General features: G+C 36.9%; 1 protein-coding gene across 4 annotated transcripts; it reads left to right on the top strand.

Moving 5' to 3' along the window:
* The first annotated feature begins 31,653 nt into the window (after positions 1-31,653).
* Positions 31,654-65,047, top strand: LOC18433351 (phosphatidylinositol 4-kinase beta 1). Of its 4 annotated transcripts, none has more exons than XR_016046765.1 (17): positions 31,654-32,005; positions 33,029-34,408; positions 39,041-39,229; positions 39,330-39,378; positions 40,544-40,676; positions 40,833-41,346; positions 51,160-51,240; positions 51,331-51,457; positions 53,065-53,134; positions 57,157-57,254; positions 57,337-57,441; positions 61,339-61,392; positions 62,426-62,569; positions 62,684-62,737; positions 62,854-62,928; positions 63,874-63,957; positions 64,077-65,047. XR_016046765.1 is itself a non-coding variant. In XM_006843444.4 (17 exons), exons 2-17 carry the CDS (start codon positions 33,188-33,190, stop codon positions 64,176-64,178), a joined length of 3,096 nt encoding a protein of 1,031 aa, XP_006843507.1. In that variant the 5' UTR covers positions 31,654-32,005; positions 33,029-33,187; the 3' UTR covers positions 64,179-65,047. The 4 variants fall into 4 exon arrangements, 1 of the variants encoding a protein (XP_006843507.1); XR_016046769.1 differs by having other exon boundaries at positions 40,833-41,354; positions 51,331-51,453; XR_016046772.1 differs by having other exon boundaries at positions 40,833-41,354.
* The last annotated feature ends 7,042 nt before the right edge of the window (positions 65,048-72,089 follow it).

Genomic DNA, 72,089 nt, shown 5'->3' with positions numbered 1-72,089 from the left:
CAGTTAAAAGATCACCAGAAACAACAATATCATATGCATTGGAGCTATCAGCGTTTAGCTTAATCTAGCATGGTCCATGTGCGGTCTAGATTTTTTTTATCTGAGGATTCATTTTCAGTTCTTCACTAGGCATAACCCCCAAAGCATGTAAGACATGCATTTCACTTATACCAGAAGGAATAGGTAACTTGATGCTAAAGATTGTCTCGTTTATGTGGCGGATTGCAACTTGGAGCACTCTCTTTTCTACTCATGATCATCCTTAAAAAATGCATTGCTATTGCTCCTTCCAAATTTCTCACATTATAGATGTGCCCACACCTTTATAAAAATTTAGTCTCTAGAGCATCAAAATTTCCAAAATTCATAAAATTTTACCAAAGCATTTTAAGACATTTCCACAACTTTATAAAAATTTAGGCTTTGGAGCATCAAAATCTTGGTCAAATAAAAGTAAATATTGTCATCTTTCCAATCTTAATTAATTTAGACGACCTATAGATGTCCAAAATATATGAAAGTTTTACTAAAATTCTCCAAGACAATCCTCTACCTAAATAGAAGATTTTGTCTTGATTGAATGCCATTAACTTTACCTATTGAAATGCATATTTCATGTAAGATTCTAATATATTATTCTATTCAATAAAAATCTTGATTTTGATTAGATATCATTAAGAGTTTGTTTGATAAAACAGAATTAGAATATTCAAATTTTTGAAAATCTAAGGCTGTGTTTGACAAAACAAGATTTTATTATTCATATACATTGAAATATGAATAAAGGCATACTTTTCATTTATTTGGATAATATATTATCTTGATCTATGTTTTTTTATGACTGACACATAACTCATGGCCCTAACTGTTAGGATATGGATATCTCGGGTTCATATTGATATACATCATTATGGATGTATGGATATATATCTCTTGATAAAATTAGGTATTTAGAAGATAATAAGAGACCAAGTCAAAGCTACTAGGTTATCAAGTTAGTTTGGTGATAAGGCCTCTTACTATTTACCTCTATCTCCAAGAATCATACCATATTTATCTCCTGTAATTATGTGATTATCCTCTATATATAGAGGTACTGATTGATGTAAACATTCATCCAAAATAGTGAAAATATAGCACGTTGGGCTTTGGATCCCTAGACATAAAGCTTCGGCCTGAACCACGTAAATGTTGTGTTCTCTTTTCTTCTCTCTCCATTCTCCATTCAATGTAAATGTCGTAAATGTTGTGTTCTTTCTCCATTCTCCATTCAATGTTTGTGCATGTATGCTCCCACGAATTATAACATGGTATCAGAACAAGGTTCACTATTTGATATTTCGTCTCTCAAGCATCGAGCCAATTTGATATTTCATCTCTCAAGCATCGAGCCTTTGTTTCCAGTTTCTCTGATCGGGGTTTACGATTTGGTATTTCGTCTTTTGTTTCTAATTTTTCTTATCGGTGAAGCCCTCAATCTGATTGCGACTCTCTGTCTAACTACTGCGGTGAGTTCAGAAAACTCTGCCTCTATTGTTGGCTCGAATTCAGTCCCAAAAAAAAAAAAAAAAAGGAAATGATGGCGAACGGAATAGCCAGGATGAAAACTAGAGAGAAGAAGTTCAAGCCCATTGCTTTTAAGGTTAACCTTATGCACCATACTCAAGACCCTCTTCGCTGGTGACATAAAGGTGATTTCAGGGAGCAAATAGAATGATAAAACTGCTTCTGCCTCAGGTCTACAAAGTCAGGAAAAGCTATGCACAATTCAAGAGTTATGCACAGTGAGCCAAACTCTTCGATCAGCGAAGAGGGTCATGAATAAGTTAATGGAGGTTTCATCATATGGGTCTTTGAATAGGTTCGAGAGGAAGAAGGACATGGAACACCTGGAAAATCTATTGAAACAAATCTCAATCAGGGTTTCTCAGGCAGGTAGCATCGATACACCATTAGTAACCGGGCGTCGATCTAGAATGTGCATTGGGATTAGGGCCACACATACGTCTTTGTTGCCTGGGGCCATAATTCTTGATACCAGTGGCTCTGGTACTACTTATCACAGTTTTTAGCAGAAATCTCCCCAAGTTTATCAGAGTTCATGGGAATGAAGGAATAGAAACCTTTAAAAAGCATAATTTGATTATGAATATAGAAGGTGTCAGGCACCCCTTGCTTCCCAAGTCTAAAGATAGTAATGAAGAATTCGAGATAGTGCCAATAGATATAAAGGTCGAGAAGAGAACAAGTGTGGTGGTGATATCGAGGCGAAATACTGGAGGGAAAACTGCAACCACGAAGACTTTGGGATTGGCTTCTTTGATGTCAAAGGCTGGTATGTTCTTGCCTAGCAAAAATAGGTCAAAGCTTCCATGGTTCAATTGTGTTTTGGCAGACATTGGTGATCATCACCGGACACATTTCACGTCTCCGTAAGATATTGGTAGTGGCCTCAAATGAATCCTTGGTTCTCATCGATGAGAATGGGAATGTGAATGGTTTGTTGGGTTTAGGATTGGGGTTTGAGTATGAGGGAGATGAGAGAGAGGAGAATTTTGTAAAGGATGATAGAGAAGGGTTTGATTATGAAGAAGTGGAGCCTATGGAATCAAGGCAGGGGAAAAAGAAGAGAAGTAATAGGTTGTGGGTTTATTTAGCAAACCAATTTGCACAATTAAAAGAGCGAGAGGTGAAGCACGAGGAGCGCGAAGTAGAGAGAGAGAGAGAGAGAGCAACAAAGACGGAAGCAGTTTAGGCTTGATGTTGAGGAGGAAAGAGAGAGGAATTTGGACGAGAGAGAGTTCCAAGTGCATCTTGTTCGATGATCGAATCTTTTGATCTTGGTTGATGATCAAGTTTTTCGTTGCTTGATCATGTTTGATGATTGAGTTTTTCATTACTCAATCCTATTAGATGATGGAGCTTTTCGTTACTCCATCTTGTGTGATGATCGAGTTTACTCGATCCTGCGTGATGATCGAGTTTACACGATCTTGTCTGCTCCGAATGCCTATGTTTAATAATTGAGTTTTTCGTTACTCAATCATCTTGGATGATGGAGTTTATTGTTGCTCCATCCTGTGAGATGATCAAATTTCTTTCCATTAGTCGATCATGTCTATTGATCGAGTTTTTCGTTACTCGATCTTGGAAATTCTGAAATCTTGTTTGTCTGTTATTGATCGAGTTTTTCGTTACTCGATCCCAGATGTTTCTGAGGTCTGTTCCTGAAGCATGCCACCACTTTTTTGTGCTTGTTGTTCAAGCAATCTAAAGGTCACTGCTCTTTTTTGGCAACTTAGTACTGTTCAAACTCTAACTGCTTTGTGACAAAGCATCTTGAGTTTGAGGGGGAGTGTTAAGTTATGGATATCTCGGGTTCATATTGATATACATCATTATGGATGTATAGGTATATATCTCTTGATAAGATTAGATATCTAGAAAATAAGAAGAGACCAAGTCAAAGTTACTTGGTCATCAAGTTAGTTTGGTGATAAGGCCTCCTACTATTTACCTCTATCTCTAAGAATCATATCGTATTTATCTCTTGTAATTGTGTGATTGTCCTCTATATATAGATGTACTGATTGATGTATACATTCATCCAAAATAGTGAAGATGTAGCTCGTTGGGCTTTGGATCCGTGGGCATAAGGCTTCGGCCTGAACCACGTAAATGTTGTATTCTCTCTTCTTTTCTCTCCACTCTCCATTCAATGTAAATATCGTAAATGTTGTGCTCTCTCTCTTAAACTCTCTCTCTCCTACGGCTGGCGGCTCTGTGCGAAAAGCGACACTCCAAAACCAACGGGGATAGCAGAGCCCATGCTCTTTGAGGCAAGCATTGATGCAATTGATATTGGGTTGGGTCCTTTTGAAAAGGGCAATGTTTGTCCTGTTGACAAACCCAAAAAGAAATCGATGACATCATTTTATCTCAAGTTCTTTGAGACAACACCCGATGGAAAGAGCCGAAGATGTAAATTCTACAAGGAAAACTATTCCATTCCTACTGCCACTGGAAATTTGGGAAGGCACCTCAGTCATCGTCATCTTGGATATCATCGGCAAGGTGATATTGTCACACAGGCTCCTCATCCATCTCTCTAGATCTCGTACTCTGTACACCCCTGACATCATAGATAATGCCCTAGAAAGCTCAATAACATACTTTACCACTGGTTCCACGAAAGGGGAGAAGGTCAAAGACTCAGATGACACTAGTGCAACAGTAAAGCCTGTTCGAGGAAGGCCTGTCTCATGGTTAAGCTTCATCTTGTCATTCTTGACTGGAGCAGGGCTGATATTCTATTACGACAAAGAAAACCCTTATCTTCACCTCACTTCTTCATGAAAACCTTTATTGCGCAACCTCGATGATGAACATATGCTTTCTTGGAACATGAACTCTAGAGAGAGAAAGACAACGTCAAAGAGAGTGCCCCTTTATCTTCTGTAATTGTGTGATTGTCCTTTATATATAGAGGTATTGATTGATGTAAACATTCATCCAAAATAGTAAAGATGTAGCCCGTTGGGCTTTGAATCTGTGGACATATGGCTTCTGCCTGAACCACATAAATATTGTGCTCTCTCTTCTTCTCTCTCCATTCTCCATTCAATGTAAATATCGTAAATGTCGTAAATGTTGTGTTCTCGCTCCATTCTCCATTCAATGTATGTGCATGTATGCTCCAACAAATTCTAACACTAACTGTCCATCCAAGGTTTTTTAATGATCCATATGATTTGCTCTTCATTGAGATTTGGTTGCTCCTTCCAAGGTTCTTCAAATGCATTATTGGCTTGGAAAGCTAGGGCTCTTGTTCATGCTTTGAGAAACTGAATTTCTAGCTAGGGTTTGCAAAGGTCTAGCGTTTCTTTGATCTAAAGAAAGAAGACTTGAATTTCTAGTTATGGGTGAGAAGGTGAGGATCTTTCTAATGTGTTTGGCGGAGAATTAGGGTTTATGAGGTCAAGGAAATGGGGATTTTAGAGAGAGATGGTGCCATTCCTTTAATGCATGGAGGGGACAGAAAGATAGAGAGAGAGAGAGAGAGAGAGAGAGAGTTCTCGTGAGGAGACAACTAAACCCATCAAAAGTTATTTTAACGTAATGGTATTCTGCAAAATTCAAGTCACACTAGAATTTTTGAAAATATAGATATTTTGGGATGCAATTTTAGGTTGTCAAATACACATTTTCTTTTTCAATATCGAAACTTATTTGAATTATACAAAATTATGAAATATCTAGATATTTGAGTGCAAGCAAACATACCCTAAATAAAGGCATTGCCTGCTTTTCATATATGTGAATTATATATTTTCCTAATATGTATCTTTTTGTGCATGTTTGACTGTCTACTAGCATTTTAGAATTTTCTAGGATTTAAGATATGGGCAACCTTTCTATGCCTCCCCTACAGCATAAAACTTATATACTTCCCCTTATCCAACCTTCCATTCTGGATGGAGGGCTAAGATTACCCCAATCACAATGTCACATCTCTATACTATTTTATTTTTAATTTTTTTTCTGTACACTATTTTGACACCAAATTTTGGATGTCCAATCCTCTATTAAACTTTTACTAGTGAAAAATATTAAAAAAATATTTTCAATAAAATAAAATGACCAAAATACCCCTGAAAATTTCAAAGGGTATTTTGGTCATTATATTTTATCGAAAAAATATTTGTAATATTTTTTATAGATGCGCCCCAATGATAAGATAGCATATACCAAATTTTATATTCATATAATTTGTATAAAAAAAACTAAAAATAAAATACTTTGAGAAGTCGGATTTAAGATCAAACGGTGAATGACTCTCTTGAACAAACTTGGATAGCTGGATGGAGAGGAAGCATATCCTCTATGCTGTAGGGGAAGCATAGAAACCTTTCCCTTAAGATATTTGATTGTTTGGAAGACAATCATAATAAATTGAAGTTTTTCATTAAGCATTTATTTGATTTGTAACAAACTTATATTTTCTGTCACCATTAAAGATAGGGACTCCTCATAAAAAGTATGCGTAAAAACCAATAATTTACATAAGCACAACGCATTAGAGAAGAAGAGTGGGAGATCACTAGTGACCTCCAACCTTTATTACGTAAGATATTAAGTTTAAACAAGAGGAATAAAGGAAGACTATTTGTTTTGAATTAAAAATTTATTGGCATTCCATATAAGAAACTTGCACCATTAGAAAATTAACATAGAGACATGATCCCCAACTAAGCTAATAGGTGAAGAAATTATTTTTAAAAAAAATGAAAAATGATACATAGTCCCATATGTAAAAAAATAGAACCTATTTGACCTAACATAATAGCATCAACTAACCAAGAAACTAGCTTCTTCTGTTACAATAATCAGCCCACATATTATGTGCAATGCTATCTCGCGATCGACTATCAGCGTCACATGGATTATTTTCTTCTTCAAAATCCTCTGATTGATGTACTCGATCTTGATTTTCCTTGTCATATTCCTCATAGATCCAATCATCACCCCCATAATGTATACGAATAAAATTATGTAAAAAACAAATTACAATAACTAACTCGATTTGTTTTTTAATTGGGTATGCAAGTGGCCTTGAAAGCATAGCAAACCACTTTTTAAGTACACTAAATATGCACTCTATAGAATTTTCTTAGACAAGAATGTCTCAAATTGAATACCTCCATGTAGTCTTATGGAGTATTTTGTCCAAGCACATATTCTTTGAGGTGGTAACGAACTCCACGATATGGGATACTAAAATGTGGGGTATTCGCATAACGTGCATCGACTAGGTAGTATTTACCTAGCTTATTTGAAAAGATCTAAATGATCAGTGGCATATTTACATTAGTATTATTAATTAGGTCAAGAGTTAGAAGTACCTTGGGGAATATGAAAGCCATTTTGTTAAGCTACTTGGAGAACGGTAGAATCAGCAGCAGAGCCCTCCCACCCTGCATAGACATATGTGAATAAAAGATTGAATGCAGATGCTACCATAACATTATGGGAAAGAAACCCTTTTTTATTGCGATATGCGGCTTGGTTCTCAGCATCGATTGTCACATGGGTGCGAGTTGCTTCAATTGCTCTAATACAATCTTTCATAAAATAAAATTTGGTGAGACACTAATGATAATAAATATAAATTTAAAAATAATGTTATATAAATTGTACATTGAAGAAGGGGAAGTAAATGTCACTATAACGGATCTTTGAAGGAGTATTTGTTGATGAGAGGCAAATGTAGTGAGGTGCCAATGTACACATAGCTTTAAGAACACATCCAGTACCAACTAACTGTTTAACTAGAGTGTTGGAATCATTCTTGTATTATGTGATTGTCAAAGTTATGAGCTATGGTGTATAGAAACATTCTCACTTGTTCCTCAATACTAATATAATTAGAATCTTGGATGAGATTTTCCCTTAGTAAGATATTACAAGATTCTTAATGACGTGTTGCTCCATGCGAAGATTCTCTTTACAACGGATAAGATGTTCATTTAGTAATTCTTGCATATATTTAGCACCATGGAGACTAGATGTTTGATAAAGAATCTTTTTAAAATATATTCTATGGTACAATGCAGCAGCAACAACAACCACTAGCATAGCCTCTTGTTGGCTTTCTTCTTTAGATTTGTAGTCCATAGAAACAATTTATCAATTCTGAGTTAAGTTCACCCTAATCAATAAATCATCTCATAGACATGGGACCTTCTTGCAATAATGTAATTATGTCATTGTATAATAACGAGGAGGACAAAACAAGAATAACTTTGAATATTTCTAACAGCTCTATTGCTTTCATCCTTTAACTCTATTGTATCCATCATTCAAAATTCCTACTAGTTCCATCATCTCGACTGCAAAAGAAAATTGGAACTCTTGCAATTCCTCTAAGCAAGCGCCATAAGAACGATCTTCTTTAGTAGCTTGCATCATCTTCTGTCGATCACAATTGGTTGTTTGCTCTAGCTCCATTATCTTATCCAAGGTATTTGCAAGATGGTCAGCACCCAAACGACTCTTCCTTTTATGGTGAGGCGTAGTTGATATGGTGGTAGCCCATTGCAAGTTACTTTGAGAAACTTCCTCCTCTGCTTCAATAATATTAGGTTCATCATGTAAATCAAGTGATTGTGGCAAGAATTCAGGTGGGGAGTCTGGAACCTCAGATTCATTTCTAGCTTGCCCTCTTTGTACTAGTTGGATAGTTGACAATGTCACTCTTCCTTGTGTAGTAGTACCTATTAAAAATTTGGGTCTTTTTGTAAGCATTGAAAATAAAATAAAATAATACCAAATCATATAGAAACATATATTATACTCTACCATCGAATATCTCAACCAATTGATCGTACAATGTAAAAGGCTTATTTCTATATTGTTTTGCTTCTGGGTTTGCCTGTATATCACAATAGATTTCGTTATTCATTATAAAAATTGTAAAACTTAAGTAATGGAAAAATAATAATCAAGAATAAATAAATTTATACAAGATAAACTTACTTTGATATAATCCTCCCTGTTTTGAAGTGAACATGAGTTGCAATGCATCATTCCACCCAAAGTCACTTTGTTTACAGAGTTTCTTGACCGTCGTATATTATTTTAATAATCGGTTCTTACGACTCTTTAACTGTTAGACATCGAATGATGTATTAAAGTTACCATTAAATTTGCTCATAATAGTTTTCCAAGCTTCTTTAGTTTATCTAGTATCACATCACTTAGCAAGATCATGTTGACGTGTATGAGCTTCAACCAAAAAAGAATCACGTCCTTGTGTCCAGTCGGCCCTATTATGGTCTTGGAATCCAAGAGCAGTAGATGATATATTTTGGCACCTAAATTTTTGCAATTGCCATTATGTCAAAAAAACATATGGAAGTATTATGTCATTAAATAATGTCAAGCGTTACCATGCCAAGGAACGATGAGGAGATCATCTAATATGTTTATCTATTGTGATCTAACTTGCGTTGGCCATGGCCCCAAGTTCAATTAAAAATAAAATTTACAGAAAAATGAAGTAGTCATATGACTGAAACGAACTAAAACAAATCATAACAAACAGGTCATGCCTTGGAATGAAATGAACAAAGCTATTGAGCACGTAAATGTAAGTATATGCTTGTACAATTTTATGTGTCCATCTATAAACATTATTGATTGTTATCCCAAAGTTTTTAAATTTATAATCTAGACACCCAAAAAAAGCATGTATGCCGCAATCCTTACGTATACATTCTAAATACAAAGTATGTTGAATTAACTATAAACTGAGCTTTCCAGAAGTTAAATACATTATTCAAAGCGACGTATCACGAAGGCTTCCAAATGCATATTGTATATGAATACGAATTAAAATATCATAAATTACAGATATGAATCCCACTAGTAGCAAAGATACTTACACCTGTGGATCTCAAAAAATTGACCACAAATCATCTCAAAGAAACCATGTCTAGACGTGCTAAGGATCCAAAATCATCTCCCTCAAGCTTATGAATTGAATCAGTTGAGAAAACAAAAACAGAACAAAATACTATCAACTCATATTAAACCAAAAAAAAAGGCAAGTAAAAATAAAAAGACCCAAAATGCATAGATGAGCAAAGATAACAAGTAATTCTTCGTAAATTGCAAGTAATAAAGGAAAAATAATATCGCTCCCAATCAATGTCAGATCATAGAAATTCAACAAAGATATCACAAATTAAATAAGAACTACAAGCAATAAAGGGAAAATAATACAACTCCCTAACCTTTTGCGTCTTAAGCCTGAGTATGGGAGAGAAAACCAGGGAAACCATCACTTTTGCTATTCTTCTTCTTCTTTCATTTATTTATTTAATACGTGAGGCATCCCAATTCTACCATGAGGCATCCCATATTCCACCGTGCAAGGCATCCCACCTTCCACTATAAATAAAGAGAGAACACCAATGGAGGGAGGCTCAAATTTTTATGTGAGAGAGATGGAACAATCCCGCACCAATATTTGACGAAGAAAAGCTAACTTGCAAGTTAGTATTTTCTATATTTTTTATAATTCAAGTAAGACCTGTTTTTTGGGGGGGATTATATTTTTGGGGTGATATTCAAATCCTATGTGATCTATTTTGGCGATATCAAACACCTCTTTGATCATATCAAATTAAGAAAGTTCAAGATCTTATAACATTCTAAAATAACTTAATATTGTGTGACTAGCAAAAATACTCTAAAATAATCAATTAGAAACCAGGGTGAATACCATCTCAATAATCATTTGCAAACTACAACAAATGAGGTCTTGACCATTTAAAAAAAAAGAATTTGACCTCCTTAGTGATGACTAAATTGACCATGATTTCAGGAATCTTCATAAAACACCATCCTTAGTCCCTCCACCAAATTTGGTCCCCCAAATTCTCATTTGGGAATCATTTTGCCCAATTGTCAATTGTATTGTAGAACACTATTCACTTGTAGCAGACATGGCAAAGTCCTATTCCCCCATTCAACTTAGTTGATTCTCTGTACACACCTTTATTGACATTTTAATGCCCTTATTAAAGTTTGGACCATTTGGAGAGAATTATCTTAGATTTCTTCAATGGCTATATTCGGTTTGTAGAGAATATTGTATTTATGAATATGGAAATTGTGTACATGACCCCCCAATTTATAGGGTTACAAATTGTAGTATAACCTACATACAATTGTGCATGTCTGCACAGGTCAAAAGTGTCAAGCGTACAAAAGTCATTGTATAGTGTACAAAAAAGTCATAGGTCAAAAGTGTCAGGCATACAGAAGTCGTATGTAGTATAAACAAACTTCATATATACAAGTTGCATTTGACATTCCCCCTCAAATTCAAGATGGTTTGGTAGAAATCATGGAGAGTTTGGAGAGAAACCGATGGAATTGAGGTGCAATATGGATTTTGGTGAGGAAGTCAACCAGTTGCTCAAAGGAGGCAATTTATGGAAGAGAAATTGTGCATGCTAAAAATTATTGCCGAACAAAGTGATAGTCAATTTCAATATACTTCGTGCGTTTGTGAAATTCTGGATTTTTAGAAATATAAATGACACTCTTATTGTCACAGTAAATTAGTGTAGGAGTGGTAATAGTAACACCCACATCAGCAAACAACTATCGAAGACAAACAATTTCAGTTGTAGTTTGTGCCATTTCCTTATATTCGACTTCACGTTTTTTCTTTTTACTTTTCCAAGATAAAAATGAGTCACCAAGAAAAAGATAAAAATCTTGTAGTTGATTTGCAGTCACTTGGATTCCTTACAAAATCTGAGTCTATATATGCCCAAAGTTCAAATGAGGAAGAAGAGGAGAAAAATAAATCCTCATGTCGAGTATCCATGATATAACTAATGATGCGTAGGACTGTAACTAAGTGGACAGATCGAGGAGCACTCAGGAGTTGACTAACCAAATGCACAACATAAGCAATATCTGATAAAGAAATTGGCAAATATATTATTCTCAACCAATTGACGGTCAAATATTGGATCTAAGAGTAGTTCATCATCTATTACATAAAGTTTGGTATTAAATGCAGTGGGAGTATCAACTCTCTTAGTATCATCCATGAGGTGAGCTTATGAGACAATTATGAGCCATACTTGTGTTTAGATAACAAATAGCCATGATGAAAATAAGCAACTTCTAGGCCTATAAAATAGCACAAGAAATCCAAGTCCTTCATTTTAAAGATTTGATTGAGTTTTTATTTAATCTCATGAATGGTGTCATCACCAAATATTATCATATCATGCACATAACATAATAGAAGTGCTCTACCAGTAGAAATATCAGACATAAATAGAGCTAGATCATGATGGCTTTGTTGAAATCCTGTTGACAGGACTACGCTATGAAATTTTTCAAACCAAGCACAAGAGTCCATATAGGGCACAACGAAGCTTATATACGCTATTATGAGAATCTGTAACTCTAAAAGGTAGCTTTGTATATATTCATCATCAAGATCACTATTAATAAATGAATTTTTGACATCTAGCTAGTATAACAGCCATTATTGAACACATGCAATAGAACTAACTGTTCGAACAGTTGTCATATGAGCAACTAGGGCAAAAGTTTTGACAAAGTCAAATCTATATTGTTGATTGTATCCTTTTGTGACCAAACGGGTTTTAAATCATTTAATGTTGTCGTATGCTTTTGTTTTTATTTTATAGACCCACCAAAAACCAATAGCATTATTTCCTTTTGAAAGAGGGACCAGGTCCCAAGCATGCATCCAATCAAGGGCATTCTATTCGTCTGCCATTGCATGCTGCCACTTCGTTTGGTTCGCAGCTTCTTTGTAGGTTTGTGGCTCGGAATAAGAATAAAAAGAAGCAAGAAATGCTTGATGTCAAGGTAAGTAGGTTTCATAATCAAGAAATCGGGAAGGCAGAACAGAAACACGTGCACTATTGAACACAGCAGGTATATGTACACGATTAACAAGTGCAGATGCTTGAATAGGATCTATAGCAGCAACTGAATGATCTTCCTCATGGCAATTGGTTACAGAGGTAGAATAAATGACTGAAGTGCAGAGGGTGATGAATCATTATCAAAGAATGGAATAAGAAAATAAAAATACCCTCTCCCTCCTCACTTCTTTCCCTCTTCATCTTCTCTCTCCCTACTTTATTTTCCTCCATATCCCTCCTGTCTCTCTATTAACCTTTCACATCTCATCCCTCTCTCCCCTCAGCCTACTATCATTACTATTGTTCATCTCCCTCCTCTATCTCGTAATGCATGGCTCATGAGTCTCTCTCCGTTCTTTCTTCCTCCTCTCTATCCTTACTTTCTTTTTCTCCCTCATCCCCCTCTCTCTTTCTAAACCTTTTCCATCTCATCCCTCTCTCTCCCTAGCCTCCTGTCATAATTATTGTCCATGTCCCTCCTCTCTCTCATGAGGTTATGTCTCATGTATCTCTCTTTTTTCTTTCTTCCTCCTCTCTCTCCTTATTTTCTGTTTTACCTCTCCCTCATCTCTCACATGATTTCATAGGCCATGTGTCCCTCGTCCCCTTCATCTTCTCTCTCCTCACTTTATTTTTCTCCCTCTCCCTCATCTCCTTCTCATTTTTTTCCCATCGCATCCTCATCTTTCCCTATATCTTTCTCCTCCTAGGGTATCTCTGCCCCTTTCTTTCCCCTCAATGTATCTAATATCTCTCCTCAATTATAGTATCTTATTATTTTTATGCCGACCTTCTGGTATTATTAGTCTCCTTCTCCCTCCTCTCTTTTATGATTGTCATGGCTCATGCATCCCTCTTTTTTCCCTCTTCCTCCTCTCCCCCTACTTTCTTTTTCTCCCTCTCCCTCCTCTCTCTCTCTCTCTCTCTATATCAACCTTTTGTCATCCCATTCCTCTCACTCATATCTTTCTCCTCTTAGGGTATATCTTCCCCATCTCTCCCCTCGGTGTATCTAACATCTCTCCCCAATTAGGGTCCCTTGATATTTTTATGCCATGCGTCTCATCCCTTAAAAACTCACACTTCCCTCGTCTCTCTCTCATGATGGTCATGTCTCAAGTGTCTCCCTGCGTCTATTTCTTTATCTCTTTTATTCTTCACCTCACCATTTGGGATCTTATTGCAAAGATGACCATTATGATGTTTGTTGAAAATAAACAAGAAAAATCAAAGAAAGAAATACTTGTTGTGGATATGCAAATCCAAAATCTCATTATTTCACCTTGACAAATGCAAGAAACTCAAAATCAAGCTCAAGATAGTGTTGATGTAGTTAATGTTAGTTATGAGGAAGATACTGATCGATTGAAGATGAAGAAGGCCTATCGGTTACACCTGTGCCAAAATTGATAAGATTCATATGTCCTCACAAGCCCCACACAAACGTATTATCTTTCTTTACATTATGCTTTATATACTGATAGTGGTGAACATGAGTCTTTTCAGGAGGGTATTTGTTGCCTTAATAAGGCAATGGAGGAGGAGATTGATGCTTTGCATAAGAATAATATATCAGAATTGGTGAAACTTCTACATGGGAAGAAAGCATTGAAGAATAGATTGGTATATGCAATTATGTAGGAGGCAAATGGTCTTATGCAATATAATTAAGTGGGAGGCAAATGATTTTTTTGAAAGGCTATAGGAAAAAATCAGGTGTTGATTTTAATAAAAAATTTTCTCCTATTGTTAAACATAACTCTATTAAAGTTGTTTTATCTTGGGTTACTAACTTGAATTTGGAGCTGGAACGACGTGGTATAAACACTGCCTTCTTGTATGGTGATCTTGAAGAAGAAATTTATATGTGACAGGCTGAAGATTTTGAGGATAAAACCAATCCTAACTTGGTTTGCAAGTTGAAAAGGAGGTTGTATAATTTGAATCAAGGATTTAAGCAATGGTATATGAAATTTGACAGTTTTATGCTGGCTGAATGCTATCTAGATGTGAATTTGATCATTATGTGCACTTTAGTTTAAAATATGATTCTTTTGTTGTTTGTTGCTTTATGTTGATGATATGTTTGTTGCTAGCAATGATCTGACTGAAATCAAGCATTTGAAGCTTAATATGTCCAAGAATTTTGTCACTAAGGAGCTTGGACCATCTAAGAAGATATTGGGCATGCACATCCATAGAGATATAAAGCAAAATAAGTTTTGGTTAAGTCAATCTGAATATATTTCTAAAGTTCTTGAGCGCTTCAATATGAGGGATAGTAAACTTGTTTCTATACTATTAGCTGCACACTTTAAGTTGTCTAAAAATGAATGAGGTAAATAAAAGTAAGATGAAGAATACTCAATATACTTCTGCAATGGGTAGTTTGAAGTTATGAGATAGTTTGTACTAGACCTAATATAGTGTTTTCAGTTTTATGTCTAATGTAGGTTGGGAACATTGGAAAATAGTTAAGTAAATCCTCGGTATTTCAAGGGGACACGAAATGCATGTTTGTATTTTGGAAACTCATCATTGGAAGTTATTAGTTTTGCAAATACAGATTATGCAGGGTGCTGTGACACTAGAAGATCTACCACTGGGTATATTTTCAAGGTTGGTGGTGGTGCAGTCGGTTGGATGTCAAAATTATAAGATATTGTTGCTTTGTCATCATTTGAGTATGTGGTATTGACAAATGCAACAAAGGAAATGATTTAGTTGAGGAGGATAGTTGACTAGTTTGGGGTGCAACAAGAAAGATATATTGTGCATTGTGATAACCATAGTGCTATTCATTTGGCTAAGAATGCAGCTTATCACTCCAAGACAAAACACATATAGGTCGTCAGATACCATTTCATTTGGTTGGCCCTCAAGCTTAGAGATCTACATGTGTATAAGATCCACACTGAGAAGAACATTGCTGGCATGTTAACAAAAGTTACTGAGAGAATAAGATATGTAGAAGACTTTCAGGGTTGTAGGAGATGTAATATCAAGAAGTTAGAGAATGACGCATTAGTGGTTATTACAGAGGCTTGGTGATTTGTCTTCAAGTGGAAAATTGTTGTTGTGTATGTGAAGCCAAATCACACATGTGAGTTTGGGCTATAGTGGTTGTTACAGAGGCTTGGTAATTTGTCTTCAAGTAGGAAATTTTTATGTATGTAATGTCAAATCACATATGTGGGTTTGGGCTTCATTTGTTTATCTTTTTTTGTTGGTTTTCTTCTTTTTTTCCATGCCATTGGATTAGTTTTGATCCAAGAGCTGGGGTGCATTGAGAATCTCATGTTTATTTTTCCTCTTTGTTTTATAGTGGCAAAAGAAAAAAATGAGAGAGCTTACATAGGGCTTCGTTGAGCCCGGTTTTGCCCTACTTAATAGAGAGAGAAAGTGGGGAATTTTGTATCATCCACTTGGGTTTTTGGAACCATGTTGCAGGCCCAGTTCTAGAGAGAAAAGTGTACATTTGTAATGTGTTTGGACGTTTGCTTTGGGCCTGTTTTTAGGGAGATAAAGCTGCTGTAAATTAGAGTTTGTGGACCTCATTTTCTTTTGTAATCTCCATCAAATCAATAAGTAAAGTCTCGCACCATTCTCTCATAGATTAGGTCACGATGTGTGACTGAATCATGTTAAATCCTTATATTATGTGATGTGTTTGTGGTTGTATTTTCATTCCATGTTGTTGGTTTGATGCCATATTGATTCCATTGCTGGTTTATATGATTTTAGATGCACAATAGCTGTAAATGCGACACACCCTTGTTGTATTTTCACCACATTGATCACAACAATCTCTACCCTCGGTGTAACATCTCTTCTCAATTAGAGTCCCTTGTTATTTTTACGCCACATCTCTCATCTTGTAACTTGCAGTTAATAATGTAGTATAGATAACTCTCCCAAGTCTTTACTCTTTTCAAAACATTAAGGAATAAAAGATATTGTTTTGAAATAATCATGAGGATTTTTTCAAAGCTAAAAATACAACAGTTTATAGGGAAGCTAATTTTGAGGTAGATCAATTTGCAAAGGATGGGGTGTCACAAATGGAGTTGGTGGTTAGACATGGTTCTTTGTAGTGGATTTTTTTTTTTTTTTTTGTGATTTTGCTCTTTGATTTAATAAAGTTAGCATTATTTGTTGAACAAAAAACAATTCAAGTGTCATGTGCTCACAGTAGCGAACATGCAAAATATGTTATACACAAGAGGGATTAAAAAAAAAAAAAACAAGGTTTTTATCCGATTTTTTAGTATCCGACTATACCTAATCACAAAGAGAGAGCACCTAACATTAAACCGCCCCCACATGGTTGAGAGGGTCTCACCAAGCTAGGTGCCAAGTGGGATGTATTCCTAGCAATAGGCATTGATAGTCGTTTTAAAAATGGGACTAGTGGGTTGATTCGGTCATGCATTGATTCCAAGCATGATTGAATTAACTGAGCCAACTTATTAGTTTCCAAGGTTTTTTCTATCGAAAATAACAAAAAAAAGAGGGAAAAGTTACACCCATACCATTAATAAAATTGACAATTATGCAGGCGTCCATACTTTTGCAAATTTTACCCGGATATCTATTTGGTTTTTTTTTTCCAAATTTTCCCTTTGCTCTGGTGTTCCAAGTATTAGACCCCTCTTTTATTTGTTTGTTTTAACTTTTTTGAAGTATAGGGACCGGTCTAAGGTCTAGATCCTCGGGCTACTTAGCTACTATGAACATTGGACAAGCCAAGCGATTCGAGGTTTAGAATCTTGTATGAGTCCTTGGACAGTGAATTTCAGTTTAGGAATTAGTCACAGGTTCCAAACCTTAAAATGTTTGGCTTGCATGACTATTGTGAAAGCCATGTTGTATGAGGTTCCATACCTCGACTTGATACCTGGACTATGAGTTTCACACTCTAGGGATCGGTTTGAGGTTCCAGATTTCGGATCACTTGGATTCCATAATGTTCAAGAAGGCCAAGGGTCCGATGCTTGGAACATCGGATCGGTCCCTATACTTCAAAAAAGTCCAAAAATAAAATTAAAAAGTAGTCCGATATTTGGAATATTGGACAGAGTGACAAATTTGAAAAAATAGAAAAGGGAAAAAATAAAGTAGCCTTCGATGTTTGGAATATCGGACTAGTTGACTTCCTTGTAAATTTTGACAAATATTAGACCTCTGAGTAATTAATAGATTTAAATATAGTACAGACATAAATTTTCCAAAAAAAGAAAAAAAAACAGCAATGGCTAACTTGGGGTCACAGGCCTAGACGGGTATCACACCAATTCCGAGCTGGCTTGGGTGGTGGCTTAAACAGAATCACACCAATTCTGAGCTGGCTTGGGTGGTGATTTTTGAAACGCAAGGTAATGATTAAAAAAAAATGTGATATGAAAATAATACAAATGATCCCATTTGGAAGATTTTACCAAATATGTTTAGGTTGAACTTTAGTTATTATTAAAGCGAGATTGTGATAAGAAAATAATGGTAAATACCACATTTGCAAGAACTAGCCGAACAAGATTTTGGGGTCGTTGGCATAAGCCAAATGTGTCTTAAGTTTGACTCTTGCTGCAAAACTACCCACATAAAAAATTATTTACCACAAGGAAAACAAAGAAAATTTATTATGGCACATTTGATTCGCGTGAAAATGTTTTCTAGAATTACTTTCACATAAAAAATTCTCTCATGCGATCAAGTGTGGGAATATTTTTACATCAATTAGTTGCCAATTGGTGTGAAAAAGATGCACTAAGACCCATTGATATGAAAATATTCATACACTTGACCACATGGGGAATTTTTTCATGAAACGAACCAAACGTGTAGATCGAAAGGAGGATATAGATGAGGCATCCAATAAACATGAACTTTTAAGAAAAAAAATGGAGGTGCCTCCTTCCCTTTATCACTTATGTTGTGGATGCCAACCAATAGATAAAAAAGAAAAAGGAAGAAAAGAATTTCAAAGGGGAATCTTAAAAGGCAGTGGAACATTTTAGTTGAGCTGTTCAGAGAACATTTATTCATTTCTCTCAGTCCACTTGCACATGCATCTCAAAAATCAGTTATTTTAGGCATATGAGGATAAGCACATCATATGTGTGTGTTTTTTTGTGCTGCTAAATTGCTTGGCTTGACTGCTCAAGCAAATGAAAAATTCATCTTCACTATCCATTGGTAATATCAAGGGGTGAAGGCAGCATGCAGAATGCAAATAATACACTACAAGTAGTTTGGCATGTATTCCCATATGCTTTCTTTTCTTTTCTCTTCTCACATTTCCGTTCTATAAGAGGTGGAATGGCACTAAAATCATGGTATCTATCATGCATGACAAGGCAACTTTGTTTTGGAAACGTAGTGCGTCAGGGGGACGCACTTCTACAATGGTGTCCCCTGACATATATAACATCAATCTTGATGATGGATGTTAGAAAATGGTGACCCCTAAAAATTTTATAATCAATGGTGTAGAAATTATGCCATTTTTTAAAATTTATTTTTTCATTGTTCCAACCCATCTCGGTCGAGCTTTTCATTCCTTAGAATTTTGAATCGAAAATCCATTTCGAAAATAGATTTAGGAAAAGAACTCACTTCTTCTTTTTTGAGAAAAGAAAGAGGATTCATTTAAACAGATGAGTTGGCCCCTCGTGGAAACGTTGTCATTTTCTTTTTTTTTACTACGTGGTACAGATGCTCTAGCGGTGTATGTTAATATGTAACAAACTTATGAGTTAACTACGAATGTAAGGCACTATTTGATTTTTGAGCCAAATTGCAATTTGGGCTTATTCGAAAATTTCTCAATATTAATTTGATGTGAGGGGATGTTTAATTCACAAATTTGTATTGTTTCACAAGTACAATTGCTCCTCCGCATTGAATTTCGGCAAAACCACTCCAAGTTGTTTGGTAACAAATTCAATTTAGCTCTCACTGTCTCTCCGCCCACACCACCAACATAAGCACTACCACTACCACTACCACTCATGACCATCAACTAGTCGTATCTATCCCATCACCCACTCCACCACCGCCACCGCCCCAGTCACGTCCCACTCCACCGCGCCAATGCTGCATCCCCATGACCACAACCACCATCACCCCCTAGCTGTTGTTGCCACCACCACTGCACTTTCCGCCACCATCACTAGTCACCATTATTCCACCACCCACTCCACAAGCACCACAGCCTAGCCACCACCCACTCCACCACCAGTACTGCCCACACGACCACCACTGCCTCCACCTCCACCACCACCACTACAGCCGCCACCACCACTATCGCACCACTATTAAGCCATCATCACTGCCACCTCCACCACCACCTAGCTGCCACAATCACTGAACCCACCACCATTGCCCAGCCAGCATAACCACCATCACCATGCCACCACTACCACCACCTACCCGCCGTCACCACCACCGCCGCTCCATCGCCACAACTACTGCTCCACTACCACCTCCACCACCAGTACTACATTATATGAACAGTTTGATTTTTATTTCTTTTTCTTAGTTTGGAGGCTCACAAATAATTTGATGGAATGTTTTTTAGAGCTGGACTGAACTCATCCTTTTTTACTCCTCCAAGGGTTGAAGAAAAGAAATTTCCATATTTTCAAAGTTTGGTCCATCCAAAAAGGGGCTTAAATAGTTAGCCGTAACTAACGCAACATCCAAGGTCTGAATGTAACGAACCTACGTAGTTGAATTGAATGGCTTATGCCCAATTTGGACGATCTCAATAAGTTTGGTCCATTGTTTTAAATTAGGAATGGAAAACGTTTATACAAGGTTGTAATCTTAAAATGTAGAATTAAGAATGCACTTCAAAAATCCATAGAAAAAGGTTGTTTTAATGTTGAAAAATCGCCTAATTGATAATCTCGACATCGAGATGTATGAATATGAAGAAAAAAAAAAAAAAGATTTTCAGTCCTAAAAATAGTGCATCTTACAACACATTATATAGACCATCAATTTTCAAGATTTTCATATGTTTATAGATCTACTTGATTTTAACCATTTTTGGAGTTTAAAATTTTATAGTTATACATGAAAATAGATTGTCAGATACTCTTAGGAATTTTTTACATCAAAATTACATGTTATGATAAAATTTGGAGGTGCGCCTTAATTGGATTGTTTAAAATTGCAACTTTATAGAAACCATACCTATTAAGAATTGAGGTAAAATAAATTTCTGATTAGTAACTTTAGTGACAAAATAGGGAGTGGTGTTTTAAAATAGAAAATATCACTTAAATAGTCGGTTAATCTTATAAAATCATCGAGGTGCTTGAATCATCCTATTAACATTAAAATAGTTATTTTTAGCTTTCATTTCACAAAGGTACTTAATCAAAAAATATGCTAAGAAATGACGAGGGAATTTAAAAAATTTAATCCCATTTAACTTATCAAGCTAGGATAATACAGAATTGCTAAATTGCGATGATACCTCTAGTTATTCACTTGATACTTGTTTTCATTTTAAACCCCTTATAGGTTTTCTTTACCCCAAAAAATATGAGGTGCTATTATCATTTGGCTCATGCCACTTAAGTTGGCCAAATTACAAATATGTCCTTAGTTCCCAATCCTAACAAGAGAAATTTAATATTTTTTAATAGGATAATCAAACTTAAAAAATAACCATCCTAATGTTAATGTTAAAGTGAATGATTTGATTTATAAATAAATTTGACTATTAGTTTAGATATAGAGCCGTCCATATGTGTTGCTAATATGATTTGCAACTAGTATATATATATATATATATATACAAAACACCTATTGGTGAAGTTCTACAGTATGGATTTATCATCGTTCAAAGTTAATCGCACGGTCACATATGTCTTATAATGTTTGAATTTTAATATTTTTTTACTAATCATGATGATCTGAAATTTGTGTGTGCCTTAGTGAGATGCACTTGAATAAAATATAAAACAAATAAGTTGAATGATAAAAATACCTAAAATACCCTTATAAAGTTTCAAGGGTATTTTCATCTTTTTATTTTATGACTATTAGGTCATGTGTATGTATGTCCCAAATTTTAGATAAATCTGATTGATAAAAAATTTATTAAATTTAAAAATAGTACCAGACAACAGTGACCGTGTGATAAACTTTGGATGGTGATGACGTATAGGTGAAGTACTATGGAACTTTACCTATAGGCATTTCGTAGTGTTTTCTATATGTGTGTGTGTGTGTGTGTGTGTGTGTATTTTTATACAACCTTACATAAATGTTTTCAATATATGAGATGAGAGACGACAAACTTAGGTAGGCTAGCAATATGCAACGTAGACCTAGTACAATAAGTGTTAGGAGGTGCGAGTTAGTTCAAGTGAAAGGATAAAAAAGGGCAAGGGATAGGGCCAAAAGGATACGGTAGAAGTAGTGACAAAATTTATGAGGACTTATGGCCTCACTAAGGGTATGGCAAATGATAGAGCAGAATGGCAGACTGAGCTTCGTGAAGCTGACCCCAATTAGTTGGAAAAAGGTTTTTATATATATGTGTGTGTGTGTGTATGTGTGTGTATGTGGGTGGGTGTGTGTGTAGTTTATATAGAACTAGGCTCTAAACAATCAAATTTGATCCTACTTAAAAAAAATTCACTAGAAGAGGTTGTTTTGATGCCCAAATATCCTCAATTGATCATCTTGACATCAAGATGCATAGACATGAGAAAAAAATGGATTTAAAGTTTTGGAAATAGTGTATTTTGTAAGGTATTTTTGGACCGTCAATTTTCAAGGTTTTCGAGCTTTCATAGATCTGTCGATCTACACTATTTTTTAAGCTTTAAGCTTTATAAATAAAGATGAAAATATATTTTAAGGCTATCACAAAGATTTCCAAGGTTGAAACCAAATTTCTCGACGCTATTTGAAAGTAGGCTCTAATTTAATCGTTTAGAGCCTAGGTTCTATACAAACCCATCTATATATATATATATATATATACATATATATATATATATATATATATACATATATATATATATATATACATATATATATATATATATATATATGAAAAAGCCTTCTCAACATCAATAGGTGATAGGAAATAGTGATTTCGCCTTTCTATTATCCAACGCCTGTTTCAATTTAATGAAATGTAGGGTTGTGATGGAACAAAACCCCCACCTGCGTGCGAAACGTGATTGGCTCAAAAGCTTCAAACCCAAATTTATTTCAACCTATACCCCTCTATTCCCACTCACTCTCTTTTCTACCATAGGCGTCCTTCTTCTCTCCTACTGCCAAAGACAGCCCCAAAACCCTCTCAATCTTCTTGGCTGCCAAAGACGACACGAAAGCCCTCTCGAACTTCTTGGCTGCCACAGAAGTTGGAGCTATGCCACGTAAAGTTCTTCGGCATCAATTCAGGTGAGTGCACCTCAAATCTTACCTTCATTTGTGTGTTTTTTTGCTTGAATCCGACCCACAATTTATGAATAAACTCCTACCCTAAATCAAGAAATAAAACCCAATTGTTTTTCCAAAAACCAACCCAAATTTCTTTTTAGATCCCAAAATGACATATTCCAATAATTTTTTTTTTAGAATAAATCACCAAAAATGGGAGAATAAATCACAGTCACAGAAAATGAAAATGGAAGACAAAACTATATATGGGATAAGAAATTTTGGGTTTGGTTAAAAAGAAATTAGGTGATTTCAGTTTATCATAGTTTAAATCGTATCATTATCACCAATAAACACCAATATTGTTCTTTGATGTTTAAAACAAAGCCGAAGTTTGTGATTATATCCAAAGATGAAATTTGTGAATAAAGCCCTTTCTTTGTTCTTCCTTCTTGTTGATAGAAATTGATTTTTTTTTTCTTATGTTATTATTTTGTTAATTTTGGTTTGATTTGTGGATTTTTTACTGATCGTTCATTTGGATCAAAGGGGGCTTTTAGTTCCTTTCTCTTTTGTTATTGCTTCTTTTTTTTTTCGATATAGTCCGGAAGTGATTGTAGAGCAAAATTTTGGAGTGGGTTTGCAGGTTAATTGCTTGTTTTTTGTTTTAGTAATGCTTGCTGATACTAAGAATTAATGAGCAGAAAAAAATTATTACGAAATGAATATTAAAAAAATCATTTTTTTAATTTGTTGTGGAGCATCGATGTGGAACGTTTGTGACTTTTAGTTGATGTTGTTAATACTATCATTAGTACTAACTTGTTCCTATTTTGTTCCTCTCTCTCTCTCTTGCAAATAGCACTCTCTTTGTTGGTTCCTCAAAAAAAAATACTCTTTGTTGGTATGCATATGATACTTTTCTCTCTCCCTAACTTTAGAAATTTTAGCTTCAATAAATAGTTTCTAGGTTTTCATGGCCTTGATGAGTTTCATTTGTAGCTTTTAGCTACTTTTGAATGGATGATCTTGGATTTGTTTCTAATGTATATTACAATTGTTAGGTAAATTACTTTCTCACAAAAAATTTCTTAGGCAAATTAACTTGGATTTAGAATAACATGATATTTTCTGGCCTCATTTTATATATAAAAATAAAGTGAACTTTTTTTTTGAAAGTCGTACTTTTTAAATTGTATCCTCCCAATATAGAGGAGCTCTATTATCTTCTGGTGAGATTAGCAGGGTTGGGCAGGACCAACCAAGGACTCCAAAATACAATCCTCGAGGTTATCAAGGAGAAGACAATGTGATAGGCCACCCACACCACATCGCATCATTAATGTTGAATTGCTTTAGTATTCATTGTTGTGTTATTTTTGCCAATTAACATTCGGTTTTATAATGTAGTGAGAGGACGTCCACCGTAGCACTGAGCTCTTGAGAGATGTTATCAGATCCAAGGACTGGGATTTGGCCACTGAGGCATTCGACTACCTATCAAAGTATTGTCCAATCCCATTAGAGGAGGCTCAAGATAACAATGCGAATGATGATGCACTTGGGGACATTGGAGAGAGCTGCTCCCAATCGGAGGGTCAAATTCTGACACAGCCTATTCCCACACCAACGATAACGGAGGAGGTTGGACGGGTATTGCTCCATCAAAGACACCTAGATCTTGGAGTTGAGAGCAGCGATCCAGATAGTGGCCAGAGCAATGTAGATGGTTCCCTCGGAAAATGTAAGGGGATACTATGAAGCAGGGTCCAAAAACTTCAGCCAATACGTAGGGGCCACAATTAGTGGAGCATTATACATGTCGAGCAGTGTTACTGAGTTTATGAAGTCGTCTTTATGTAAATTTGGAACTAGTAGTAAATTTGGCAGTTTTTATGAACTAGTAATCATTTTGTAGCAATTTGATGTGTATATGGTGTTTGCTGGTTCTTTTGATAATGAAGAGTAGTCATTTTTGTATTGCTTTTGACCTTTATTTGTTTGTGAAGGCAATGACTACTGGATCTTTAGGCTTGACATTTGCTTATTTTTATATGGTATCAGGTTGGGGTGGTTACATTGATACCACATTATGTTTTGGTGTTGCTCACGTTTCATGTCTTGATATGGATATGGCCCTAGTAAGGTAGAGATTTCTCAGTGAGGCATTTTCCTTTGCTTTATTGTGAGATACATTGTGCGCACAACCTATCTCGCTAGCAAAGTTGCATAAATATACTTGCCTGCTTTATTGATTTGTTGGTCTTATGGGGACCTTCAAAAGTTTGATCATTTATCAGCAACCCAAACTCTAGTTAAAATCTTGTGCATGCTCTGGTTAACTTGTGTTTCTTGTATGAATCTTGACTTCACTAAACTTTGAAGCTCTTTTATCTCAAAGAATATTATTTTATTCCAAAATATTTATCGTCAAAAAATAAATTTCCATTAGTTATGGTGATGTTCAAAAAATAACTGTGAGAGTCAAAAATTTAATTTCCAAGAGGGCATACCCTTTAGGAGGGGTCTGGTCAATGCCAAGAGTGCCAAGAGGGCTAAGGCTATCACGGATCTGTTATGTCCGTGACGGCTGGGAAACCTCCAAGAGGGTTCTGGTCAGTGCCGAAAGCATCGAAGAGAGGGGAAAGGCTGTCACGGGTCTAGCAGAGTCATGGCGCACCGTTACGGACATGCTATGTCAGTGACATATGAAAACCCTCCAGGAGGGTTCTAGTCAGTGTCGAGAGCGCCGAAGAGAGGGCAATGGTCGTCACGGATCTGCTATGTCCGTGACGATTGGAAACCCTCCAAGAGGGTTCTGGTCAGTGTCAAGAGTGCCGAAGAGACAGCAAAGTCTGTCATGGCTTGGCGCACTGTCACGGAGCTGCTATGTTTGTGACGGCAGGGAACCCACCACGAGGGCTCTGATCGAGGCCTAAAGGGCTTGGGAGAGGGCCAATGCCATCACAGCTCTAGCAGAGCAGTGACGACCCGTCATGGACATGCTATGTTCGTGATGAAAAGGAACCCACCAAGAGGCATCTGGTAAATGCCGAGAGGGCTTGGGAGAGGTCCGTGATAGTTGGGAATCCTTATTGATGGCGCATCCTCACAATATTTTAAAAAACAGATAAATTATGTCTACATTGTTTCCCTAAACCATCATTTGTAAGAGATAAAATACATTATAACTAGCTTAATCCCTAGCTAATTTCAAAGGGTGACTTCAAGATACTCAAACACCCTCATAATAATTTCCTGCTTCAAGCTATGGTATCTTTGAAGTCATCAGTGCAAAATTTTTTTTATGAATGTATCAAACACTCAACATGCCAATAAAGTAAAGTGGGAATTGTCTTGATATAAATGCATTCACTTTCCATGTAAACCCACATTGCATACATAAATGTCATACATGAAAAACTAAGTCCTTTACAAAAAAGTACTTTGCATGCCCCATAAATAGGTCACATCCAAGTAAACCCGCATTTCATTATAAATAGATTCATAAATAGGCCCTTTACATGACCCCAAAAATAGGTCCTTTACATGATCCCAAAATAGGTCTTTTACATGGCCCCATAATTAGATCCTTTACATGCCCCTATAAATAAGTCCTTTACATGCCCCATAAATAAGTCCTTTACGTAACCCCAAAATTATATGACTATTCAATATTCACGTACCCTGAAAGTCAATTACATAAAAGGGTATTTACATATCTCTAAAATTCCAAAAATTAGTCAATACAAAAATTCCTTTATGCATATGTGCAAATGAAGCCCTACAAGTTATCATATCCTCCATGTGAATGCAGTCTCGTAATTTGTCTTATCCTCCGTGCAACTGTAGCCCTTTCGTTTGTCATGGCCTCAACTCGATTCGAGGTCCTCATTGGCTCTTTAAGAGAATGATGTATTGGCAGTCCAATACATAAAACAGAAGACAAATGAAAACTAAAACTAAATAAAGACAATTATGCTTATTATGTCCAAAACATAAAGCAAACAAGCACTTATATCCCACTTGTTCTCACCGGACAATTACGCCTGTCATGCCCACTCTCATTGCAAACTTTACACTTCCTTTCAGTGGGTGGCCTTTCCTCCAACTTTGTTTTTTGCGTAGAAGCTTTTTGCTCTTTCTCCCATGAAGGTTTTATCCCTTTAGTCCTTGGTCGTCCAGCTGCTCGTGCACATGGTGTATCAAGTACAAGGGGGTAGGCATCAACTGATCTAATGCTGCCACATACTTCATCTTCAGCGCCACTGCAATGAGTGGAGGGTGATGGTGCAAGAATATTCGACAAATGCTTTCTTGTTAAATTGACATCCTTAGCTACCAACTTCACTTTTTTAAATAGATCATCACTTTTAATGCTGGTTTTACAATTGTTCTCACAATGTCATAGAGCTCATGATGTTGAGTGAACTTTGAAAATTTAGACGAAGTCGAATTACTTCCACCACATTTGTCTTTGACCCTATTTTTTACATCCATTGTCCACTAGCTCAAAATATAGTTAGATGGGATCTTCAATACATTTCTCATGTTGAACACTTTAAGCATATGTGAACAAGATATTCCAACACGCTCAAAGAATTGACATGTGCATATACATTTCATCCCTAATTCAATGAATGTAATCGTCTGAGAGACAGGCACCCTACGAATGTCTTCCATTTTATATTTGACAAATTCATCATTACCTTCAATTAATTTGCAAAGGTAATTGAGGACCTTGCCACCTCTTCTTTGAACTTTCCAAAAAATTTCTGAGTGTATATATTTGTTGCATGCTCCTCGATAAGAAAGGCAGTCTTTAGAACATGTGTGGATGTAAGATCTTTACTATCTTTCTCGTTTTCTTCGATGAACTTCTTGTTTTGAAACTTTTCATTAACATTCATGAATTTTGTCAAACTTGTTCCAAAAGTGACATACATCTTTATGACAATTGAACCATTCACTTCGCTGTGTGGTTTTCATGCCAGCCATGAAACTATTATCTATGTATGCTTCAACCCATTGAGTGCGACAACCATATAACTACTTGAGCCAACTTTCCTATTGAAGGTCATATTTCTGAATCATAGCTAACCAATCAGCGTCACCTGCTTAACTGTGTAGGCTGCAATACAATTCTTGAATACCTCTACGAATAATGGGTGTGCATGCTTAACATGGCTTAGATGTGTTTTCAACTTTCCCATGATGTGCCACTTACAATAGTGATGATTAATATTAATGAAAACTGTCTTAAGTACAACCATTATAGCTAAAGCCTGATAAGTGATAATTGAACCTGGTTGGTGGCCTCCCATTGCCTCTAGCCAATTTCAAATAACCAAATGAAGGTTTTTGTAATCTCATTAAAGATGAGACCACATCTGAGGAAAATTGTGTTAGCGTGATGATTAACTCCAAAGAATGGGCCAAAGGGCATACTGAATTCATTCGTTTGGTACGTGGTGTCAAAGGTTATCACATCACTAAAAAATTGATATAATACTATAGACTTTGCATCAATACATATAACACTAATCAGTCTCCCCCCTCTTCAAATCAAAATCTATAAAAGAAGGAAGGGTTCAATTCTTTTTTTGCATGCAACCAACTCATAACAACAATACCCTCTTTTCCCTTTTAGTTGTTGTTTTTTTTTAGTTATAAGATTCTCAAGGTCTTTCTTAAAGAAAGGGATATTTTCTTCCCCACCACACTCTTCGATAAGATAATCCATCAAAACCTAGACTTAGTCATAGAAGACTCCAATGTGTCAAATCACATTTTCATTGTGTTTGGTATCTTTTGATGAGAGCGAATGAATCTAGTCTTGCTGGGCGTTGTGAGAATATGATTATGTTCTTTTACAAACTTCGCAATAATCTATCTCTGCTTTTCATTCTTCTTCTTAATGCAGATCTTTTACAAAAAAAAACATATATGAATTGAAATTTCAGCAGGGATATTTTTTTGTTTTACTCAAAAAATAAAATTTTGAACTCAAAGTTAGGATTTTTATGGTAATTTATAGACTATAAACCAAACATTTCAACAACATAGAAATTCAAATATTAGGGGGAAAATAAGTAATAGAAAATAAGTGATATGAGAATCCTTTTTGTGGTTATTATCGTCTTTGTCCATTTTGGTGTGCGATTTGGTCATAGTTTTTTATTTACAAATTTATTTATTGATTTATATAAAAAGAACCCTATAAGCTTAGGGAAAATGAACTGAAATTTCTGCAAGGATTTTTTTTGTTTTACTCATAAAATAAAATTTCCAAATCAAAGTTAGGAATTTTTTGGCAATTTACATACTATAAATCAAACAATTTTTTTGTTACTCACCAATTTCGATGCCCTAATCCTAAATAATGAGATGAGTTTTCCTCACAATGATTCTCAGTTAGTGGTAAAGTAGCACGACCTTGAGATGCCCACAACAAGTAGACTAGAGCAGCCACACCGTGAATGAGGAGGCAGAGTTTCCGAAAATTTAGAGAGAGAGTGGAGGTAGAGCATAGCCATTGGGAGAGAAGAGAGTGAGCGAGACAGAGGGGAGCTTCACAGATAACTTTATTCGCGTTTAGCAGAGAGTGCGGGAAGAGAGGGGTATGGGTTGAAATAAATTTGGGTTTAAAGCTTTTGGGCCAATTATGTTTTGTACCTAGGTGAGGGTTTTGTTTGATCACAACCCTACATTTCATTAAATTAAAACAGATGATGGATAATAGAGAGGCAAAATCATTATTCCCTGTCGCCTATAGGCGTTGGGAAGACTTTTCCATATATATATTTGTATGACCCAAAATTTTGCTTGTTCATTAGAATGAAAATAATGTATATTTCAAAATTTAGATCAAACAAATAGCCCTAACATGATTTTTTACTATTATTGCATTATATTAGTATACAATCGTTGCATGAAATCACTGCCCTATATATGTGTGTGCGCAACTTGGATTTGATCCGAGCCCGACCCTACCCATTAATACCCTTTCTCTCTCTCTCCTCCAACACACTTCTCACGAAGGCAACCCGCCCACCTAACTCAATTCCAAATTCCATATACTCCATTTCTTAACTTCAAATTCACCCGAGAGTCAAAAACAATAAACGGACAGTGACACTAGAAAGCCCCCCTACCTTTGCCCATCTATTCTTCTACACCATCTCAATGCTCCCTCTTATTTCTCCTTCCATGCTTCTTCAGATGGACCCTCGCTTATCCAGCCTAATCTTTTTGAACTAAACCGTTTCATTTTTGTCCATTTGAGATGGCAGCTTATCAAAGCATTTCCTTTTTATATGTATCACGTTCATTTTTATTTTCTTTAGGGCGTGTTTGATAACTTAGAGTTTTTGAAAAGGGGGAGTTGAACATAAAAGCCGTATAATGGAAGTGCGGCATTCCAAATAACATTTTTTAACGTCAAAAATCTTGCGGTTTTGGAAGCTGCCCTTTCCATCAAAATAAATAGGAGAGGCATCTTCCATATTTTGTAGGAGAGGGCATCCCAGTCCCACAAAAACCGGACATCAAATGTGCTTTTAAGGTTCGTCCAACCTTATGATTTAAAAATTAAAATAGGGTTCTGAATTGCCAAAGAATTTCAGTTGCCCCTATCTATAACTTGGAAGATTCACGAGCCATGTTGGGCGAAAGCTAATAATAAAATAGAAACAGTAGAGTAATGGCCATTCAGAAGTTCCGCGAATCAAATTCAAAAGTATCTACATCTCGATCGGATTTGACTCCGGTCGCAGGCGATTAATTAGGGCCTTCTGTGGTCCAACTGGACCACCATGACCTAATTCTTGTTTTTCTCTTGAGAGGCATTTGAGTTTTGAACTCCACCCAGGTCCATTCCACCCCAACTGTTATTTGTGTTTGTTTGTCCATTTAGTCCGAATTCCCATCTAAAAAAATAATAGAGAAAATTACAAATAAACTCTCAATAATAGACTTTCTATGCAATTTATTCCTAACCCAAGTTTTTCTCTTATTTTTTTCTTCAAAATATACTTTTTTAGCAAATACCCCTAAGTACAAAAAGACATTTTTTGACGAAAATATCTCTTTTCGTAAAAAAAATTAATTTTGGCTGGACATTCACGTGAGCATACATACAGTACCAAAACCCACATGGGCTGCTGGACTGCCAAGAACCCATTGCCGAATCTCATTAAACTAAAAATAATATCGGATCACATTCATTCTCTAGCGGAACACATTGTGTCCAGGAAAATGTGCCCGACCTCTTGTTCAATTTGCCAGACCGCACTTTTGTCTAGAAAAAAAAAGTGTCGAAGCGCGTGGATGTTCTGTCGGACCGCTCTTTTGTCCAGAAACAATAGTGCCAAACCGCTTATTCAATTTGCCAGACTGCAATTTTGACCTGAACAAAAGTGCTGGACTATATGTCTGTTCTGCTAGATCGTAGTTTTGACGTAAACAAAAAGTGTTGGACCGCTTGTTTTGATTGCCGGACCGCAGTTTTGACCGAACGAGGGAAAGATGGCGCGGGTAAAAGTGTTAGGGTAGTTTAATCTTTTTGTATTTGAGTTAAGGGTTATTTGCTAGGAAAATATATTTTTAGGTAAAAAATGAGAGAACAAATTCCGTAGGAGATAAATTGCAGTGTACACTCGGGGTTTTTTTTTTGTAATTTTCCCATAATAATAATAATAACAGTAATTTAATAAGTATCTTCGGTTATTCTTTCATTATTATTTCTCTTCATCATTAATTTCAATTTGAAATGGGGATTTACTCCTTTCCTTTTATTACTTTGCCACTTCCCCCGTAGAGAGAGAAAATCCGCCCTCTCTCTCTCTCTCTCTCTCTCTCTCTCTCTGTCTCTCGCTCTATTGCACCACCCTCCTCCGCCCCCTCTCTCGTTCTTTCCTTCCTCTCAATGGCATAAAAACATTCTGCAGTTCTTCAGAGAAATAATTTTCAAAAGCCCTACTGGTCCCGATCTTCCATCCTTCCTCGGTTTCCTCCGCCCCAGCCCCATCACCCACCTCCACCGGCCCTAGGGCTTCTGATCTCTTTCTCTCTTCCAGGTTCTCCTGTTTTCCTTGGAGAGAAACCGGGTACGATGGATCCAATTCTCAGTAGTATTGTTTATTTGCTTATTTTGGTTTGTCAATCTTGCATGCCTGAAAATTTCAACACCCAAGATGTTAGTTTTATTTTTCTTTTCCTTTCCTATTTATTTTGAAAAATTGAAGTTTTTCATTGATTATTGTGTCTTACCATCTCATTTGTGACGGTGGGATTTCTGGATTGATTGTTAGTATTGTTTTTCGAGAAACTGATTTGAATTATCTGATCTGGAGAAGCCTCTCTTGTGTCTGAGTTTCTGTTTAGAATTTACGGCGTAGAATCCCCTAGTCTTAGAGATCTTGTGCCATTTGTTAATAGAATTTTTTGGGACTAATTTGGGGATTCTCATTTTCCCATTTTTAATTTTGAATTGTGATTGTGAAAAAGGAGTGGAAATTGCTTTCTTAATTGGAGGACTCCAATATGTATGTTTATTGAAATGTCCATAAATTTGGCCAGCACCTACCATTTTTGGTTAGCATGGCATTTCCTTAATTGTTGGTTTGTTTTTGAAATTGAATTATCACAAATGTTTGTCTAGTCATGCCAAAAAATTGAAAATTAATCCTTAGGATGATGTTTCAACTTCTAGATGTTGCCTATTCTAACGATTTGTTATCCAAATCTATGGACTTTGTAATAGTTCTGATACTTTTCTTAAATTTCAACTTTAAACTCCTTTTCAGTGCCAATGTTACGGAGATTCTTTGTTTTGTGTATTCAAACTTGCATTTCTTTATTGCTTTATTTCCTGATATTTATAGAAACTTCAAACAAGTATGACATTGTTTGCTCTGTGTAAATGCTATCTTCTATTTTATTTTCCTGTCTGTTTTCAGCTTTAACGTCAAACCAGGTGTCCTCTGTCTAAACAATGAAAAAAGAGGGAAAAAAAAACCTAATATCTTGTGTCATTGAGTGGGCTCTAGCATCCACGGTTTTTTTTTTTTTTTTGGTTGCTCTAATTTGTGGGTTCTAGTTTCATTGATTTTCCTTGTTTCTGTTTTCAGCACTCTGGGCATATTATGTGAGTATTAGCAATGGATATATGGGAATCTATGCCGGCTGTAGTTTTAGAGACAGGCACAACCTGTATCTTTGAATTACCATTTTTAGACTATCCTGGTAGGGATTCTTGAAGGTTGTAAGCTTCTACACATTGACTGATCATGGTGCGGCTTCTTGGGTTAACAAGGGGAGAATCAGATGAGTCGCCTAAAGAGATAACAAGGATTCCAAGTGAGACTGGGGAGAGTGGTTGGCTCATACGCTTCTTTGATTCTGCCTTTTTCTGTGAGTGGATTGCAGTCAGTTATTTGTACAAGCATGATCACCCTGGTGTTCGAGATTACCTTTGCAATAGGATGTATACTTTGCCACTCTCAGGAATTGAGAGTTACCTGTTTCAGATCTGCTACATGCTTGTGCATAGGCCCAGTCCTTCTTTGGACAAATTTGTCATTGATGTATGCTCGAAATCTCTTCAAATTGCTTTGAAAGTTCATTGGTTTTTGATGGCTGAGCTTGAGGACACAGATGATAATGAAGGGATTAGTAGGATCCAGGAGAAGTGTCAAATGGCTGCTACTCTAATGGGTGATTGGCCTCCTCTTGTTCGGCCACAAAATCCTCCTTCAAGTCCTGGCAGCAAAAACCGTGTGCTCAACAAAATACTTTCTTCAAAGCAACGTTTGCTTTCTCTAACTTCTTCTCCTCCCACTTTGAGGTCCATATCTTTGCCATCTCATAGCCCTACGACTAATAATCCTTCTCCACATGAAGAGAACAAGAACCCTACTGATGAATCGGATACGTCTTTGAAAGTTTTGAAGAAATTCATGCCAGGACCAAAAGTGCGTGATGCTTTATTTTTTAGAAAGTCTGTTGAGAAAGATGAAGATGATGTGGACAAATCCAAGGATGCTTCAAAGGAAAGTGATCAGGATAGCTTTTTTAAAAGACTTCTTAGTGTTAGTAAGGATGAGGATGAAAGGGCTGTACATAGCGAAGAGTTAACTGCAAGTTCTGAGGGATTCTTTAAGAGACTTTTTCGGGATCGAAGCGATGGTGATGATAAAGCAACATTGCGAGCAGGTGAAGAGGATGAAAAGGATGGCTTCTTTCGTAGGCTTTTCAAGGATAAATTTGATGACCATGAAAAGAAAGATGGGGATGATGAAGATAAGGGGACTGGAAGTTATGATGAAGAAGATTTTTTGCCATTTCGTAGATTGTTCCGTGTGCATCCAGAAGATGAGAAACCGGTCACCAATAATTCTGGTTCATTTGAAAGTAGTCCAGGATCTGAGAATTTTTTCCGTAGATTGTTTCGCGATCGGGACCGATCTGTGGAGGATTCTGAATTGTTTGGTTTGAAGAAACAGAAAGAGGTAGTCTAAAGTTTTTGAGTTTGCTTTAAGATTCATTTCATGCTATGCCAATTATTTAATGTTTGGTTAGGATGGGCCTTGGGGACTTTGTTCCTTGTGTACAGTCATGATTTGTTATTTTCTTATTGGCTCATTTTTTTTTTTGAAATTTTGGTACGTAATTATTATTATAAGATTGAAAGGTTTACAAAAACCATGAAGTGTTTGCACCCACTTGTGCATGCGCACGCACACACAAGTCTGTGTGGATGTTTTACAGCAATTATCTCTGCTTTCTTATGACCTGTTTTCTTTTGAGCTTATGGTGCATTATCAAGAATGACGTGTTATAGAGAATACCACTGCTTTATTCCAAACAGTGAGGTGACTCCTTTGTTAGCTTTCTTCCTTCTTTGTACATTCTCTGAAGATCAAATCAGAGATCTCAATGTAGTTTAGGCCCTTGAATCTTTGAATATGGATATATGTTTCTGACATTCCCAATCTTCAGATTTAAAGCTGAAGGATTTAGTGCATTTGGTCATTGTTTGTTATTAAGGTCGATTGAGGGCACATGTGCAAAAATCATACTCCCATAATTGAATGAGAATTTCTCTTCTCTGTGCTAAGATGACATTATCAGTCAGAATCGATCATTAGCCAATGGTTGACATCTGAGTATGGGATTTCGGGTTATACATTGTGGTTGTACCAAATGTTGTGGTGAGAGAGAACATTTTTGGATTCTACATCATACCAAATGTGGTGGTCAGAGCGAATTATCCATGGAATATATGTTGTCCTACATGGGTTGGTGATTTAACTTGGCATTAACCCATACCCGACAAAGCTCTTTGTCATTTAGGATGAATCCCGTACGAACAATTTTTGGCTCAATAGGGAGTGTGCATCCCATAGATGCCTGATGGGATCCTTATTAAAGACTTAACGTACTTTTATTGTGCCTATTGATGAAAATTGTGAATTTTCCTTGTGAGGCAAATTTAACATGGATTCTGAGGTTTTGGAAATATCTTTAACTATATACTACCTCAAGGATGATGATCTAGGTTAGAGGTGGAATACGCCGAGGAAAATCGGGACAATTGGATATTATTTCTTTTGGGTATTTTTTCATATGTAGCAATGGTGGCTCAAATATCTGGAAAATTGATGGGATTTTCTAGTCTTGGAAGCACATTAGTGCTCGCTCATCTGGGAATATTGATGAGGTGGGAGCTCCATTAAATAGGATGGAATTGAGTTACTAGATCAAGGAAGCAATTCTGAAAGAGGGGGAAGTAGATGAAGTCTATTATGGCAGAACCTTTGGTAAGTCCAAAAGGTATTTTTTCAAATTAATAATATTGACTGGGTTTATTCCCTCAAATTTTTCTAGTTCCATTAGATTGCAGCTGAAGCAAGAAGTGCAGAGTGCTGGGATTCCTTCCTGTCTACCATTTAGCTGTGGAGAGAGGAATAATTGGTTTTCTGAACTAATTCATATGTCAGGATATATGATGGATGTCATTAGACACGATACATTTTTTGCAGCCTCTATAGACTGATAGTATTCCCATGAACATTGTGGGACTCTTGGAATTCTGGGGCCATGGATCATGGTTGTTTGTCCGGAAGACAGATGGATCTATACTAAAATTCTTACAGTGGCCTTTGAGCAAGGATTTGGGATGAGCGGAAGTTTACACAGACCGAGAAGAGGCATGAATGCTGTCTTGTGAATTTGGTGGCTTGGCTATTATTGAGCGTGACATTCTTATGTTATTAGATGCATTAAAGAATTTCTGTGATTTGATTGCTGAAACTTCCTAACAATTTAAGGATCTCTCATGTAATTTTCAAATCTGTATTTTTTCTTATTCTGAGAGTAATTTGGTGGAGTATAAGCTGGCTACTTTGGGTGTGATTAGGGATAATGTGTTATTATTAAGGATATCATGCCTCTGTAGATGTTTTCTCATATTGATTGTAATTATTATATTTTTTGGTTAACTTCATAAAAAACAAAACATATTATATTTAACAATGCTTCTTACTTACTGAAAGAAAGAATGTTGTGAGCAAGAAACTTTTGTGTATACTCTTGCAGTTCAACCTACTTTCTAGCTATCCTTTAGATCTACTGGACAAGCATATTATATCCTAGGAGTGCATTGACTATCATCCACGTAGATTAACTGGGATGTTATTGGAATATGCGTCATAGTTGTTGGGAGAGGGAGTGGGAACTAGTGCAGGGGATCATTGCTTGCCAAGTCTTCCCTGGTTAGGGAGTGCCATGGGAGCTCTTAGACTATGATTGAAAAATAAATAAATATTTAAAAATATAAAAGTTCAAAAAGTAATTGAAGGACTTAATGCATGAGTTTTCATTCAAAATTGGTCTACAATGAAGTGGTTCCCCCCTTCTTTAAACCTTAGAATATACCTTAACAATGGAGCCCACCAAAGGAGAGAGGGGAGCTCGTCCTTAACAACGTTATAAAAGTGAGCTCCCAAGAAGACATGGAACATATTCCCAAAAGAATTGGAATGCCTTGCGAACATGTTCCCTCTTTTGAACTGTAGAACTGTATTTCGGGAGTGGGAGAAACACCTTAATTGAAAGATCCTGGTAACTTTGATATGAATTACATTATTGTGACCATAGTTTTAATTCACTAAAATAAAAATTGTGTCTTTTAGATTATCTTTAGTGACATTTTACTTTGATTTTGATATGTGATTGAGAGCTGCCCATTGATTCTTACTTGGACCCATCCTTGTGAGTAACACTAGCAGGGGAGTGTTAGGTACTTCTCTTATTACAGCCTGCCACACCCCACCTTACAAGTGTTGTCTCCTTTTTAACCACAAATTCAAAACAAGAAAAAAAGAAAAAGGAGCAAGAGAATGCCCTAAGAAAAGCTTGCTGCCATGTTCATTAAACAAGACTCGAAAGAACGCATACATCAGCAACTATACTAACTTGAAAATTTGTTTGAGATCATCTCCTATGACTTCCTACACCCCACACTTGATGGTGCCCCGATCTTTGATGGCAAAGTCCTCTTCCTTTCTTTTATTTTGGGATGAAAAAGCAGTCAAGGGCATGGAAAATTCAAACCTCTTCTCTTTTGGATTCTCACTCTTTCAGTCACCTAGTAGGATTTGTTTTTGTATCCAAAAAATGATCTCTGTTATATTTCCTAGATCAATTGGAATTTCAAGGACAACTTTCCAAATCTTTATTCGATTTCATGAGCAATTCTAACTAACCTTAAAATTTAGTCACTTGATCCAAATTTGACATGAAACATGTGGCACACTTAAGTTTGGAGGACTTCATGGGACCGCCTAGTCCTATTGGGACTAGTACACTTTGCCATGTGGGACTTCATGGCCAGTGGGCCCCCTTGACATCCAATTGGCCGCCATATGGCCACTTGTGTGCCATAAAACATAGCCCACGTGTGCTTCATATGATTTTCGCATATATGTTCTTCTTTGCTATTCAACAAATATTTTTGTTCCTAAAACATCCTTGCTAAGGACAAGAACTTATTTTTAAATGCCCTTTCTCCCTTTAACTACTCTTTTGAGAGAATAAAAACCAATTTACTCTCAAAAAGCTCTTGAAAACACTAGGAAAAGCCATTGAAACACTTTCAGTATCATGCACCATTTATAACTAGGCACTCTATGCTACCCAACTTGTAATTACTCTCTAGTCTCTACCCCTCAAACTATCCCAACAGACCCTTGACCCATCTATATCTTTGTAGGGGCTATTGATTGACCTATCAAAGTTAGCCAAAGTGTAGATCAACTACAAAGTTACTTGTGGATTATATGTGCTCCCCCAAGGACAACTTATGTCAATCAAGACACAGGCATGAGGCCTATCTCTTAGCACACTCTCACAAGGGGTATATACAAGGGCCAAGGCCTTTAAAGGCCACAAATCCAAACAATTCCAACTAGGAATAATTTCACATATCATGTACCGCAATGTTTGGAATGAGGTTGAAATTGTAAATTGCATTGTAGATATTTTTTATCATACTTATACACTTCCACCTGTTGGTTGGACAGAATGCGAGTTTTCCATAGAGTTTCTGTTAATGAGATAGCAACAGTTCTCTTAGCTTGGAGCAGATTCTATCTTTTGGATTATGGACTATTTCATTGGATTGTTTAGTACCTCAGGGACCAGCATTTTCCTTTTACTTTTACGTGAAGCTCCAACTCCCATGCTTGGGAAATCTTAGGTTATTCCCTATCTAATGCCTATGTCCAATGTCTCAGTTCCTAATTTCAATTAAGTGTATGCTAATTGTAGGGAAATTCTATTTTCTTTTGTTGGATTTCCTTGTGCTTATCTTCTGTCACTTGTTACAAGGACTCAAGGGATTGGCAATTCCTAGGTTTAAAATTAAATCGAAGTTCCACGTTAGTCTAATTTATCAGTGGCCTGTTTTCTAGCACAAGTATTCATATATGGGCTTTCATTTCATGTAGCTCTAGAAGTACTACAAAGCTTGTCTCAAGCAGCAAGAAGTATCCTTGTGATTGCTTTTGTGATTACCAATAGAAGTTGCTTATTCGAAAAAAAATAAAAATCAAAACTTTGATAAGTTTTGAAAATGGCAGAAACGTCCAGGCTCACCAAGGCAGCGTAGTGACAAAGCTGCAAAACCTCCATTGCCAAATAATATCATATCTCAATTACGGAAAGACACGTATCATGCTTCCTTGGACTTTGTTCTGTCACTCTGTGAGACCTCCTATGGTTTAGTAGATATTTTCCCAATGGAGGATCGCAAACGTGCTCTCCGTGAGGTACTACTCATCTCTACTATGGGTTCTGTTAGTTTTTTATGTTTATATGAACCTGTAGGTGTTTTATTCTTTGTGGCTCATCTAATTTTCTTACTTGTAGTCTCTTGTGGAGATCAACTCACATCTTGCTGCTGCTCGAAATAGTGGAGGTATTCTCTTTAATCCTCTTAAGGTGCTAAACCTCTATTTTTGTTTGGCTTTGCGACACAAGTTTATGTCAGGGATGTTTTATTTTTTGCCAATTTATTAGAGTATAGTAACTTCCTTGGAATTCAGAGATGTTAATGTTTCCTTTCTATTATCTTGATGTAGCATTATATTCTGGTGTTTGTATCAAAGCAGTCAATATTGATGATTCTCTTGTATGTGATGCACTTTATGGTTTATATTTATTATCTAACTGTCCTTATTTAGTTGGGCCTATATAGACACTGTAGAATTGAGAAAGCTTATTTCTATTTGCAAGTCTAGCAGTGAACTCTTTTGGGAGAAATAACGAGATCCAGCAGTGAACTTATGTGTTTTCAGAAGATCCTGAATAAACATGACTTGTATGCAATCTTAAAGCTGAGTGGTTGTCACGCTCACTGACCGACTTATTGAAAGCCAAGGTGTTGTGATGTGAATCAGCATTGTGTTGTATATCTCTTAAGCTGTTGTCAAATTGAAGTAACCATCATGTGTTTTTTATAGGAAGAAGCTATTGAATGAATTTGTATGTTTCATTCCTGTAAAAGTTGTTTACAACATGAAATATGTTTCATTCCTGTAAAAGTTCTTTACAACATGAAATATGTCCGACTATAACTTTGTTATGTCAATGAATTAGAAGTTACAACATTTGAATGATCTCCACAGTTTATTCTGATTGACAAACACATTGGGGATCATGGTCTCCTCATTTTTTTTTTTCTCATTTTGCATGTTATAACCCATGTGCTCGTCTTCTTTTTTTGTTCTGTACGTTTACAAAACATTTATAGTCTATGCGTGGATATGACAATTTTACTTTGGCATTTGGGGTCTTCAATATGCAAATTTCAGCTCATTCTTCTTCTGCATCTCTCTCTCTCTCTCTCTCACACACACACACTCACACACAAACATGACTATTCCATTCATACTTCTTTGCTAATCAGTCTGCATATCCTTACTTTATTCCTTTAGTTTGTTCAAATTTGATAACACCAAGCACAAATTATGTGCTTGTATCTACGGATGCTTAACCTAGCTCAAGCCTGTGAAATATTTTTTCTCCTATCCATGAAACTTTAGTCCTCCGGAATATTCAGCTGTTTTATTATCTTTTTTCAGGAGTTTGCTTTCCTATGGGAAAAGGAATGTATCGTGTGGTTCATATTCCTGAAGATGAAGCTGTTCTCTTGAATTCCAGGGAAAAGGCTCCTTACCTGATATGCGTTGAGGTTTTGAAAGGTGAAAGTCCAAGGTATGTATAAAGTTCCTCAGTTGATTATCATGATGATGTGTATACATTCTGGTCTGCATTCCCAATTTTACTAGAAGTTTCATAAATGGTTGTTAGATGACTGCTTAGTAAGTAGTTCTCATTAACTTGTGCGTTTAACTTGTCATCAATTCCTAGCTCCAAAAAAGATCAGTCTGATACTCAAAAACTTTCAAGAGGAGGGATTCCTTTAGCGAATGGAGATGCACAATTACAGAAACCTCCTCCTTGGGCATATCCATTACAGGATGTTCATCATAATGGTACTGATCAGATGTTGAGATCTGCTTCCCAGGCTATTGACCAGGCAATGGCACATTTATGGGAGGCCAAAGTGAAGTTCGTTCATGTGAGTCTTTCTCTCGAGAAGCATACTCAAGATCACACAAAGAAGGGTGAGGTTCAAGACACAGAATGTAATGGGCAAGAAGATAATGGGCAGCTCATTTCAGTTTCTGGGCATAGTCATGTGTTCAATGGCCAAATATCAAAGGAAAAGTCGAGGGCAGACCAAGAACCTGAGCTGGGCTGGGTGAATGTCACCCTGACTGCAGTTCCAGGTGTTAATATGGAAGATGTAGAGGATCAGGAGCCTGTACGCCGCAAGGATCATCGGCGTGTTCCAAGCACAATTGCGATGGCAGAAGTAAAGGTGCGCCTGTAAGTGGGAAATATTGAGTTTAGTTTGAGTGATGGCTTGTGGCTGTATATGCTCACTATCTCTTTATATCTTAATAATGTTTTTGTGTGTGTGGGTGTGTAAAAGAAATATGTTGTAAACTGTGGGCTGATGGAACCGTATCAGCCCAATTGTCCAGATTTCCCAGAAAGGCCAATCTGGAAGGACAACATTCACCGACAAGGGCGGTGGTATTTTGTTCCTTTTTCATTTTTTTTCTTGGTGCACCTAGGTCTGCACATGCTCCCAAATTTGGGGTGCATCAGATTTGTATACAAAACAAAAAAAGAAAATAAAATAAAAGAAAAAGTAAAAAGAAATCGCATAGCGAGCCCTTCATGCTGACCTCTAATCTTCCTAGGCATTGCGTACATTATTTCATCAGCTAGTAGGCTAACATTATATGTTTTTCCATTGATATATACACAAATTTATGTACACACACATGCACATACATACATACACACATGCATATATATATTTCCATATATTCATGTGTAGATTCATAGATTTAGTTATATGTAATTTTGTAAATATATTGTCATATGTGTATCAATATTTTAAGATTGGACCTGCAGATCGAACTGGTCATGCACTGGTCCAAGTTGAACCAGTCACTGAGTTGAATCTGTTAACTTGGCTAATTTTTCTTTAAAAAAGAGAAAATAACAAAAAAAAAAAAAAAACATAAAAAATAAAAACCAAATATTTTATTTCATATAATAGAAAGTATATATCATAATCTACGTTTAAGAAGGTGGATATGAACTCCTAGGCGGGTGTTCGGACACAAAGGCGGGGGGGAGGGGCAGATCCTTGTGGATCGTTGGACCCCCCCACATGCGCCCTCCCCCATCCCCCCTCCTCCCCCCCCCTTTTATTATATAAAGAATTGGCATTTTCTTATTTAATAAGTAAGTTTTGTATATAATATATTGTTAAGAAGTCAGACATACAGATCAAACATAGACATACATGAGTTTGAACTGTAAATGAAATAGTTAAAACTCAAAAGAAACATTAAAAGATTAAAGCAACTCGAGATGTCCATTAAATCTCACAAGTCGCAAGTGACAACAGATACTCATAAGTCAAAATAAAAAGCCACATCTGACAATCAAAGGTCATAAATTACAAACATTAGTCTTCTTCACCCCACAAATATGAACATGAAGTTGAGTTTCATCATCACTAGCAACACAAGGTCGACATCTGACATCAAGTACACTTGAATCTCAAATGTGCTGAAGTTGCACTTGCAGCCTGACGATGTACAAGTCAAGTTCGAATTCCGCTGTGCCATCTTTTGCAAGTTGGGAGTAATTTGTCCATGGTTGGTCCACCAAGAGGCTATAAGACATTTAAAAATAAAAATAAGTAGAATACATATATCTGAGTAAATTTAGAATTTTAAAAAGTAGAGGCAAGTTAAATTTAAATGACATGCATTTTCAACTTACATGGATATATCTTCATCCTTTGCCTTACTATGATGTCCATCCTAAGTGTCCTTATAGAGTAACGATACAAGTCAAGTTCCATAGATACACAGTTGTCTAGGACATTTGACATTTCTCTCTCTCTCAAGATCAGAATAGAAATAAGTAGGGGTGAGAAAGTATCTTGCTAGGTGAGGGGTTTCTCCAGCTGCATATCCCACTTATCATCTACGACTTTCACGATGGGCTCATATCTTTTTTCATCTTACTTGAAGTTCCACTTGATTTCTTCTCTTGCAACCTCCATTGTTTTGAAAATATGCCCCGTTGCGAATTCCTTTTCACTATCAACAAGGCGAAACACTTTCACAAGTGGCTCAAAAATATGGAGGCAAAACCGAACTCTACTCCAAAACCCGAGTGCCATAACAATGTCTTCCCCTTTGCCTCCATCCCCTTCCATTCCTGTCTTTGGATTCTTTGAATAAGTAAAGAGACAAGGATCTAACCATGTTGAAGTGGTAAACCTGGTAACCTTCGGCCTCACGAAGTCAATCTCATTGTAAACTTCCTCATAATTGGCAAAACATAGATGTGACTATAAATAAAAACTGTTATAGCTTTGGTTTTTTCTAATATCTCATGCACCACTTTCTTTGTGGTAATTTTTTCAAGCATAAGATCAATGATTTAAAAAGCGGACCGCTCAGTGTCTAGGCGGTCCAGAAAGCCTTGGCGCATCGCCCAGGCCTAGGTGGCCAAGTTGGGAGGTGGTCCTTGTGCGGCCGCCTAGGCGGCAGCCCAGCGCCTAGCCCTGGGCGGTCGCCCAGTGCCTGAGCCCCGCCCAGAGGTGGAAAAGTTTTTATTTTTTTATTTTTTTTATTTTTTTCAAAGATATAACAGTTAATAATGATGACTTTTAATTTCATTTGAAGCCTAAACCCACCAGAACCCCTTTTAGAGTAACAGAAACCTCCAAAAAAACTACATTTCATTGGATCGAATCATCGAAGTGTTTCTCAAAGTTTGGAGTTCAAGCAACCAAAGTAAGTGCATTTTTTAGATTGCTTGTTTTATTTTGAGATGTCTTCTTCAAGAGTTCGTCGGAGTGGAGATCCGGGTGGAAATACGGATATAACCCGAATCCAAATGACAAAAATTGTGTTAGATGCAATTTTTCTGAAAAAGATACAAAAGGAGGCATAAACCGGTTTAAGAAACATCTTGTTGGTATTAAAGGGGATGTTGCCTCTTGTAAAAATATTCCTGAAGTTATTAAGGAGGAGATTAAGCAATTTTTAAGTGATGAAAAACAAAAACAAGAACAAAATCCTTGCCATAGATCTATTTCTGCTACTCCTAGAAAAAGTTATCCGGGTTGGAAGTATGGGTACAACCCAAAACCAAATGACAAAAATTGTATAAGGTGTAATTTTTATGAAAAAGATATCAATGGGGGTATTAGTCGATTCAAAAAACACCTTGCTGGTGTTAGAGGTAATGTTGCTTCTTGTACAAAGGTTCTTGAAGCAGTTCGAGATGAGATTAGACATCTTATGAATTTTGAAGAACAAAAAACGGATGAAAATAAGCCTTGTTCTATGGAAGTATCTTCTCCAGTTTCTAGTTGGAGTGGTGATCCGGATTGAAAGTATGGTTATAACTCGAATCCAAGTGATAAAAATTATATTAAATGTAATTATTGTGGAAATGATACTAATGGGGGCATTTACCGGTTTAAAAAACACGTTGCCGGTATGACGGGGGATGTTGCCCCGTGTAAAAATGTTCTTGAGGCTACCAAGGAGGAAATTATACAATATTTGAGTTTAGAGAAGAATAAAAAAAAGGGTAGAGCTGCCAAGACTCCTAGGGCCTCATCTGCACAGACTGCACATATTAGTAAGAGGAAGGTAGAAAAAGAGGAGGTGGAAGAGGCAGATTCAGAAGAAACAGAGGAGGACGAGTGTTATATTAAAGAGAGAGATGACTCTGATGATGATGGCCTCGACTCTGATGCATATGATGAGGCTTGCTCTATTGATATTCCTTCTGATGATAATGATGATGATGACTGAAGACTCTTGCCTCTTGGTGCTGACTGCTGAGTGTTGAGTGTTGAGTTTGTTGACTGTTTTGTTGAGTCATGAGTGTTGACTTTTGTTAGACTGTATATTTTCTAAATTTCTGTATATTTCTGTTGTGTTGAGTGCTGACTTTTATATCCTACGCTTGTATGGTTTTACAATTTACTGTTTTAACAATATGGATTATCAAAATTCTCTTTTCGACTTCTATCTTTTTTGTTTTTTCTTTTTTTCAACTTGTAATATGGTATATTGGGATTTTTTCTTTTTTTTCAACTAGGCAACTGCCCAGGCTCTGGTCGCCCGCCTAGCGCTTTTTGATACACTGTATGAAATCAATACAATAGTTATTGGGATCTCTTAGGCGATCCCTTCTAGCATCTTGAGTCTGCCGCTCCCGAAATGGATCTCTCTGGGATCTCGATTTTTAAAGTTTGGAATCTCGAACTCTACTCATAGGGATCCCAATTCATGTTGTTAGGGATCTGGATCCTAACCTTAAAGACCAAAACAACAACCAAACTGATGATTTTCTTTGTTTATAGCCAACTAGCAACACAACTATTGCTTGCTTGCTATCAATAATGAGATCCCTACTTTAAAGAGTATACAATTGCTTGCTTGCTATCAATAATGAGATCCCTACTTTAAAGAGTATACAATTGCTTGCTTGCTATCAATAATGAGATCCCTACTTTAAAGAGTATACATAATATTAGATTATCATACACTTTAAGGTTGGTAATGAGATCCTCAAAAAGTTGGGATCAAGATCCCAACAGGTCGTGATCAAGATCCCCAAAAGGTTGGAATTTTGATCCCTAACATTTAGGAATCTCATCCCTAACATGTGAATTGTACGAATGGCGCTCCCAACCATAAAGATCTTCTAGAATTTCACGTTCCCTCTAGGTACCGTTCCCCCTCCCGATCCCAGCAACTGTGATCGATACAATTGAGCCGTGCAAGGCGTCCAGAAAATGTGCGGCCTTAAAATCTTCAACATTCTACCAGCTGCCATATTGGCCTTAGCCATATCTATGACAGCCTGCACAACATGTGCCTCCCCCACATCTGCAATGCATTGATCTACAACACTCTATATGAAAGCCGCATCATGACTCTTATCGGATATGTCCACGGACTTCAAAAATATTGTTCTCATGGGATTATTAACTAATAAGTTCATAACACTCGCCGACCACCTATCCTACCTCTTTCTTCAACAAAGGCCCCCTTGAGCTCATAAGGTGTAGGGCCCTATATATTGGACCAAACTGCCCCACTGCCTCTAACATTGCATGGAAACTACTCAAACTGGAAGTATTAAATGGTAGATCTGCTTGAAAATACGATCGAGCCACATATTGATTCACCCTTTCTCTATCCTGCTTCTTCAACTGACTCTCTAGACTACTCTGTGCCAACTGCTTTTCGGAAACTGCCACCTCGGGATCGGGATGGTGGAATAATGTACCAATAGGCCCTATTCTTTGAGGTCTCTTCCATGAATATTTACAAAGGTCATGATGTCTTGATATTGTTTCTTGGTTTGTTCTTTCTTCTTTTGGAGCCCTTCTAAATGATCCAACGTCGCTTTCCTGACCTCTGCAGGGACTTGAGTACATGGTGCTATGTCTCCTCTTATGCTTGCCAAATGCTTTTTCAATCTACTAATGGCAACATTATACTCATTTTTGCCAAACTTGCAAGCTACTTTATTCTTGTCATTAAGGTTGAGACAATATCCATATTTCCAACCTAGATCAGTTTGTTTACATGAACTTGAGGAAGACATTTCACCTACAACCCTTTAGCTATAAAGTATCAACTTATCAATTACACAAAAACAACAAAGTCAAGCTTGAAAATATTTATGAGAAGTGAAAATTGTAAATACAAACACAAAAGCAAGATAAATTTACAACTACTAGTCTAAATATTTGAACTTTCAAATTAGTGATCCAAAAATTATTAGAATATGGTCATCAAAAAAATTACAACTAGGAAATGAAGTAGAAAGAATTGTTTCATTGACCTCTTATTATCTTTAGTTCTTAACAATCCAAGGATGAAGTAAAGCAAGCATGATCATAGCGAAAAAAAATAAAAAATCTAGGTAAAACCTACACATCAAAATTGCAAGGATATAACACATAAAATCGAAAAAACGTATTACTCATGCAATTATTTAATAAGCAATTGTTAAATGAGGTAGTAAATTTTTTTTTTCTTTTTGATTACTAGGTAGTAAAAAAAAATTATGGGGATAAAAGTTATGGTTTATGAATCATACAAGTAAACTCATGCATAGAAAAAAATATTTATTCGGTTTGGTGGCAATGGATGTTTTCCTTTGAATTGCTTTTCCAAAGACCCAAACTAAGTATCAAAATGGGAAAATAATCCTCGTAGTTCTGTTTTTTTGGGTGAATAATAAACCAAATAGTTGATAACATATTAAATATGTCATAAAGTATCAAAAGAAAGTAGAAAAAGCAAATAATAACATCATAATACATTGTGAACAAAAAAAATACACAACCTAATAAAAAATATTTAAATATACCAACCTTATTGAAATGGAATTGATATCGGTCCAAACTGGAAAGTTTTAGTTTCCAAATCTCCTCTTTTAGAACCACTGCAAGCCTCAAAAAGATTGGGGATGAATATCCTTTAATTTCCTAGGCATTCAAGGAGGTTGAAAAAAATTTAGATCTATCTAAAAATATTCAACTCTTGGTTTTTTCAAGTTTTTTCACTCTAAACATCACTAAAAATGTTTTTTGGGGCAAGAATGGCCCCCAAAACCTTTTCCCCTCCTTTTTAGGGGGGGGGGATGACAAATTTACCCAATGGCCGAGGGGCATTTTCCGCCCTCGGTCGCGATTGTTGGAGGTGGCGCCTACGCATTGGGCGGCGCCTAGATGTACCAGCCTGGAACATATCGCCTAGTTCATGCCTAGGCAGTTTGAGAAAATGGCTTCCTAGGTGGCAAGGCGGCCGAATTTCCTTTCTTTGATCAAAATCAATTAAAAAATTAAAATAAATAAATACTTTTATTAGAAAATGGCAGAAGAAATGGCAACAAAAAAAAACGATAAATCAATCTTAGTCATTTTTGATTTTGATTCAAGGTAATTTGTTAGGGTATAGATCAAATATGGTAGGTACATTTTGGGAGAAATTTTGAATAATTTTGGTGAAACAATTGGAGAGAAATAGAAGATTTTCTATTTGGAGTTTAAAATTGTCGTAGAGTTTGAACTCCTAAATTCTCCTCTTTTTTTATTTAAACAAATAAATTGTTATGGAGGTTGGCAGGATGGTTACAATACCAACATTCTGAATCAAATTGTAGGTGATTTGGTTAAGAAATGAGAGAGGGATTTTGCAAGAAAGGTTGATTAGGTTTTTGGGCTAAAAACATGGTGAAAGACTTCATTAAAATAATCTCACTCAAATGCAGATTTTGATCCAAGGGAGGAGTTTTTTGGGTCTTAGAGGGGTTGATTATGTCCAAATCAATCAAATGGAGTTGGATATGGATTATGGGTTGAAAAACGAAGATTAGAAAAGTTGAATTTTTTTTTTTTTAAATTTTTTTATTTTATTTCCATGTTTCATATCAAAAGGTGGTACTGGGACGGGCAAGGATTGACCTTATACCCAGGGAAGCCCAAGTAGATTCCGGCGATTCCAAGTCGACTTGGAGATTTTTAAAACCCTAATGTTTATCTTTGAGTTTTCTCATATTTGCTACTCATTTGTGATGTGGATAAAACTTTCTTATGTACAAAGAAGAAAGGCACTGATTTTTATTTGATCTTTACAACAAGACTTAGTATGCATCCTTAAAAGACTTAGTATAAAGAGTATTTTGAAAATTCTCTCTCTTTTGCTTATCAATAAAAAGAAAAATGGAAAATATTATATCCTTGGTAAAAGTATAATAACTTAGATTCATCATCCATGTCCTTATTTATTTGCCGATGTTGGGGACTGAGTCGTTGTCAGCTTTTATGGCCAACTATATTTTGAAGTGGGAACAGTTAATCTCGAGGAATACATATGGATGTTGGATATTGGGTACGAGTACCCAACACTTTACTTCTATAGAGTTATACTAAATGTTTCCCAAAAAAAAAAGCTTCAGTTGACATATAAGCTCTCTTTTAAAAGAAGAATAGCTGTAGTCAACTTATCACCTTCAGTGAGGAAAAAGTCGGCTGCCCGCCTAGGCAGTGGGGTCTGGGCAGGCATGCCTAAGGCCGGCGTGTAGGCAGTTTGGGCGGGCATGCCTAAGGCGGGCATGTAAGCGGTCTGGGCGCCCACCTGGTGCCATCCCTTAAAAAAGGAAAAAATAGAAATTCAAATCCACCCAAACAAAAATAAAGCCAAGTATTGCCCTTCTCTCTCTCTCTCTCTTTCTCGGGCCCATGTGTTCTCTAAATCTGAGAAGAAGAAGATGGACTCCAAGTGTTTGATGCACGGCCTCTTTCTCTTACACACACATATACACAAAGATACACTTGGATCCATATCCTCCCTCTTTACATGTAAGAAGAAGAAAAAGAAGAAGATGATCTCCAAGTGTTCGATTCGAGGTCCCCCTCTCTCTCGACGTATCCTCCAAGTGTTCAAGAACTCTCTCTCAAATACAAATCAACAGAAAAAAAGAAAAGAAGAGGATGATTTTTAAGAATTTCATGTGAGACCTCACGCACACATATACAATTGCATGCACATACACACACTAAACACATACACACATTCGCAAAACACACACACACACAAAACAATATATGGCCCCCACCCAAACCCCCTTCCCTTAGGGCCTCCCAGGTACTTGGCGGCCGCATCTGCTTTCTGAACATTGATCACCTTCAAGTAATCTATTTCCTATAGAAGGATTACTAATCCTTATGGGTGCGCTTCTCTCGCAGGTTCCTTTGTTAACACTGACTCGCTGCTCGCTATGCTATACTATAGTAAGCAGCTCAGCCACTGATCCTCCTAGCAGGCTTCTTAGTTTTTCGAAACTCTTAAGCTTGGCTTTGCAGCTGAGCGAGCTACTAATCCTCCTAGCAGGGGCTTCTTGGTTTTTTGAAACTCTCTCCCCTGGCCATACATGAATAATAAAGGGCATTGTTTGGTCTGCTCCAGCTATTCATGAGTAAGGCACGTTTCTCTTCCATGCTTATTTGGAAAATGATGTAGCCCACATATTTAGGAGGAAAAAACCTGCTTCACTGTAAATCTCAAATTAAGCTATTCTGTAGTACATTCACGGGAGTGTGCAAACTGGGCCTTAAGTATTGCTTGAATCGCAGATTAGATGAGTTGAATTGTATTCTTGTTATTCACAATAACACGTAAGATCCAAAAAAAAGGAAATGTGGTTGACTTGTTATTGACCCAAACATAAGCTCTGCTGCAAATTCGTCATTCTCATTCCTATACTGTGTCTGTACATCGATTGCCTTTTATAAGTGCTCAAAACCACATACTGCTCAGAGTGTACCGTTTAATAAATATCAGCAGGGCTTAGTCTTTATATGAGATCTGCAGTTACATGGCTTTTTACAAGTACCCCTTGAAGCTATACAGATGCGGGAAAGTTAATGCACATCTGTGGAGCATTTTGGACTGAAAAGTTGCATCTAGATTTGAAACTCTAAAGATGTTTCTGGCACATTTGTCAAAAAATTGAAAAGACGTCCCTAACATGACTCATCAGGTATCCTTTGATCATAGGCTTGGCATATAGCGTGAAGTACCTTGCTTAGTCCTCCATGAAGCTGCGTAGGATCATTCACCCTGCCACAATTTGTTTTGGTTGGTAACTCTTCAGACTAAATTTTCAACATGCATAATACAAATGTCATATCAGGTTAACTGCTTGATATAAGTAAGACTACATTACCCAATATGAGGAACTTTTCCATGCCTTGTCTAGTTCTCTTTTTTCTGCTTCTTTATCATACTTATTTTAGAATTTCTTTTGAATCCTTGGACCTTCTTGCAATGGAAGTTGCCTTAAAGAAAATCTATACATTTGATAACAATTGTTATTTTTACTCTGTTTGTGGTTGCGATATCTCTTGAAATTCTATGGACATCAGTTTGAATGATTCGTTAGGTGTATCCATTCCTAATCAGTGATCTAGTCAAAATAGTTTTTGGTTTGGTTGCATAAATTCCTACAAATATGTTGGTCAAGCCTGTCATTGAAATTTCTTCTTGTCTGTGTCCAGGCTGCCGCAGAGAAAGGAGAGGCACCGCCTGGACTTCCTCTTAAAAGAGTTGGTGATGATTCAGCAGATGCACAGTCAAAGGTAATGTTACGTGAACATCTTAGTTTATATAGTTGATCTTTTACAGGGCATCTGTATATCAAATAGCATTGGTGTGTTATTTCAAAACAGGTTTCAAATGGTGGTCTTCCAAAACCTACTGATGCTTTGTCTGGTGAGCTTTGGGAGGTGAAGAAAGAGAGGATACGGAACGCTTCCGTCTATGGAAAATCACCTGACTGGGATCTCCGTTCTGTAAGTTGAGATTCTATCCAGCTTTTTATGGTTTTATATTTGTGGGTATTATAGTCTTGTTACAGTATTAAAAGAAACTTTGACAAGAAAATATTCATCATTAGTGGTGACATGCTGGGCTTATTAAAAGAATTTCACAAGAAAGATCATCATTTCACACTTCTAATTCTATATTTTTTCGTAATGTTAACATTGAGACTCATCTCATCTCCTGATTGATGGTACATGAAAGGTGGGTGGCCAAAGATTATAAACCAACACAAAGATGGTCTTGATGTCATGTACTCAAAATGCATTTTAGAAGTAGAGCTTGGGCTTTGATGACCTATGGTATATCTTGAGGTTTAATAAGTTTTGGCCTAGGATGGTATGGATTCATATGTGCTTCACGTCTTACCTATTTTAGGGGTGCTGGATTCTTTAGTCATTCTAGATCGTTGAGGTTTACCCAATTTACGATAATTCCTTAAAATTTGTTCATTCAAAAAATGAGAGTAATGGCCCTCACCTGTTGTAAATCGGTTCTGCACGTTCCCTGTGCGTTAGTGCGGCCATCAAACATGATGGGAGAGGCACTAAAAAAGAAATAGTGTAAAGACAATGTTTGTAGATACAACAACGTTTTCTGGGAGGTTCCAGCCCATCCTGAATGCTAAATAAGCATAGCTGCAGAGATCCACTTGAACTGGGGTACCGAGGGTTAAATTTAAGTGAGATGATTGAAAAATAAGTATGGTATCTGCAATGATGATTTTCTCGAAAAAGAAAATTCTTTGGTCATACTGAATTTCTGATATGCTATTTGAAGCAGCATGTACTTTGATCTCAAATTTTTGAGCAGTGAACATGGGTTACCATTGGCATGATGAGTTTGGGGGGCCCTGCAGCCTTTGATCAACTTGTTATTATCTTATTTTTTATTTTTGTCAATCCAGGGTTATTTGCTTTGATTATGTATCTCAATCCATAGCATATGTGATAAGATTATTTGGATGCATTTAAATATGGCCTACTGTTGCTTTAGCAATGTTTATCTGTGCTATTACTGTTGTTGCTGTAAAGGAGCTGAATAAATGTTACAAATGTTGTAAGATTGTGCTACTCTGTTCTCTGACCTGATGGATAATGTGAATGGGCTTCTGAATTGACTTATAATATAGAAAATTAGAATGACTGCCTGCAAAAGCTATTGATTTTGTCCCGTGCCTTTTTGGTCTTGGAGTATTTCTATGCTTGTTGATGAGGCATTTGTATTGCTGTAATGGAACTTAACAAATGTTGTACAAATATCCTACTCTGTTCACTAAGCTGGTGGATAATGGCCATGGGCTTCTGAAGTTACTCTTTTATTAAAGAACTTTAGGATTGCTACTTGCAACAACTACTGATTTTATCCCATACCTTTATTGCGTTGTTCTATGCTTGTGATAAAGCATTATTGATTGGTTGTAGGCATAGTTCCTAGGAGGCTGAATTCTTCTGCACAATTTTTTGTGTATGAGATGTGCATGGTATCTGTACTTAGGAACCGCGGCCCTTCATGTTTATGTGCTTTATATTAATTATTTGGATACCCTTGGCGCCTTCTTATTATTTTTGTGTCTCTTGCAGCTCATAGTTAAGAGTGGTGATGATTGCCGGCAGGAGCATCTTGCTGTACAACTAATATCTCACTTCTATGGTATGTTTATCTGTGGTTTTCTGCTCCATTGGCTGGTTAATTTTGAAAAATGGTGGATTGCATATTCCAACTCCCAAGCACATGCGGTGGAACAGTAATTGAACAATTGTTTCATGCGGGCTGGACCACATTTCTACAATATGCGGTTCAGAGGTATAAAGTATTCATCTTAAAGATGGATGCAAATAGGTGGTCCATCTAAAAACAATTGTAACTAACGGTCCAAGTGTTTTCTTCATATAATTATTATTTCTAGTTTTCTATTTTTTTTTTTGTATTCATGATCTCCATGTTAAAGATATACTCTAAAAATGAGGATCAAATTATATTTTAAAAATATATTTATTGCCAAGCCTGCATTTCTACAATATGCGGGCTGGCCACATGCTAACCGCGTCCATAGTAGTTATATTTAAGTATGTTTTCAATTCTTTCATTTTTGGGAGATGGGTGTAATGCCATACCTATCAAGGTTTCAAAAAACGCTAGCTGGCCCCGTAGGCGGCTGGCCTAGCGCCCAGTGCTCAGGCGGGCGCCCAGTGCTCAGGCGGGCGCCCAGAACCTCAGGCGCCCTATAGTACAAATTTTTAAGATATATACATATATTTGCTGTCTAAATGCACATACATGCATACATTTCTGTCAATTTTGTAATTTATTGCATTTAAAAATATTGTAACATACGTTTTTATAACAAACATATGACATATCGACATATCACATGTTGATAATAAATTTGTTCAAAATTTCAAAATTTAAACTATGCAAAACATATAAAAGTCTAATAGGCTATGTAAGAATGATATTTTGATGGTCTCCCACTTTCAAATTTTCCATATTTCATATCCATAATATTAACCACAACATTCAAGTCTACAGCTCTCCAAGTCTTCAACCAACTGACTTTCAAAAGATAAAACCACAAAACAAAATAGTCGAAAAAGGCATGACAGCAAAATAGTCCAAAAAGGCAAAAAGAGTCTATCTAACATCCAAAATCCAAATGTCTAAAGCCCAAACCAAGATGGTGCAATAAAGATACTACAAAAGAAGAGAGGACATATATAAGAATCAGAATCATCATCATTATTGCTTGCATCTGCATCGGATTCGAGGCCGTCATCATCAAACTCATCACCCTCTTCAACATATGCTTCTTCTTCCATAGATTCTTCTAAATCTTCCTCCTCTTTCTCTATCTCCCTCTGTGAGTGTGAAGTACCAGCAGAAGCCGTTGCTCGAGTGGCCCTCCTAGGATCATGAGCTCGTCCCAAATCCTCCTCGACCATTTCCCAGATCAAACCCTCTTCGAGGAAGACCTCCTCAGTGTCAGGGTCTCCAACTAGCCAATCTGAATTATTCTCCATGTCTTTCGAAGCGATGTGATCCTTCTTTGGCTGGTTTTTCTTCTCCTTGAGCCTCTAATTTTCTGTAACATAAACCAAGTCATTGAGCTTCCTTTGCTCAAGCCTATTTCTTCTCTTTGTATGTACCTATAAGGAAAAATGCATGAGTACTAGACTACTAAGCTCAACTTATTTGTTCAGTAGTGGCTCGCCAATCTCATATGGAGTCGGGCCTTTCAAACCTGGCCCAAATTGCTCAATTGCTGCCAACATTGAATGGAAGCTACTTAAGCGAGCGGTGTTAAAAGAATTGCCCGCATGGTAAAACCACCGAGCAATATACTGAATCACCCGGCCTCTTTCTTCCTTCTTAAATCTATTTTCAAGTGTCACTTGTTTTTTCCCTTTTCCCTTCCCTTTCTCAATTACTGTCTCAGGGCTACGTGTAAAGAAACTATCAATAGGCCCTCTCATACGAGGCTTCTTAGACCCAAAATCCCTTACTGTTAGCGCTCTGAGTACCAACCATGGCTACCTCCTCTTCCCCCTCTTCATCCTCTTCAGTGTCAATATCATCATCACAAATATGGACCCCTGCCTTTAATTCTGCCATATCCTTTTCTTTGGATTTTTTTTTTTTTTTTTTTAATTCTTTTCACCTTCAATGTACTCATAAGTTTCTTTCCTTACAAGCTTTGGGACTTTCTTACTCGGGGGCAACATCACCTCTAATACCGGCAAAATGTTTTGTAAATCTATTTATGCCGACATTAGAAATATGTTTGCACATAATTTTATTCCTATCATTGTTATCCGGGTTAACACAATATTTCCATCACAGATCCCCACCCGTAGTAGACCCCGCAGAAGACATCTCAAATGAGAAAAATAAAACTCAAATAAAGATTACAAACTGACCTTTTTTCCCAATCTCTGGTTTTCGATGTTTGTTACCTCAATCGAGCTACGAATCAATTCAAAAGTCTTCTAATACCTCCAATAGCACCCTAAAAATAATTTAAATGAAAAAATAAAAGTTTAGGAAAGTTTTTCAATCCACAAAAAATACTTTCGATTCTCAGAAATAGGTATGACAAATAGATTGAGGGTGTTTTTTTAACTTTAGGGGGTTAAAAATAACCCCCATAATATATTTATGCTATCTTTGGGGGACAAAAATGGGCCCCTTTGCCCTTTTCGGCCACTTAAAAAAAGGGAAAAGGGCCGACGGCCCTAGATGCCCGCTCTGGTACATCCACCCGTATTGGGCTGCTTAGTGCTGGGCATGCGGTGATTAGGGTCTTGGGCACCTAGGCGGGCGCCTATGCGCCTGGCGGTCTGTTTTTGAATCCTTGATAGCCATGGATGTTGTTTCCCATGAGACAACATTCTCTTTGAAATTTTGTCCCATGAAACAACCTGGGAGTATGCAGTTTAGAGGACTCCCCTGGTCCCATTGAGGTTCAATCATTGAGCCATCCAACTGGATCAATTTTATTTTTCGAATGATTCTTTTTTTTGGGACCAATTTTGGTCTTGGTTGATGGCCAAATGGAGCCAAATGTTAAGACATTGATACAAGCAGCCAATTGAGAGACTTGATTCTAGAGAAGAAGATGACATTGTCCCATGAAGAGCGAACTTTGTTATTTCAAAATTTCCAATTGTTTTTTATTTTGGCATGATGATGGTAACAAGATGTTTCGTATTGGGCTATTATGTCCCTATCATGTTTATTTTGTTTCCAATGCAACAACTTCTCTTTTTTCTTTCCACTGTTTTTTCATTTTTCTAATGCTATAATTTTTCAGAATTTTCTCTCTTATATAATATTTCTAGTTTTCCCTCTTTTTCAGTTTTATTGGATTTTTCTTTGCTCTTATTTAAGAGCTGAAAAAGACAATAGGAGCCAAGTTGAGACTTGGCAATTTGACTCGCCTCAGCCCTTCTTGAGTACCAAGCGAGCAACAGTTTCCAAATGTTGTGTGGAAGAGACTAGTTCTTATTTATTTTAAGGTTCTTTATTCCAACTAGCTCTATGAGGATCATATTTTTTTATTTTTCTTAATGGGTTCTATAGGATCAGATTAAATAGCAATCCTCTGAATACAGTCCTTAATCTAGGTTGCGGAGTTTTATAGGATGTCAAACTCCTTGATTCTTTGTGAGGATCTTACCAGGAGAGACCTTTTCGTAGTGGGAGAGCCAGATGCGCAGCATTTACTGTTCCATTGTGAGTGTGAAATGCTTAGGGGAATTTCAGAAATTTTACATTGAGGACATAAAAAGAATTCAGATTTCTAATGATGGTAAGACCGGGCTCTTCATTGGAGGGTGAAAGAATGCCAGTTACATGCTTGTCAAGAAATCTCTTAAGGCTTTAAAGGGAAAATATTTGCAGGTTTTTATCATGGTGGAGAAGTTGGCTAGATGAGGGCTTTTGTCCTTTGGGAGTAAGGGACAGGATGGTGGTGTGCATGTGTCGTTGGTGGATTGTTATTTAGTTACTCGTATATCTATGTCGGAGTCTTACCGTTATAGTTGCACTTACACATACAAAGAGTGATACACAAATCTAAAGTTCGTGCACATTATCAATGCATGTACATGTACTTGCAAATTAATTTTAATTTTGGAGTGTATTTATTGGCCAAATGTCTTTTGTATATAATGCAGATATTTATCAAGAAGCTGGTTTGCCACTTTGGTTGCGGCCTTATGAAGTCTTGGTTACTTCTTCCTACACTGCTTTAATTGAGACAATCCCAGATACGGTAATTTCACTTTTCTTTACCCTTGAAAACATTTAGTTTCATGTTGCAATATGAACTCTTATTTCTTTCCATGTTCTGTCAGGCTTCATTGCATGCCATCAAAAGCAGGTTCCCTAATGTCACCAGCTTGCGTGATTTCTTTGTTGCAAAGTACCAAGAAAACTCCCCTAGTTTTAAGCTTGCGCAGGTGATATTTTCTTTCATATGTGATGGATTCCTACTTTAGTATGTTATTTTACTAAGGGTGAATTTGCATTTCTTATATGGCCTTCTAATATTTGTTCTTGTTCCTACCTAACTTGATTTACAATGTGTTTCACTAAGGTATGGCCAACACCAGATTATTTTCCTATATATTAGATGTTTCTTTGGATTTTTTTCTTGGATGCTAATAATGGTATGGTTCTGCGCAAGTTTTATTCAAAACTTCAGTTGGTAGTAGAAATTGAAGCTTCAAGGTCAAAATTCGAAACATTTAATTTATCATCATCATCTTCAAAGCATTTTTCCAACTAATTAGGGTTGGCTACACGAATCCTGGCCTGCTATAAAAGTTCTATTAAGGGCCATACCCTCAGTGAGGCTATAAGTCCCCATCTTTCTTATAACTTCCCAACTGTGTCCTTTTGGGCTTATTCCATGCTTTTTTTGAGCCTTCCACTTGAACTAACTTACACGTCTTAACAAGTGTTGTACTATGTCCGCGCCACACATGGCTAGCCCACCTAAGTCTACTTTCTCTCATCTGATTGCTTATTGGTGCCGCACCTAAATTCTCCCGAATGTATTCATTTAAGATTCTATCCCTTTTTGTCTTGCCACTCATTCATCTCAACATCCTCATCTCAGCTACACTCATTCTATGGGTGTGTTGTTTCTTGATCGCCCAACATTCTACCACTTAAAGTAAAATTGGTCTCATAACTGTTCTATTGAACTTGCTCTTCAGCTTCATTGGTATAGGGTGATAACATAAAACTCCGATTGCACATCTCCACTTTGCGCACCCAGCTTTAATTTTATGTGCAACATCTTCTTCAATCTCTCAATTTTCTTGGATTATTGACTCAAGATATCGAAAATCTGCTTTGTTTGGTATTTCTTGGCGGTCAATTTTAGCTACTTCGTCTCTATTCCTATTATTACTAAACTTATATTCTATATACTCTGTTTTAGTTTTACTAATTTTAAAAGCTTTAGGTTCTAGAGCATCCCACCAAAGTTCTAACTTTGTGTTGACGTCGTTTTGGGTCTCATCGATCAAAACTATGTCATCTATAAATGACATGCAACATGGTATTTCATCTTGTAGGTGCTTAGTTAAGTCGTCCATAACTAAGACAAAGAAGTGTGGGCTCAATGTTGCCCCCTAATATAGACCTATTGTCACTGAAAACTCACTCATCTCTTCACTAGTTAGCGCTCCCTCATACATATCTCTCGCCAGGTCAATGTAGTGTCTTGAGACTCCTTTCTTCTGCCCTCCAACTCAAATCTCTAGGAATTCTATCATAAGCTTTCTCTAGATCAATAAAGACCATGTGAAGGTCTTTTCATTCGCTCTAAACTTCTCAACAGTTGCCTAAGTAGGAAAATAGCCTCGATTGTTGACCTCCCTGGTATAATATCGAATTGCTTGTTTGATACACTCGTTGCATGTCTTAGTTGTTGTTCAGTCATTCTCTCGCACAACTTCATAGTGTGGCGCATAAGTTTGATCCCTTTATAGTTCGTACAATTCTGTATGTCTCGTTTGTTCTTGTAAATAGGTACCACTATACTTTTTCTTCATTTGTCTGACATTTTCTTTGTTCTCAACACCTTGTTGAACAACTTGATTAGCTAGTCAATGCCAATCTCCCCCATGCACTTTCAAACCTCTATCGGAATTCTATCTGGTCCTAAATCCATTCCTATCTTCATCATCTTCAAAGCTTTTTTCACTTTCCAATATCCTAATTCTATGAATGTATTTGTGGCATCTGCCCTTATTTATGCCATTGGGTCCTTTTACTGCTACGTTCGTATTGTGTTTGTCACATAGTTATCGGGAGCGCTCATGTAGGGATCTGCTTCCGCCCCAGAATCTCGATCCCTGGCTCTGAGTGACCAGATCTTGATTCTAGACGCTTCCTTGTGTATTCAGATCTCGTACCTAGAGTTATGGGAACTCGATTCCTATTATTTGGGAATGAGTTCCCTAGCAAGTGGGATCCAGATTTGCATGCCTACTCCAATATCATTTGGAATCATGATTCCATCACACCCAGGAACCGAGTATCCTATACCATGCGAGCGAGCTACACTTACAAAGTTTATTTTATTTGTATATAGTATTTAGTGTTTTGAGTCTTTTGATTGAGGGAATAATGCATAGTATACTCGTGCATGAGCACAATGCATGTGCTCAATCGTCGATTACAAACTTGGTCGAAATGGGAAATCTAGCCCATTCTTGAGTGTCAATAGTATAGATTTGAGAAGGATAAATCTTGCTTAGCATCAAGTGCCAGTTTAGAGAAGGGTATTGAATAATTAAGGTGTAGTGGTGCACTGTGTACCACAATAATGTTGTTTATTAAATTTGGTGTGAAATCATGCTCCAAAGGCATCACAATAAGGTTTTACACTGAATTCAGTATGAAATCATGCTTCAATGCACCCCAATACTGTTGTTTACTGAATTCAGTATGAAATCATGCTCCAATGACATCAAAAATTCAAAGGCATTCTCAATGCCATGGTTTTTTATGACATTGATACTGGAATCGTGGATTTGGAAAGAGTTAAACATGCTATCTAATGGAACTCTCTCCCAATTTTCAACATACGAAAATAGTGAACTCCGGAGACTTCAATCCTAAGAATGACGCAACATGATCCCTTTTCGTAGGGAACCGCTCCCGTCTATATAGTAATGTGCTCCCTAGAAGTCATGGAACTTGCACCCATCCCTAGGCCATGTACGGAGCTTGCTTCGCGGCCCAGGGAACTTCGAGCTAGATTCGCTCCATGCTTCTGTTCCCGTTCCCGAAACTTCTCATGTTACCGTTCCTAGTAACTATGGTTCGTCATTTAATAATTTTTTAAAATAAAATCTTAAAACCATATGTCGACTTCTTCATCCTTCACCACAACTATATGATCCTCACTCTTAATGCATTTAATATGGTCTAAATCCCTACACTTTTTCTCTCATTTTTGCTAATTTGAAGACATCTTCTTCACCATTTTTTGTTCCCAGTTTACTGTATTAATTATTATAAATCTTAAGTTCAGCCTTACTATTTGTTTAGGTTTTTTCTTAGCCTTTTTATATTCTTCTAAGCTTGGAGGATTTCTATTACATTGCCAAATTTTATGACATGATCGTTTTCGCTAATGGCCTTTTGAAGCTCATCACTCCACCACTAAGCTTCCTTATCGGAATTTGTTTTCCCTCTAGATTCTCCTAAAACTAAGTCGGAACATTTGATTATGGATGGAAAATATTTATGCTGTAGAAGTTAATTTATCAGTTTTCTAAGTGGCATGATTAGCAACTTATTAGCAAAAAAGGCTGTTAATGGCAGTCTTGGTGGGTCTGCTACCCCTAGACGAGCTTGAAGTCAGAAGCTATCTACTAGAAGCTTACGACTCCACGAAGTGATGTCTCGCTAGTAAGACCAGTGGCAGATTCTAGGTTGGCATTTGCGTCTGGGATCCGCTTATGCATGTTCATCATTCGATTATATATATATCGTGTCTATACACTACAAACAATATACATGGTGCAGAAATGTCTTATATGTTTGGATATATGTGTGTATATTTAAATGTATTGTCTTCAAGTTTGTGTTTATTATAGTTATAATACAACATGTATTAATAAGTAACATGTTATTTAGCCACCTTGCTAATTGGCACAAAGAAAGGTGCCTCATATTATCTAATGCCTGGGGCTGCTTGTGCTTTTGATTACTCTAGATGCAATGATGTGTTTCTGTGGTTGTGATGCTGATCTATTGATTCAGTTTACATATGTTTGGTTCTAAAACTGTGCATTATTGCTGGCATAATTGAACGAGTGTTATGTTTTCTGCAGAGAAACTTTGTGGAGAGTATGGCCGGATATTCCATATTGTGCTACCTTTTGCAGGTATCCTTTGATGGCTTATTTGTAGTTTTATGTTGTAGCAACTGTACACTTTTTTTTATATTCGTTCTAGTTTTCTTTCATGTCCCTTTGGAACATTTGAGTTTGCTTTTTATTTATATTCTTTCATTGTTGTTAGATTGACATACAATATGTGACCCTATTTTCGTGATTTGCATTAAAAGGGGAATAATACCTTTCCAATTACCTTTGTGTTCTGTTCAATGGTATTTGTGTACTGGTAATTCGCGCAAGGATTACTGCATATGCAAGAGAACTTATGGACGAGACATATAGTAGCTCTCTGATGTAGATGGAAAACAGTTTGGCTGTCTATAGAAAAGCTTGAGGTTACAGGTCAAATCTAGAAGATTTTCAGTATGTAGTATCCCAAGAAGACATGGATTTGTTTTTCCCTAGACAGATTGGTTGTCTACAGAAAATCCCTGAGGTTACAGAATTGCCATGCTTAATTAGTAGCTATGAAAAAAATCAAAGTAATTTGCCTGCGAATTTGGGGTCAATAAAATCCCCCTACATATTTTTGTGTTGTTGGAGTTTTTGACCTGTGAGCTAATGCTATGGCAGTTAGGCCAGGGGCGTATGTAATCTTTTTCATGCACACGCATACCCATTTGGATCACAATATCTTTTTGTAGAAGAAATGCGTTTAAAGGTGTTGGTAATGTAAGTGCCAACAAATGGTGGGTCATTATTCAATCTTGAGTGTGGACTAGTAAATTGTAACTACAAGCATCTTGACATCTCAAAGTAGGAAGAAATCTATGAAATTTTGCTACATAATCATCAACCTATGTGTGTGGATGTGTACTCGCACCTACATGCATACATGACCATCTTTACAGTTTATACTGCCTTATAATCTTATTTTGTAAAGCTTTTGTTTTCTGCCAGTACATCTTTTATGTAGTTTTTATTGATGACATGCATTTTCGAGCTTCTTGTGAGGAAAATGTCCATTTTCCTTCAACATTGAATGATTGGTCTTCCTCTCTCCTTTGATGTGGTTTCTTAGGTGAAAGATCGACATAATGGGAACCTCTTGATGGATGAAGAAGGGCATATTATACACATTGACTTTGGTTTCATGCTGTCTAATTCTCCTGGGAATGTGAATTTTGAAAGTGCACCATTTAAGTTAACTCGTGAACTTCTTGAGGTTAGCTGTTTGTTTGGAGAAGATTGGTACTTTTCCATTGCTGCTACTTCTGGATATCATGAAGAAATCATTAGGAGTATGTGAATTGATATTTAAATTTTATTTTCTTGATAGGTGATGGACTCTGATGCAGAGGGTATCCCTAGCGAGTTCTTTGACTATTTTAAGGTATTTAGTCAGTTATTATTTTCTTAAAGTTGTTATGGATCAAACATAATTGCTGAACTCCAGTACAATCATCTAAATTGGGCTTAACTGCACTGGCATTCAAATCATTTCTACAGGTGTTATGTATACAAGGATTTCTGACTTGTCGAAAACATGCTGAGCGTATCATACTACTAGTTGAAATGCTGCAGGTAATGTTATACGTATTACTAAAGAATTATAGTCTTGTTTGTAATAGAAACTTACACTTGATTTTCTCCTTTGTTGTATTCAGTAGTTGTTTCGTTCTTATATTTCAACCATATCTTGTTGATACCTCGGTTGACTTGATGTGATGCCCTTGCTATCTTCATGCCTTTGATTTTGTATGATCTATACTAGTGAACAATGTTATATCTTGTTGAAAATTGAATTATGAACAGTTTGAAAGTGAATACCTCATTGTGTAGCCTCAATTGTTTCTCCTGCATTAGAGCATGGGAGGATTGTTACAAGACCATAAATTCTGTTTGATTGATTCAAGTCATAATTATCCAGATATCTGCCTCATGAAAAATAGCCGTTCCTTCATGAAGTGCATATGTCAATGTTCAAAGATACTTCTCATGGCATGTCCCGTCCATATAACATTATTTCAAGTATAAAAAAGTGGGTGCTAGAGACTTACATTTTGGAATATATAAATTCATAGCTGCAGTGGATGGATATGTTTAACTTTCACTAGAATTTGGGAAAATTCATTTTAATATGACAATTGGTTGTGCAAGTTCTCACATCAACAATTTGTTTCTTTTCTCTTTGAATGTAATTGCAAAGATATAGAGATGAGCTTAGCATCGTCAAATTCTATTAATCTTTTCTGAATTTGCATTAGTGGTATTTCATTAGTTGTATTTCATTAATTTTCTTGCTAGCTATGAACTTTGCTATTTATTTGTTTCTTATAAGGAATTAAATGAGAATTGATGCCCCATTTTGAGGCTAAGCACAGGATGCTGTCTGACCGATAGCACTGTCATCAGGCTGTTGCTTTTTTCATTGTAAAATTTTTGAGAATAAGATAAATGGTAATAAACATAATTTAACCTGGGCATCACCTTTATGACATTTCCAATTCTTTTAATTTTGGAATTCAGGACTCGGGATTCCCTTGTTTTAGGGGCGGACCACGAACAATCCAGAACTTGAGGAAGCGGTTTCATTTAAGCCTAACTGAAGAGGTTTTCATAATCATCTTTCCATCTTTCTTTGCATGTTCATCCTTTGTGTCGACTTTTCATAGCAAAGTTTAACTGTTTTATTTTTTGATGTTTGTATCCCATGGTTGTGTACAACGCAGCAATGCGTGTCATTGGTGCTTTCTCTGATCAGTAGCAGTTTGGATGCCTGGCGGACACGGCAGTACGACTATTACCAACGTGTTTTAAATGGAATCTTATGATACATATCACCTCTCTTTAGTGACTTCATTGGTCCTCTGTATATGTCGCCTGTGTTTGTTATTGGTGGGTGCTGCTTTGGTCTTAACAAAATGCTTCAGTGAAGCTTGTATTCTATCTTTGCGTGCTCAACTGGTGGAGTAGGCTCCCATTGCATGAGTTGAGGGTGGAAAGAGGCCCCAGTTTGATTTGTGTGGTTTTGATATCAGAGACTCCGAAGGCTATGCTGATTGTGCTAGAGGCAACCACATGAAGAGATTGAGCGACATAGAGAGAGAGAGAGAGAGAGAGAGAGAGAGAGAGAGAGAGAGAGAGAAATGTCGATACATTTTCCAACCTGTGGAGCATGAAAAGGATTTCCCTGGCAATTCATAGGTTTTGGTATTTATATCTGAAGTTACCTGGGCTTGCATGGGGTTGTGTAAGAGAGAGCTTTTGATGGTTAGAGTTTCAAAAGTCGAAACAATGATTAGCTTCTTGACAACTTATTATTCTTACTAGGAGGGGAAGATGGCAGGAGCAGCTGCAGCTGAATGAAGATGGGCATTAAGTTTGTTTGTTGGTTTTCTTGGCCAAAGTGGTTATGACTCGGAGAGAAATGTCCATCTCTCTTTGGTGGTGGTTGTAAAACTTGTGCCCCTGTTTATACTTGTTGAGGTTTTGTCTCGTTATGTCCCTGGTCTCATCCCAGTATAATTTCCAAATGAATATGAGCATTTTGGATGGTAAGATGCTCGAACAGATTTTCTTCTGATGTATAGTTTTTGTTTATCATTATTTGTTTGTACAATGTGATTTGGTCCCTGTCAAACTCTGGAGCAATTGGAAATGAGAGATGATAAGAAACGGAAAAAGCATATTTCCTGCATAATTCTCTCTCTCTCTCTCGCTCTCTCTTTCATGCATCCACATGCTTGTGTGCACTATGACAAATATTCGCCGGAATTTTATGTGCCATGCATTTAAGGTTTGAATTCTAATGCAGTTGACATGTATTTATCTATTCCATTCAGTGTATCAAAAAGCGCTAGGCAGGTTTTAGGAGGCTTGGAGGTTCAGGCCGCCTAGCACCTAGAACTTGGGCGGCTGCGAGTTGAAATTTGAAAAAAAATAAAAACCATACAAAATTATTACCAATGTAATATCATATTTCAAGTTGAAAAAAAAGAAGATAGATGTTGAGAAGAGAATTTTGATAATTCATATTGTTAAAATAATAAAATTGTAAAACCAGACAAGTGTAGATATGATATAAAAGTCAACACTCAATCTAACAAAAATGTAGAAAATATACAGTATAATAAAATTCAACACTCATGACTCAACACAAAAGTCAACCGACTCAACATTTAGCACCAAGAGACAAGAGTCTGAAGTTGTCGTTATCATCATCTCATCAGAAGGAGTATCAATAGGATAAGTTTCATCATATGCATCAGCGTCGAGGCCATCATCATTAGAGTTATCTTTTTTTTCAATATAATGTTCGTTCTCTTCTCTTTCTTCTGGATCTGTCTTTTCCTCTTCTTCTTCTTCTTCTACCTTTTTCATACTAGTTTGTGCAGATGAGGCCTTAGGACTATTGACTGCTCTACCATTTTGTTTGTGTTTCTTTGAATTCAAATATTGTATAATTTCCTCATTGGTATCCTCAGAAAACATTTTTACAAAGGGCAACATCCTCTTTAATACCGGTAAGGAGTTTTTTAAATCGGTAAATGCCCCAATTAGTATCATTTCCACAATAACTATATTTAATATGATTTTTATCACTTGGATTGGGGTTATAATCATACTTCTAACCTGGATCACCATTCCGTTTAGAACTTGGAGAAGATACTTCCATAGAATAAGGCTTGTTTTCATTCTTTTCTGGTTCTTCAAAATTCAGAAGATGTTTAATCTCTTCTCGACTTGCTTCAAGAACCTCTGTACAAGAAGCAACATTACTTCTAACACCAGCAAGGTATTTTTGATTGGCTAATACCCCAATTGGTATCTTTTTCACAAAAATTACATCTTATACAACTTTTATCATTTGGTTTTAGGTTATACCCATACTTCCAACCCGAGTCACTTTTCTAAGAGTAGCAAGAATAGATCAATGATAACGATTTTGTTCTTGTTTTTGTTTTATACAACTTATAAATTGTTTAATCTCCTATCTGATCGCTTCAGGAACATTTTCACAAAGGGCAACATCCCCCTTATTACCGACAAGATGTTTTTTAAATCGGTTATGTATCTTTTTTATAAAAATTGCATCTAACACAATTTTTGTCATTCGGATTCGGGTTGTATCCATATTTCCAACCAAGATTTTCACTTTGGCTAGCTCTTGAAGAAGACATCTCAAAATAAAACAAGCAATCTAAAAGTTGCACTTATTTTGGTTGCTTGAACTCCAAACTTTGAGAAAGACTTTGATGATTCGATCCAATGAAATGCAGTTTTTTGGATGTTTCTTTCTCTCTAAAAGGGTTTCTTTTAAATGAACCTAAAACCTATCTTTCTAAACTTTTATATCTTAAAAGAAATGAAAAAAAAAAACCAAAAAAACTTTTTCGCCTCTGGGCGAGGAACAGGTCCTGGGTGGCCGCTCAGAGCTGAGCACTGGGCGGGCGCCTTGGTGGGTTCCGTACCGCCTAGGCGGCCGCCCAGAGACCACCGCCCAATTTGGCCGCCTAAGCCTAGGAGATGCGACCAGGCCTTTTGGACGCCTAGGCGCTAGGCGGTCTGATATTTGCTTCTTTTGCCGATAATCTTTCTTGCTTTCCAATTTTACTCTCTAAACCTTTGGAATTCTCCCTTAAATCATAATAGATATAACTATTATTAAATATATTTGTAATATGATTGTGATAATGAACATTATGACACTTTAAAAAAATTAGAATACTAATAAATTGTTTATGAATATGCTTATACTTTATGGGAAAATATCCCTGTACTTTTTATTTTTGGTTTTCATATCTCAATGGACCCAAGGATTCAAAATATATCTCCTAACCCCCTGACTAACTTTACCTACTTTTAACTATTTTTTAGCTCTAACAAATATAAAAAAGATACGATCATTCTAAACCCTTCCTCTCTTTACATGGTATATTCCCCCCAAATTTCTCTCTTTCTCTCTTTTCTTTGAGATTTTTCCAAACCCCTTCTCTCTCTCTCTCTCTGCATTTTTCACCACTTTCTCTCTTTAGGTCTCGCTTTCTCTCTCTACCCCGTGTTTCCCGAAACCCCTCTCTCAGTTTGGGTTAAAAAAATAAGCACAATCTATATACAGTTAATCATTCATGCAAATAATATCCAATCAATCAATAGAAAAAATCCAAAGAAATCAAGCAAATATATATATAAAAATAAATTAGGGAGAGAGAAAGAATGGGAAAATAGGGGGAGAGAGAGAGAGGGTTTGGAAAAAGTCATGGAAAGAGATTTAGGAGAAATTCACGTGAAGAGAGAGAAATATTGGTGTTAAAAAATAATATGTCTTTATTATATTTGTTTGGGGCAAAAAAATAGGTTTAAAGGGGATAAAGTTAGCTTAAGGGGTTAGAAGATACAAGATTTGGAATTTATATGACCCAATAAATATTTTGAAACCTTGGCTATTTTGAGATATAAAACTTAAAAGTAGGGGGTATGAAGATATTTTCCCTAATTTTATTGTTATGTATTGCTAATACGATATAAGACCATTTTCTTTTAGTACGGGGATGTCATAATTACTTACAACCATCCGATATGAAATCTGATAGCTTAGTGTGTCATAAGTTCGAAAAAATTTTGTTTGAACTTTGAGCTTGGTCAATAAAATGAATGCAACTACCCAATTTCACATCCAATGGTCAAAATTAATTGTGACCACCATGTGCCAAAGGTAAATAAGGTTCTCAAAAGAGAAGGGAGGGGACCACCGTTGTTGTAACCATGCATGTGTCTCGGCATGTCTGGGACAAATCCAGTTTGCCGAGCTCAACAACTAATCCCATAAAGCTGTAGAAAAAACGCAGTGAATGAAGATATGGTCAATAGATTTTTCATCATTTTGTAAAGTAAACAGACATTCGTAATGATGAACCCCATTCTCCTTAGCCGATCAATCATAAGCAGCCTTTTATATCCGAGAAGCCATAAAAAGGTCTTGACCTAATGGGGAGCTTTCCAATTCCAAAGCTTGGAAAGGGAAGGCCTATCATCAATATAACGGCCTCTAAAGATCTCATGGTACAAGGAGGAAGCCGAGAACTGACCATTAGGTTACAGTGACCAGATTATCATATATGTTTTCCTGGGATAGTAACAAATAGTATACAACGATGTTAGCAACGCCTGAAACTATTCTTCGATTGAAGCATCAACCCTTTGGGTGCCAATTCTGATATCTCAAACCAAATGATCACCAGAAACATAAACCAAATTTGCAAGCACCTCCTGTTTCTACGTAGATCTGTTATAGAGATCAAGATAAACACGTTTGAGAGGGTATTCATCCAACCATTTAGCATGCCAAAATCTAGTTAGTAGTACTCCATACCCTACCAAAATTCTATAATAGGCAAAAAATAGCGGTCTAACCCGATGAATCCCTTTCCAGACTGACGAGAGTCTAGAAAGTCTAGTTCATTTTTTGGCAATAAAACCATCTGGATCCCTCATTATTTTCCAAGGATGACTTTTGCCCGAAGTTAATCCCTATTATTAGCAAGTCTCCACCACCATTTAATAAACATGGTCTCGTTATTCTCTGAATTCCAAGACTTATTTCCTTTTTAGGGAGATAGATTGAGGCCCATCTTACCAAATATATCTTTTTTCTTAATTGAGAGCCACTCCACAAAAAGTTTCTCATTAGCAATTCAATCTTGTGAATTCATGAAGCAGGAGCCACAAAAAGGGACAAATAATAAATATGCAAATTGGATAGGGTGGCTTTAATGAGGACTGATCTTCCATCCACCTAGCTCTACTAGAGGAGTTTGAATGAGAGGATCTCACATAGATCTAGTGGCCGACCCATTAAAGAGTGGGAGGCCAAGATACTTGGTGGGGAATATTTCAATCTCACATTCCAACCACGAAGCCCATAATTTTAGACATTTCAGAAGAAAGGCAGTTAATGTCAATAATTTTAGACTTATCTATATTAATCCTAGCTCTCGAGATGAGCTCATACAGTTCAAGAAAATGTCAAACATTCTGAATATTCTCGTCAATGACTTTCATTAAGAGGAGGGTGCCATCCGCATACTGCAGATGATTAAGAACAATCCCATTTCGCAAGGCTAGTATGCCTTGATAAGCCCACCATCCACCGCACCCTGTAGCATTTTACTGAAGGTTTCATCCACCAGGGTGAACAGGAATCGTGACAAGGGATCTCCTTGACGAAGACGTTTAGAAGCATGGAAGTACATGTTAGGTTTACCGTTCATGGGCATCGAGAAATGGGCCGAAGACAAGCATCCATGGATCCGTTTCCTCCATATGCCCCTAAAGCCCATGAGTTCCATGATTTCAATTAGGAAATCCCATTCCACCATATCATAAACCTTTTCAAAATCCAGTTTCAATATAATACCCTTGGAGCCTGAGGTTTCTGCTGTGTGGATAGTCTCCTGCACCAGAAGTATATCATCCGTGATATATCGGTCTTTAATGAAGGCCATCTGAGGACCTTCAACAACTTCATTAAGAACCAGATGAATCCGGTTGGCCAGTAATTTGGCTAGTAATTTATATAAAGCCGAAAGAAAGCTGATTGGCCTAATGTTTCTTAAGACCTGGATAATGGTCTTCTTGGGGATCAAGGCTATAAAAGTAGAATTAATTACACTTCTGACAAAGCCATCTACATAGACCTGATACATCCAAGACATAATATCATCTTTTACAACTGCCTTGAATTCTTGAAGGAAAGCAAGGGGAAAACCGTCAGGGCCCGACGCCTTGTCTCTAGGCAAGTTGAAGACGACATTTCTAACTTCTTCAACTGAGAAAGGAACTTCTAGGTTTTCAATTGAAGAAGAGGAAAGTTTCTTGAAAAGCACACAATGAATGTCAAAAGGAAGCCTGGGATGAGATGAAAAAGCCGAAGAAAAGTGTTCGACTATGGCCCTCTCCACAACATCCTGATTGTCCATATTAACACTAGGGATGGACAAACCACTGATGCAATTAGACCGATATCTGGAGTTAGCAATGGCATGAAAATACTTGGTGTTTAAGTCTCCTGCTTTCACCCGTCTGGATCTAGATCTTTGGAGCCAAAATATCTTGTTTATCATCAGTAAATCGTCCAGGTCAAGCTTCTTAGAGATCCTTTATGAGATTTGGTCTAGAGAAAGTGTATCCTCTGACTATTCCAGAGCATTCAAATGCATGATCTCCCCTTCCAGAAACATTATTTTACTCGCAAGGTCAACAAAATTCCTCCTCCCCCAATCTTTAAGCTCAAACTTAAGTCCTTTAAGCTTATTGGTGAGAACATAACTAGGCCATCCATATAGAGTCACAGGTACTTTTGACCAAGGGGGATTTATCTTCTAACCACATAAGCTCAAAACGAAAAGGTGGTGGTGCAAAAGACACCTCAACAGAGTCCATAATAATAGGAACGTGATGGGAAGCCATCCGGGGGGCAGCCTTAACCACAGTCTTAGGATACTGAGTATCTCATCCTTCGGTTACTAGAAACCTGTCCAACTTGTACATCAGGTCGACCGAAGAAATATTTGACCAAGTAAACTTGTTCCCCACCACATCAAAATCAAACAGACCATGCAAGCTAATAAAAGAATCAAACATAAGCATTTGGAGGTTGAAAGTAGAAGGTGTAAACACTTCATGGGGTCCCTTAATCCCCAGCACCGCACCAAGGGGACCCACATGAAGTGATGATACTCAAGATGGAGGCAAAAATTCCTCCTTTTCACCCACAACATTGGGACCATATACATTCGATAAGAACCAAACAAAACCATCACTGTTAGTAAGGGAAAGAGAGATGTCACAAAAAGAATAGAAAAACAAAATCCCCCAAAGAATAGTGGGGTCCTAAATAGTCAGTACACTTCCAGAGAGGCTGCAAGAAGTAATAGAAAAAAGTTTATAGGGCGATGCTTGTAGAAAGATCTAAGAAAGGAGTGATCAAAGTTTGAGATCTTGGTCTCCTGCAAAACCACAATGTCAGGTCTACATCTACCAATCAATCGACGCAGAACCTTTCTTCTTCTCGCAGTTCCAAGCCTACGAACATTCAACGAGAGAGTGATCATTGTGGACGAAAGCCTTTCCCTCTCCTAGTGGCGCCCGTAGCGCCAGAAGAGAGGGGGTTGTACCTCAGCCCTGCAATCAGCTCCGCAGCCTTTTGAAGACGACTTCTTCGCCTCCTAGGTCTGGGTGCTGGTATATATCCACCTCCTCGATCAGCCTGATCTCACCTTTGAATGACACCTCTATGCCCTCCAGGAGTTTCACAGCATGCTCCTTGACTAGTCCCCTCTTGTGCTTTTTAACGACCGGTTTTTATCTTCCGGGTCCAAGTCTTCTTCAGAGGAGTCTGAAGATTCATTCACAAGGAGCAGGGGGGCTATGGGGATGTCTGGAATAGTAGCTAGCAGTAGGCCCTTCTCTCTCTTGTTTCTGGGTTGCCCTCAGACAGGTTCTTTAAGGATAGGCTGCCGAGGTGCCTACTGAACTCCCATTTAGAGAGGGTCATAGCCATTACATCTGCAGGTGCATTCTTCGATCCCGACAAAATTATTTCTCTCTCTTTTACAACGTCCAGAATAGTCACCAAGGGTGCCATCGTCAGGGACAACAAGAACATAATACTCCTCTTAAGCACCAATAGCACCAAGCAGACCGAGAAGAGAGCCCACATCAACAATAGAGAGCCAAAACCA

Source organism: Amborella trichopoda, chromosome 1, assembly GCF_054954075.1.
Source record: "Amborella trichopoda isolate Santa Cruz 75 chromosome 1, AtrichopodaSantaCruz75HAP2 v2.0, whole genome shotgun sequence".
In the NCBI taxonomy this organism is placed as follows: Eukaryota; Viridiplantae; Streptophyta; class Magnoliopsida; order Amborellales; family Amborellaceae; genus Amborella; species Amborella trichopoda.
Note: the sequence above shows the minus strand (reverse complement) of the source record. Positions and strands in the feature narration are given on the sequence as shown.

What these genes read in the sequence shown, in the direction of transcription:
- LOC18433351 (XM_006843444.4), top strand. Translation starts at nt 33,188, where the DNA reads ATGGTGCGGCTTCTTGGGTTAACAAGGGGAGAATCAGATGAGTCGCCT. An exon ending in TAACTCGTGAACTTCTTGAG is followed by an intron (nt 62,570 to 62,683) that starts GTTAGCTGTTTG and finishes TTTTCTTGATAG; the next exon opens with GTGATGGACTCTGATGCAGA. An exon ending in AGTTCTTTGACTATTTTAAG is followed by an intron (nt 62,738 to 62,853) that starts GTATTTAGTCAG and finishes TCATTTCTACAG; the next exon opens with GTGTTATGTATACAAGGATT.